We start from the raw sequence: 68,633 nt of genomic DNA, 5'->3' as shown, positions 1-68,633 counted from the left end.
ACACACAAACACACACACACACACCACCTTGGTCCCTGTCTGTTTGACATTAGAGCCCAGTCCCTCTGCAGCAGACGGCCGTTGTTTATGTTCATATAAACTATTGTTCTAATTACCACCATATGCAGTCCTCCAGAAAACAATGACGCCCTCTGATGAATATTTAACGACTGATCTCATACACACACAAATATGCACGATAATGATTACGTGTGCACATCAAACGCCGCCTGATGAGGATTTATCACAAACACTATTAAAGTGGCTCGGCCCCTTTTCTCATCTGGGGGTTGATGGATCTCCTCAAACTTTGTTTCTCCTCCAACTTCTAAACTTATTCAGCATCAACATCGAATCCTTTAAAAGAATTGGAGAGAAAAACAATATGACGAGTGGAGGATTCTGTATTCAACACATTTCAAATCTAAACTTCGAGTGTTTCTGAAAACTAGAATCACTGCAACTCAAAACTTAAACATATCATGAATTATTTTGATTCCTCAGAGTAGAACAGATAAAGTAAGATCATCTGTATCTGTGTCCGGGGGCCATTTAAAAACAGATTAAGCTTCATCGCATGTCGATGTTATTGTATCAGATATTTGAATCATATTTTTAGTCTGGCGTCAAACGTCTTCACTTGTGGTTTCACACGATTATATTCACATCTCACCGACACATGAGAAGCACAGCCGGCAGAACTGAGCACGACTCGGTGAACCAGGCTGAAACCAGAGGCCTGGGGGGGGGGGGCTGGTGTCTCCGAGGGGTGGAGACGAGCTGTTAGCATCGAAGAGGGAGATGACAGCTTCCTGTGAGGGAGATGACAGCTTCCTGTGAAGAGGCAGCGGAGGAGAGGAGGTCGATTTCAGACGAGGTGAGAAGGGATAAAGACGTGTTTTATTTATAGGTACAGGTTTATATATTCATACATCACATGGATCTTTAAGAGGTCAAGACTTACTGTATCTACAAGCTGTGCAGAAAACACCAGTCGATAGAAAAGTGTTCATCAAACTAAATAAAGAAATGAACAGAAACTCATGAATATAAGAATAAACAAGTACATAAACATCAGTGGTTTCATGCCTGGGTGTTAAAGGTAAAAGATTACAAAGGAAAACTAAAGAATGAAGGCCAAGTGGAGAAGACTGGCATCGAACTGCAGACTTTGTGGTTAGAGGACGACCGCTCTTCCCCCTCAGCCACAGTCAAAAGTTCCTGAGTGATTTAAAACATATTGAACATGAGCTTTTCTGAAGTTTTACAAAACTGTGACGGGAAAATTCTCACGCATTCTGGCACTTTTCAAGGAGAATACCCACAAACCATTTTCATAAACATCCACATGTTAAGCTGAATGTTTGTAACGTGCACTTTACCTCAGGGACACGTGACCCCTCGGGGTTTGAGGTCAAAGCTGCACGACCTCAATCTCTCGTCATCTCAGATAAACGAGTCTAATCGGAGCGAAGGGAAAATAAACTTTCTCTCTGAAACGATGAGAGAACGAGACGACTCCAGATCAGTTTCAAACTTTCTATTGAGATGAATCACTTTGAGTCTGTGGGAAAAATAAACAAAGATGCTCAGAGCTCATTCAAACCTGCGTGGACACACAAACAGGTTCAATCACATGCAACCACATATATGTTGTGTTGTGTTGAATATAAACACAGTTATTTTTAGGGTTAGATTAAACACACAACACAACGTTACACAAAAAACAAACTCCATCAAACTTGGTGGATGAGGAACCTGAATGTGGAATTGAATATTCTCACAAAGCCCAATGAAGGACAATTACACAGAATTCACTAATATTCTAAAATGATAGTGAGACAGTGAAACCCACAGAGGGAGGGGGGGGGGGGGGGGGGGGGGCACTAACTGCTCTCTGACCTTGTGACCCAGTTTCCAACCACACTGCACATCGACCTCCCCAGTGACCTTTTACAGAAACAGCTCCTCACCAGGATCCTAAAGGATCAAACTGCAACACACAGACACACACAGCCTGCTTGGGCTGTTACACACACACACACACACACACACACACACACACACACACACACACACAACCTGCTCGCATGTAGATGCAACTGCTTTGGTGCAAATCTGCACAAACATTCAGAACGTTAAAACAGAGACGTACATAAATGTATAATTACATTTCTATAGACACAACATTTGAGAACATAATTGCAGCTGCACAGGGACATATTCAACCTTAGGTGAAGGGCCCATACACAAAGACACACACAGAGACACACACACATACACACTATCCTGGCTTTAGAACATGTTTTAACCTTAAATTGCATTTATTCATTTTCAGGGGACTTGCTTTTTTGTCCCCATAAGAAAGATACGTCCTCATAATGTGAGGTCCCCACAAAATGAGTAATACCTGGACACACACTCACACACCTGCACACACCAGGTTTTTAATCCGTCCTCCAGAGCCGTCCTCAGGGACAGATGAGGGGAGGGACAGAGAAGAGGAGGAGAAGAGGAGGAGAAGAGGAGGAGAAGAGGAGGAGAAGAGGAGGAGAAGAGGAGGAGAAGAGGAGGAGAACTTTGCCCCGAGCCAAAATGAGGTTGGTTTTCACGAGAGGAGACATCCAAGCTGCCGGTCCCTGTCCTTTCTTTGGAGAAGTTAATCCCCGTCCCTCGTCCAGCTGATACGATCCCTCGTCTGCTCAGGAGCATGAATAGAAGCAGGTGGAAGTGTCGGGGGGGGGGGGGGGGGGGGGGGGGTTCAAGGAGCGATTGGATTCCACCGTGCAGGGATGAGCCTTTTCTTTCTGGGTCCAGAGATCAGACACTCGTCTCTGGTTGGACATCTGTGTGGACGCTGGCTCGGTCCAGGTTTACAGATCACAACCCTATTCAAGCTCAAGTCTCTCTGAGTCTCAGGTGAAGACCTCAGGACGGAGCAGGACGCTGCGTTTACAAGTATTTATAACTCTGACGTGCTTCTCCAGACAAACGTCCACAGTCTGACGCTAACAAGACGCTGGAGCTGAGCGGCCTCAGTGAGCCTGAGTGTTAAGGGCTCAGCTGCAGGCCTGAGACAAAGACAGCATTCTTTAATATCATTATAATGGAGACTTGCTCATTGCTTACTACAAGCCAAAAAATACTTTATGTTGCCTTTACTTAACATTATAATTTGTGGGGAATTTGCAATTTCTAGAGCCTCTACACAGCCGACATGTGAAATGAATAAGAGTGAAAGCTTTATTAATTCCACAGGCACAGACTGAACATGGAATAAAACCCTCATAAAATGATAATTCATTACACCTGTGCTTCTCCTGCAGGTTGCACGTCACCTCCTCAACCTTCTACTGTTCGACTCTATTCACATTATATTCAAGTCAAACACTATTATATGAGTTATAACAATTATCCCACAGGAGAAGAACACGTGTGTCGCTGTGCATGTTTGCTGCAATCCATCACAGTCTCTGTATGAGGCTGATACATGTAGAAGATTAGTTATTACATGTGTGTTTAAAAACATACAGTCCTGTGTGTGTGCAGGTGTATGTGTGTGTGTGTGTGTGTTCCCGGTGTGATCATGGTAAGCAGCTGTCACGGGGGGGGGGGGGGGGGGGGGGGGGGGCAGTCTCTGGGTGGTCTCACACCTTCGTCTATAAATTATTAGCCCACTCTCCGGCTGCCGCGGCCTTGAAGTGAGCCGGAGTTCGGTGAACACACTTCACACGAGGCCTCCACCTTCTGTACGGGTCCCACCCGGCTGCCATGAAGATGGAAATATGAACCACATGTTGAGGCTGGACCAGGTCTAGACCCGGGTTTAGATTCTGAACATTTTAAATACCTGGTTAACAAATTTCAAAAATATCCTGAATAATATTCTGTAAACTTCCTATAGACACACGTGCAGTAGATTTACAGGAATTTCATTCATTATCCACAACAAATTCCAAATGACTTCTGACCACAAAGTTTTGGTTTTCAGACCAAACTTTTACTTTTATTGGCGGAGGATTTCCTGCAGGTCTGTGATTCCTGATCGAGTTTCAGCCGCTGCTCCTGATATCATCTGATTTGTTGCTGGTTTGATTCCACACGGCTTTATTTATTTTTAAGAGGTGTCGTCGGTTTTATGACCAACTCATCCGGTTTCTGTATTCACCCACAAAAGGGAAAATACTGCTTTATACCATTTAGAATAAAATACCATTTCACACACACATATAGATTTATTTATTTCTGTAATGTCTTATCTTAAAATAAGCAGTTTGTCTCTGTCTGGATTTATGTTGATTGTATTTTATTGGAAATGTGTTTGCTTGTTTAACGCAAAGTGTTAAAGAATTAAATCAACTCGAACAACTTCACAACTATTGCTCTATAAAGTTTTATCTCTAGTGGGAGTGTCGTTCTGCTGAGTCATGGTTTTATTCGTCCATAAAGTTACGAGTAACTGACAGATTTTGTGTCTTTGACGGACACTTGAAACGATAGAGAAAAATACACTCTTGAATAAAACACACAAACAAAACGCCACATGCTACTCAAAACACAACTCACTGCATATGTTGCCAGTGTTTAATCATTCCGTAAGTATAAAAATTGCTGTTATTACCTTTGGCTATTATATCTAATTGCTGCGATAGCTCGTATAAACAGAGTTATGTGCAGCCGGAGCATGTGCATGGTTAAAAGTGTTTGTGTTGTGCATGCATGTGTGCATTTATGAAGGTGTGTGAGATTGTCCAAGTACTAGTGTGTGTGTGTCTGTTTGTGTGTGTGTGTGTGGTGTGGTGTGTGTGTGTGTGTGTGTGTGTGTGTGTGTGTGTGTGCGTGTAGTGTTTCTGCAACGTGCACAAGACTTAAACAAACAGTGCATGTTTGGCAGGAATGTGATGCGTCCTGGGATTGTGTGTCTCTGAGAACACGACACACTGGTGCACTTAACACAGCTGTTCGTCAGCAGCCACATGATAGGCAGCTGTCCTTTACAACACACGCTCTCACACACACACACACACACACACACACACACACACACACACACACACACACTGAGCTAGTACCCTTATGACACTCATTTTAATAATTTAATCATTCATGTTTTGGGGCCTTGTTTTTTGGTCCCCATAAGAAAGTCAATGTCAATGTGTAATTAGATGTAGGTCCCCAAAATATAGGTAATACTTTGACCACACACACACACACACACACATACACACACATGAGTACATTTCCATTACAACAATGGATGAAAACAACCAGTCTCTGAGTCTATCACCAGATTTTCTCATGAGCTCACATCAGTTGTTTTGTCTCCGCCAGAAATCCAATGGAACCCTGCACTTGGCGTCGGGCTGAGTTTAACGCTGCAGCTTCACAACCAATTCAAAACACGGCTCTCCGGCTGGGGGGGCGGGGGGGGGGGGGGGGATCATCCAATTCCCCGCGACACTTTTCCTCAACGCTTAACATGCAGAGTGAGATTGGAAGTGCTGCACTGAGCTGTGTGGGACAGAGATCATGTGGAGATTTGAAACGCACAGGAAGCCGTCTGATTGGTTAACGTAATCACTCATGAAAGACGAGGACACAGAAACATTCAGGTCCGATTCTAAAACACTGAGGTTTCTTTTTCACCGGCTGCTTCTCCGTCCAAGTTGTGAGTCTCATCGATGGAGCCAAGCTTCTTCACGAGCTCTGGCCCTTCACCAGGATGATCACATCCCTTCACAGCAGAACCACTGTTGTTCTGCTGATGACCTCTGGTTGATTCAGACACACAGAGAAGCCACAGAATACTTGGGACTCGTCTTTCATTGTTTTCGAGGCGACTGAATCAAAAAGAATCAAAAAGAAGAATCCAATAACAATTGTGTTTCGTCAGCCTCGGTTGACTCTGAGTAACAGAGAGAGAGAGAGAGAGAGAGAGAGAGGAAGCAGATGTTGTTCATTGTGGAGGAGGAGAAGCGAGTCCTGCTGCTTTCAGCCCAAATAGCTCACGCACAATTACTCTGCCGGGGATCTGTGTGCGTTGGCACGTCGCTGTGGTTCCCACTTTGTTGTCTTAATAATTAGCCTGTGTTTTCACATGGGGGTTTGTATGTGTGTGGGGGAAACCAGGCTTTTCAAGGCTACTTAGTCTACTCCCTGTAGTCTGCCTCTCGTCCCCTCGCTCGCCCCTCTCCTCCCATCCCACCCTCTTCTCTGTGTCTCTCTCCTGAAACCAGTGAATGTGAGTTCAGGTGCTTTCAGCTGGTGTTTGATCTGGGGGGGGGGGGGGGGGGGGGGGGACGATGAAATGTGGCTCAGTCGTTGCATCAGAGCGGTTTGTGAATTCTCAGGAGGATGAGAACATGGTCATGAGGATGGTTCGGTCACTTTATATTTACAGATCACATTATTCATCGTTATCATCAACAGTCTGACTCGTGTTCTCACAAACATATCATCTTTTATTTAGGGAATTAAATCATTTTCTGATTTTATTCACTGACAAATCATAAAGACACACATTGTGTTGCTCAGGTTTTTAATGTCTCTTCATTTGAGTCGGTTTCATTTTTAAACCTGGACTTTCTGTCTCTTTGGGTCTAAATGAATAGGAACAAGATATACAATATAATTCCACGGTAATTGTTCAGATTTAGAACAATGTCAAGGATCAGATAACAGAAACCGACGTGTGTATAACATGTAGTATTAAGTACTAAGTAGTACTAAGTCTCGTTCTATAATCTCATGGGAGTTTGGCTGCTGCAGGAAAACCAGAGTTTAAACGTGAGAACGAGTTTGTACTAGTAAAATGTTACTTAACGATGGTTTGTGTTATTTCCAAGATGTGGTGATAAAATAATAAACAATAGTTTGGGAAAGTTTCCTCAGACGAGCTTTGCAGACAAGATAGAAAATGAAGTTGAGCACAAATGAATGAAAAACACTTGACTGATTGAAGACCCTCGAGTTCCTGCAGGTTTTTAATAATATTTAACTGTTTCTCGTGGTTCATTGTTTTTTCTTTTAATGTCTGTTTAATATTCAGAACTCTGTTATTCACTGAATCAGGAAATACAGGAACTGTCCTCTGGTGTTTGTTTAACACGTGAACTTCACTGGAACACGTCTATCAATAGAGTCTGTGTTTGACTCGTGGTCGATATGTGTCATCGAGGTTCCACCTGCTCAGCGGCTCCATCACCTTGACCCCCCCGCCCCCCCCCCCCCCCCCTTAATTAAACCGAACCGAGGACATGTATTTGATAAAGAACAAATACACAAGATAAAGACACAGTCCCCTACACACACACTTGTGTGCGCAGCTGTAGTCCACTGACTTACACCCACACAGACACCAACACACACCCACAGACACACACAGACACACACACATTTTAGAAGTTACAGGAGAAGCTCTGTCACTGGAGGTCACCAGTTCAATCCTGGAACCATCTGGGAACATTGGGGCAGGAACGGTGAATGAGTAACAGAAGTTCACACACGTCCCAGAGACATGTTATTGAGATTTAACATTTAAATAAAGTTATTTCAAAGATGTCATTTGAATTTTAAAAAAAATATGAAATAAAATTTCAACTACACAAAGTGACAGTTAGTTTGTTGGTTAAGTCTCTTCACTGATCAGATTTATTCTGAACCTCTTCTGTGAGTTCCTGCAGCTGCTCAGGATTCTTCAGATCTGCTCTCAGATCTGCTCTCGGCCCCGTGGTGTCACCAGATGACCCTGAAGGTGTCTCTGTCTCACGTCCTCTGATAATCTGCTGTTCTCTCTTCACTGGCTTTTTAAAAACCTCCGAGAGCTTCAGTCAACACTGGACCAGTCCCTGAAGAACAGGGCGGCCATTAAACCTGTAGATCTGTGAACGCTAGAAAATACAGATGAAAATATGCTGATGTGCAAAATGTTGTCTGTGTACAACTGAGTCGACAATTACAGATTCCACTTGAGCCGTTTGATCCAGTTTAACATTTTGTCCACCGCCATCTTGGTTTTTAGAAAACAGAAGTAGCCATATTTGCAGGAGTTGGGGGAGGAGCCTGATGACACTGCCCGCCCACTTGCATCTGCGACCTCCACCCATTGGAATTGGTGTTTATACCCTGGGCTGTCAATCCAAGGGTATAAATAGCCCAATGCATGCTGTGCTTTATCGTCTATTTGACTCTAAATGAACCATAATTTACTAAATGAACACGTGTGTTGAAGAAGACTTGAAACTCGAGACCGGGACCAGGAAACTTCTGAGGGAAACGTTGACTGACGTTATAAACAAAGTGAGAAGTGGAGACTTCTAAAGAAACAGACTCTTTGTCCAGTCTGTGATCAAATGTCCACCGAGCAGAGGACAAAGGAAACTGAAGGAGAATGAGATCACTTCACTTTCTCTTCCCTGACTTGTTTAAATCTGCTTAGATATTGTCTGGTGAACAATGAAGTATCTGTAGCTCCTGCATTAGTTGTTACAGAAGTTATTTATAACAGAAATACATCATCTGAATTCCAGAGCTCAGGCCTGACCCACAAAAGAACAAGGTTTTGTGTATAGTAGCTGTTATAGATGAACACACAGACACACACAGACACACACACAGACAGAGTTTCCCCCTGGGCTGCAGATGAAGCTGTGGGAATGGGGTCACACCTGCAGCGGCTGGCAGCGGTGATAAACGATGTTGCTTTAAACTTTGGAGACCGTCATTTTTTGGGAGCCTCTGTTTACGCTGCATTGAAGTATAATGGAGGCTTTGAAGGCCGGAGCGCCCGGGACAGAGGCTGCCCTCTTCCTGATGTTTTGAAAGCAGGCGAGACCAGCCCTCGATTAGCTAATGACACATTCTGCTTCGATTTGCCGTAATAGGACAGAGCAGGCCTCTGACATTAGGACTGGCATTTCCTCCTCCGGCTCCTCTGGACACTTTCTCACAGTTTTCATAAATCAGTTTCCACCACAGGTTTTTCTTTACGACGCAGCAGACAGGACAGAGTCATACACGTGTTTACAAGTTGTTTTTAAAACGTAAAAAAAAAAGTACACGACGCACATTACTCACCCACGTCAAGCCGGACAGCTCGTGCTCCTCAGTCATCACCTGTCCAGGAACTCCTTCTGACGGAGCGTGGTGCATCCGACACCCGAGCCGCCTCTTCACGCTCGTTTGGAGAAGTCCTCAGTGGATCCTCTTACTCACCTCTCTTATCAGATGAGGCTGCATATCTGGGTGCTCCTCTCTGTTTGTCTTCTAGTGCCCGGAGCGATAAAGAAACGCAAGAGTGACAGTCTAGACTGCAGCTGTCTCGGGGTGAAGCATTCCAAACCTGCTCCACTGAAAAGCACTGGGATCTGTGCACACACACACACACACACACACACACACACAGCTACAGTACACGAGCAAACACACTCCCTTGCAGATTCCCTTACACACACACTATGATACTGGTATGCACTCAGCCACATGCACAGAAGAAGCATGGAGCTCGAGTCCATCCAGGCGTGTAGAGGCTGTGGATGAGATCACGGTGAGCGGGGGGGGGGCTCTTCCCTCTTTTCTCTTGTTAGGGGATTTATGTGGTTAATAACACCGGACTTTTATTGAACGTCTTATATCAACTATCATTCACGTTTTGAGTTTCTACTCGATACATCCTGATTATGCTTCTCATGCAGATTTAGAGCCGTGAATAGACAATTTGGTACAAACCCCAATAAGCCCGATGTCATGTGACACGCTCTCCGCTCTGTTTCTGGATCAGCGGGACGAGAGAAAGTCCAACGTGAAAAAACACAAGCTACTTTATTTTCCATCAAAAGGCCCAATGAAAACTTCTCCTCACAAAGAAGCACGTTTCCCTCGGCCTCCTCTCGGGATCCGGTTTCTTCCCTCAGCTCGTAAACAAAGCCAGAGGAGAAAGTTGCAACCAGAACAAATGGGTTTAAACAGCAGCCACGCAGCAGCAATCATCTCACCACGCGGTGCATGGCGGTCTTCATTCATCACGCCACCGGCCTCACGCAGGACTTCCACAACTATTACTACTTCTGTCGTTGTTGTTGTTTTCTCCTGCGATAACGGTGATTACCGACCAAGCGAGCTAATCTCACCAGATCTGCTCTGCGGTGAAAAGGAGGGAAAGTCCAAACCTCAGCCTGGTGCTCCTCAGGCCTGAAACCAGGAACCAGGAGGAGGAACGCGGTGTTGGACTGCCCCCTTGTGGCTGCACGCACCTCTGAGCCGCCTCGTGCGTCTGGAAACTGGGAGGACTGGGAGATTCTGCAACAGCTGGATTTACCTGTTACACCCTCAGTGCATCGATGGTGAGGATTCTACCTTCATGACGTATTAAAACTCTTCATGTTGAAACACCTTCTCAGATCTGCTGTTCTTCACTGGAGGTGAAGCTGGAATCATGTGAAACTGAAACAGCTTCAGGTGGATTCAGATTCTCATGGAATCGTGCTGTGCTGTGGTCGTCTTGTTTTTGGAAACACTGGAACTTATGTGTTTATTAAGTGTGATAATTGTGTTTCTATAAAATTGTATTTTCACTTTCTCATTTTATCCATTTTATTTTCATTCTGATTTGGACCAATGAGTCTGAAATATAGTTAAATAAAATAATCATTATTCACACAACACTGACATTCGTGATTTTTATATGCCGGATATTGTTGTTTATTTTCTGCACAAATTAGACTTTATTAATATTCAACTTTACTTTACTGCCAAGATAATGACTTTATTATCTATAAACTAGAATGAATCGGTACAGTGTAAACTCTGCACCAAGCTGCACACACACCTGATTTCTTTCATCAAGATACATAATTCTTATCCACATCAAAAGTTCATGGTATCGTTCTGGATCCATCATTTTCATCTTTCCATGAAGTTATGTTGTGAAACGTCCTGTAGTTTTTGTGTAATTCTGCCAAATAACAAACAAACAAACAAACAAAACAAAAACGTAACATATCGTCAACAAATCTAGTTTAAACATGATATTTTGTCTCCAGTTTAAAATCCAAACAATTTCAAACAACACACTGAAAATACATGAAGGTGATTATTAAGTTATCTCCTGTTTACTGAAGCAATAACTGTTAAATTAATCTGATGAAATTCCTCTGAAGCTGCCGATTGGTTTGAGGTTGTAAAGTTAAATTATTCCAACTGTTTGTCTGAACTTGCTTATCACCGGCTCCTCTTAATGTCCCTGACTCCGGGGCTCAGTAGTCAATGGTTCCTTCAGTGCATCATTGGGGATAATGTGCAAAAAGCCTTAAAGGTGATGTAAATATTTAGTGGTGGGGCGTATAACCCCCCCCCCCCCCCCCTGCAGTATATGGACATGCAGCAGCTCTCTCAAGCTCTTTTACTCTCTCAGGCTTCATCATTCACATCATCGTAAAAGCTGAGGCCCTTCATCACTTTACAGGACCCGGCGCTACCGTTAGCCCCGGGCTCTCACAGGCAGGCCTGCAGCCCCCCCCCCCCCCCCCTCTCCGGCCGTAAACCTGAGCTTACTGATGAGCCATAAACCTGTTATTCTACCGAGGGAGCGAGGAGGAGGAGCGAGGAGGAGGTGCCTGCTGAGGAGAGGAGGCTCCTCTCGTCCTCCAGGTGTGTCTCTGAGGACGGAAGCTGAGGACAGACGGGAGCTCGTTGTTTTGTTTGTGAAAAGGAAACAAGCGAAGGATTCAATTTGCAATTTGGAAAAGCTCGTGAATATTTTGCTCAGAGAATTTATTAATTTGAGATTATTTTTTTTGTTATTTATCTTTATCATATCACAGTGCACCTACACTGGTTTATATGAGGATGACTCCATGAACCATGAGGCTGTAAACCATATTATATTTAAACGTTATATTTAATGTGAAACACTTCAAATGGATATAATATGATGACAGTTAAATTGCTTTACACTGAAGATACCTGGTTATTAAACCACCTGACATCAGAGGCATCAAGTGTCTCTTGTTTATAACCAGTGACTCTCAGCATCAGAACATAGATCCAGAAACTATAGAACAAACCGACTCCAGAACTAAACGCTTCAGAAACTGTCCATCATCGTTTAATGGAGACGTCTGATCCAGGAAGAAATACGATTTTCCAGTTGGCAAAACAACATGGCTGCTGTGAGCTGCCTGGAACCTAATCTGACAGAAATATGCTCATAAACCTGAATAACATGAGTCCAGCAGCAGCTACTGTACAGAGAGGACACAGAGAGAGGAGGACATTCCTGTCCAGCTGCTCTCGTCCTCCTCCCCAGCTGCTGATTCCACCTACAACCGTCTGCACGCCATTTTGTCCTTCTGCAGAGCAACACACTGCAGAGGTGAATGCACACAGACACACACACATTAAAGAATATAAACCTCCTCCTGTGACCTTGTGCCTCCATGAGAAACCCTTAACACACACAACAACACACGATCAGACACACAACAGTCCTGCTGGGGAGGAATCTCCAGTCAGGCTCTGGACTTCAGGCATTCCTCTGGAAATTTATGTCCAAGCAGCTGTGGTCTCATCCGCTCTGCAGCGTCCACGAAGACAACGCTGTCCCAGGAGTTATGAGGGACATCCAATCCATTACACACCTCCAGTCCAGTGGGAGTGTGCGTACGTGCACGCGTTCGGCCATTTTCTGTGCGTCTTCGTACGTCCCACAGTGTGTAATGGTGAGTGTTGCTTGCAGCTGCTCAACCCTCGCTGTTTATGTGTGTGTGTGTTTGTGTGTGTGTGTGTTTGTGTGTGTGCACGTGTGCTTGTGTGTGAGAGATTCACAGATTGGTTTTGCCTGCAGCTCTTTGATGGCTGAGCAGTTATCCTGCAGCTTTGTGCATCGGAAGCTCACGGTTTAAAGGGGAAAAGTCCTGATTTCACGTTGAGGACATGTGGACGTTTGTGTTTCCCTCTGAAGAACAAGTCCAGGTCCGAGGTGAACACCGATGAGCTGTCCACGCCACAGGGACGTCCTCACGTCCTCACCAGGCTGCTCTGCACACGGGAGAAGGAAGATTTGGATGTTTGGGTTTTAAAAACTTGTATTTGTTTCACGTCTGCACACGTTGGAGCGCTGGGACGGATCTGAGCACCGGAGCCAGAGGTGTAGCTTCAACAGGAAGGACAGCGTTTACTCAAAGAGACAACCAGTCCCGGTGGATTCTACCTATAACCTCCACGCCCCCACGCCCGCTTCCACGAGACCATTCTGTGTTTTCATTCCTAATCGTAGATCTAAGCCTGATAGATGGAGCTGCTCTGTGTTTTCCTTTTCTTCCGTAGATTAAACACCCTGGCAGGAACAAGGCAACGTAAAGGATGGAAACTCAATGAAGTGTGGTGATGATGTGATGTGTTTAGCGAGGGGAGTTCAAGGCCTCGTGGCTCCCTGCATGTTTCCAGCATGGCGTCACCTCGTGAACAGCTCAGTGAGGGAGAGAGAGAGAGAGCAGCAGGGATAGAGCGTCTCTCTGATGAAGCTGTCCAGGTTCCGCTGATCACATTCTACACTTCTTTGTCGATGAGTTTGAAAAAGGCCAGAGGACGGAATGGAAGCTGACCTGAGAAGCAACAAAGTGCCGAAGCTCAACATCGCTCATTTAGCAAAAGACGAAAAAGGGGGAAACCCAATTTCACTAATGTGACAATCTGCATGTTTTCATTTTGCTCCTGCACATTATCCCCGAGACCGATTAGAGTTAGAGTCACAGAACCTGACGTGGAAGTGATTCTGACTCAGAGACGAGGATTCAAACTGCTGCAGAGGTGAGAAGGTGAGGCTGACGGGGAAAGAGTCCATAACAAATATACTTTAAGGTTTTCTTATATTTCACAGTGTGGAATAAATGCAAAGTAACTATTTTAAATTTGTGTATTTAATCTCATTAGTAGAAAAATAACCTCACTTCTCATTTCAGTCTAAAGCCACAAATCAAACTGCCTGACGAAGACGAAGATGAAGACGACTCTGGGCCTGAGACCCCGGTGGTCCGAGCCTCAGTCTCACCTGCTGACTCCTGCAGGGAGTAATTTGTCCCGGTGCTGGGAGGTGGGAGGGGGGGGGGGGGGGGGCAAATAAAAGGAAAACATTGTTATCATGATTAATCAGCGGCTCTGTCAGTTCGGCCGAGGTGAATAGAAAGTGGCACAAATGACCTCATGGAATTTGTGGAGTGTCGGACGGAATAAAGCAGCGACGTCCCTTCACTCACTCCCAGTTCACCCACTCACTCACTCCCAGTTCACCCACTCACTCACAGCTGAGCTTCGTCATAACTCATCGTGCACAAACTGGGTCCCATTGTTAACCCGGCCCAGCGTCTCACAGCTGTTATTTATTTAGTTTTTATATGTTGCTGTGTATCAAACACGGGTTAAGTTTTAAGTTGTAATAACATAATAAACTAGAAAGGAGCTCAGTCGAGCTTAAACCTCCACCAAGGCCCAGTTGTTCCCTAAATTCAGTCCAGATGCACAGGATTGTCCACACACACACACAAACACACACACACACACACACACACACACACACACACACACACGTGCATCAGTTGCCTGAACTTTCATCAAGATCCATGAATTATTCTCTGTTGAGTTGGTGAAGTTTAAAAAAAGGTCCCGTCTCACAAAGAGAAACTTATTCCTGTATCCATCTTAGTCCAGAACCAAAACATAATTCAACGAGTTCTTTCCTGAGCCACGTTTCATCCTCATAGAATTTTGGAAATAATGAGCTAGACATTAAATATCATGATCTATTCAATAATGACGTTTCCAAACACACACTTTAAAAGAGAATTCACTATTTAAAGAAATCTCTATTTAAACCAAAAAAGTCCGGATAATGTTCTAGAAAAGAAGTAAATTTGAAAATATATTAAATGGATCCTGCTGTAAGATTATTCCACCAGTAGATTTCTGTACTTCGAATCTCACAGATGTTGATGTCTTTTCTATAAATTTCCATTTTCCCTGAATTCTCAGATGATTCATGGATATTGAAGAAAAGGGGACTGATATTTATGATCCAAATAAGAATATTGATCTAGTGAATCTAAAGATGGAATATGTGCTCTTGTGCCAATCTAGTTCATCCTTGATTTATTCCCATCATAAGCCGACTAACCAGTAACTCCCCTCACATGACGTGATGTGTCCAGATGTGCTGATGTCGTTTATTACCTCGAGCAGGTCAATAGAATCTGTTGGAGCACGTTTCCTCCTTTGAGGAGATAGAAAAGTCTGGAAAGCTGCTTCCACCCTCTTCTCTCCTCGGGGGTCATTTGGTCTGATGCCTTTCTCTCTGTATAAAATAAACCTCCTCACCACAAGCTGCACACGACCCACCGCGGGAAGAGGAGCCGGGCTGTGGAGCTGGTGAGGGCTGCAGCATTTCAACATGAGAGTTTGTTTGTTCTGCTCGCACAGTGACCTAACTCCCTCTCCACCGAGCACATGTGTGCACGAGGGCACAGGGAGGCGAACGTGCAGAGCGGAGAGGAAAGAGAAAAAATGTGGAAATGTGGAAAAATCCATATTTTTCCAATATGCAGACGGGGGCCGTTCATCAGGCCGAGCTTGACACACGTCTTTGAACAGAGCTAGAAACAACAACCCGGTGGAAAAAGTAAAAGCGGTTTGGCTAAACAAATGTCGTTTTTGGACGGTGCTGCAGGGAGGATGAGAAACGGAGAGATGATGAAAAGAATGAAAGATACATTCCTGAGTGTGTGACTCACTGCTGCGCTGCTTCCTGGCCTTGATTAGAGGGAGCAGAGACTTGTGGGTACATTAAGATTAAGATCTGGGCCGACCAGAGGGAATTAAGAAAAGGAAGCAATATGGATGTCTTCATCTAATGTGACAGCTCTACATATAAGTGAGTCTTTATGATTTCACTGTGCAGACACAGAGCTGCAGTGGTTTCTGATGGTTACAGAGTAATGTAGTGTAAAGGTCACAGATCTGACCCTCACAGGGACCAGTACAAAGTACTACTATGAACTAAAGTGGTAGAACTTTATTCATACAATGTGTGATTACTTTTACCAGAAAGTGTTAGGCCAGCTTATCCATATACCATAATATAGACCATATATACAAATACTATACATCACCACTATTATACTCAATTCTATAGTTAATTATTATATCATTATACTATTACAAATCAACTAAATAATTCTAGTATTATCTAATTATACTACTATACTATATTATACTATTATAAATACTCTATATACTTTGTATTGAGTTAGTAATAGAGAATTGTACTATCTTTATTTTATATAAGATTACAATTTTCATAGATTAATCATGTGTGTAACTACATCAATGACCTTCTGCTCCATTTGTTGTTCTTAATGTGTTCAGTGTATTTTATGTTATTCTTCATTTTCTACTGTTTATGTACAGAAGGTAACTTCTATCCTTCTTGTAAATCTTCTCCATGTAGTTTCATCAGGACACAAACACTCAGATGTTCTGCTATTGACATGATAATTGTCAAATAAAACACACAATTCTAGGTAAACAAGCCAACTGTTTACTGAGAAATCATTGGTAACCAGTTTGGAGCCATGGGAATATTAATAATGTGTGATCAATGAGGCCCAGTGGTTCATAAGTGGATAATTCACTAAACAAATTTAGTGCTGTCATTAGAAAGAATTTGTTCTACACACTTCTGAGTGAAAGCAGTTTACTCAGTAGCTTCTATAGCACAAGTTGACATCTTTAATCTACCCGTCTGATCCCAGCACCCCCCACGTCCACACACTGAAGACAGAAGACTACAACTTGTCTATAGTCCTAAAGTAGTGCTACCTAGTTATTCATCATTCACAGCACCCTGATCCTTCAACCATCATCAATTGTATTAACACATCAGCTTTTAATAGTGTTATCTTAAAATCTAGTGTGAAAAGGACCAATTGAGGAACTTACACTGACTTGTTTAATTCTATTAACAACTTGTTTGCTGCACAAAAACACACAACAATGTCCAAACAGCATAAAAAAACTCAAACGTCAGTTTTTTATTTGTATTTTTCAGCAAAAGTCAATTTTAGTAAAATTACATCACTGACTTTAGATTCAGAATTTAGTTTGAAAAAAAGACGAGTGTAAAAACAGGTGAAATCTGACTCGTGATTCATAGAATCACTTTAAAAATACACAGGTTTGATGATCAATTCTCCTTCGTATAAAAGAAACATAATCTAAGATGATATTTCAATACCTGCATGGACCTAATTAATGATTTATTGTCTTTTCAAATAAAACTTTTAAGAGAACTCCACATACACAACTCAGTGATGACGTAACACTACAAAAATATTACACCATCATATCCATCGAGTTCTAGAGCAGCTGCGTGGATCATTGTCCTGGAATTTGTTCAGATAACCCGGATGATGTGTTGGCAACATTCACTGAGCGCTGCAGGAAACCAACGACCAATGATCTGACTCCATCGTAGGATCCTTTCTGGTGAGCAATCCAACATATCAAGTGTTCGATGCCCAGACAGTGGTACAAACCGTAATGGAACCAGACCGTACCACTCCTCCACTCTTCACCTCTGCTTCGGACGCCTTGACCTCGGGCTGTCAGATGCTGCTCCGGCCATTTTCTTGTAGACGGCTTTCTTTCTAGAATCTTTCTCATCTGCATCATAAAGAGCGTTCCTGAGAAACCGATTGGCCGCTCCCTTATCCAGACGGGCGGCTTTCTTCCTGTCACCGATCTCCTTCACTCGGTTCATGTATGTCCTTATTCGCTCCTGAAGATCAGAGAGTGATGACAGACAAGTGAGACAAAGCACTTAAAAACAGTGAGAAGAGAACATGTCAGAGAAATATGATACATACCAACTCCTGCTTGATTCCATGTTCCCTGGGATTTACCCCTTTTGTGACCAAGTACACTGTAAAAGAAACCAAAAGTAAGATAAACATACAGTTTGTAGCATTAGCTCTGTTACTGGTTATGTCAGCTCTGGTTATCTCAGAGACAATATTCCATATTTCAGAAGAACTTTATGCAGATGTGTGATCTCAGTGAATCCAGAGAATAAAACTTACTCCAGAATAATGAATTCAGGGTGTAGGTGGACATCAGGTCCAGTTTGGCTTGATCCAAAGGATCCAGCTGCAAATAAACATAAGTTAGTTATAACTAGCACCAGCTTTTACATTACAACAGTGAATAATAACAGTAGAGACTGTGTTCATGTCCTCTAGGCTCTGTCCTTGTGAGGCAGTATCTCATAGCTCTGCCAAACAATACTCAGTAAAACAGCTAAATGTTCCATCCTACATAAACCTATTAAAATCACAAACCACTGGCTACAGACTCACATTAAGTTCAATACATATATTTGATATGTTATTCTCACTATGGTATTGTCCAAAGCACCTGGTAAATAAAAGTCTCAGAACAGGTGTTTACATGAATACTGGTGCTTTGACAGACTGGTGACCAGTAGTGAGCTCTGCCTCTTACCCAGTAAGAGGTGAGGGAGGCTCCAGCATCCACACACTCAGCAGGTGTTCAGAACTGTATAAATATGGTGCTTTAACAATTTCAACTTGAACCAGCAACCTTCTGGTTATTGGACAACCCTCTACCTGAGGGTCAGGGTTATTGGCAGCTGAGGCATTTAGTGTCTGAATTAACTACAACTTCCCTAAGAAGACATCTGGTGGAACAGGAGCATCGCATTTAACTAATAAGAATACCTGAAGCAGGTTTCACACTTTAACACAACTGAACACTCTTGTGTGATGTGTTGAATCTGCAGTCAGGGATGTAAACACTCTTCTCATATGTGGGAGTGAAACTAAAACAGGTCTAACTGTTGATTTCCTGCTGTGGACCCGTCTAAGACCTGGATCCGGGACCCAGGCGCCTGCAGCCTCTGCCTGTGGCCGCTCACAGTGCGTGTTCCCCCGGTCCTACCTTCTGCTCGAGGTCGCCCTTGTTCATGGACATCAGCTGCTCCAACATGGTTTTGACCGACGTGGCGGAGGCGTCGAAGCCCGTGAGCTGCTCGTCGATCTCCTGCGGGTAGTCCTCCGTCTCTGCGGCCATTGTCCTGCGGGACAAGTCAAACCCTCAAGGTCCTGCAGCTCTGTTGTTACACGATTCAATCAAATGGAGAAAACATGTGTGATGCTAACTAGCTAGCCGGCTAGTAGCGTGTGCTGCTAACAGGCTAAACAAACCAGCCTTCATGTGAGAGTTAACACAACAACAACACAACAACACGTGTAAACTACACCTGACGCGACACTTGTTATTAATGTGACGTCAACTGGAGGTATTAAAAGATTAATGTTTAGTTTTACCCTTTTAACACGCTGCAAGCTGAGGAGAGGAAGTGACGTAACACCAAGAAGATAGTTTCCCCTATCGTCACTTCCGCTTTGTCTCTCAAGGGGGAAATTAAGGGAGCTTAAAATTAAATTACTAAACTACAGATTCTTCTTTATTTTAAACAACTTATTGTTGTTACAGGTTATAAAAGGATGAGCGTTGTTTCCTCTGATTCTCATATTATACACAATATTTTATTATGTTTGTGAAAACACACAGACATGAATATGTTATATAATAATAATCAATGTTATGTTCCTGCAATAACGTCCAAATCCAAACCACCAAATGTAGACCAGTCAAATCTAGACCAAATTACCACCTAGAGTTTAAAGAGCGTTTAAAACACAGGGTCAGAAATATGGAACCTGGATTCTACGACCCACAAAAACATACTTTCTCTCCCAATAGGTTTCATACTTTTTTAAGTCTTATATTAAAGTATTCTATAGTTGAAAAAACACAATAACACCTCAGAGCTTGGTCCTCAGAATGACATCACACCCGAATAACCCAAGTTACTGCTTTTACTTAGAAAAGTACCTCTCCTGCAGGGATTGATAGATCCTTTATTTTATATGTATATGGTCTTTTAACTCCATGTGACTATAATTGTGCTCTTCTCCTGTTTATCTTTTATCTGGTTTATTTTTGCTTGAATAGTATTATTATTTTGTAATGTCTGCATCTTCCTATCTTGCAATTAATTAGTAACAGTTTGTTTTGGAAACTGAAAGCATCTGTGCACACGATGGAGGATTCAGTGAAGCTTTCAACAACATGTATTATGGCATTTATGTCAAATATCAAATGAAAAAAATATGTCACTTCATTATTTACAATCAATTTGCTGTGTACATCGGTATTACCTCTTAATATCCAGTTACTCATTGAGTAGTGGTTAACTATATTACTCCAGTAACAATACTTTGACCTGAGTACTGTTTCTGTCTGTTGGTTGCTGTTTAGCTAGCTTGTTGTTTTTAGCCTGTTAGCTTTGTTTAGCTAGCTTGTTGTTTTTAGCCTGTTAGCTTTGTTTAGCTAGTAGCTGAGGAGGGGCGGTGCAGGTGTTCTTGTTACTTTGGTAACCAGAGCGTCAGGGAGGTAAATGGAGCCGAGCTGAGCCGAGTCAAGCCGAGCCGAGCTAAGGTCGGACAAACAGCTGCACCGCACACACACCGTGGAGCAGAGCTAACTTCAGGCATCATGGACAACTGTGACCTAGAGAAACTGTGCGTCTCTGCGGGGAGCCTCCATCCGGACTTCACACCGGAAGTGACGGACTACACGGTGACGGTGGAGAGCGGCGTGGACACAGTGACCGTGGATGTGGTCACGAGTGACTGTGCAGCGTCACACTACATGGTGAGTCCTGCAGCTGGAATCCTCTTTGTACACAGTGTCTTTAAAATGCTTCCATCATAACACAACTGCTGCTGTTTACTACATCCTGTGGATTACAACACTTCCCGTGGAGGACTGTAGCACCCTCAATCAATCAATCAATCAATCAATCAATCAATCAATCAATCAATCAATCGATCACATTTTATGTCTACAGCCCAAATCCACAAATCACAAAATGTCTCATAGATCTTAATGACGTGTTATGTCCTTTGTCCCTCAACAAGAGTCAGGAAAAACCATTAAAAACCCTATGGGGGGGGGGGGGGGGGGGTATGCTTTATGACTGCATACTTTGTTGTACTGTGCACTATGTTCTGAGTATCTAATATGTTGCGTACTTACAGTATGTTTACACTTGGGATCTGAGAGAAACTACATTTACAGTCCTGCACATGTGGCAGAATTGACAATAAAGTTGACTTTGACTTTGTTTGCACCTAATTGTGTGTGTGTGTGTGTGTGTGTGTGTGTGTGTGTGTGTGTGTATCTCAGCTCTCTGGAGACGGGTCCAGCCTCATTAACCTGAGTGATGGGCTGAACAGGGTGGAGGTGGAGGTGGTGGCTGAGGACGGAACCTTGAAGACATACCGTGTGGACGTCACCAGGCTTTCTGCAAAGGTCTCACAGCTCAGCGCTCTGACTGTGGACGGAGACGTTCTACTGCATCCGGCCTTTTCCTCCAACGTCTACGAATACAAGAGTGAGTGGAGATAACCAAGTTATATCACAGTTTAACCACAACAACAATAACAACAAAACTTATTTGTGTAGCACCTTTCATTCAAGAAATTCAAAGCAAATTAAAACATGTCAAAATGTTTCATAGATGTTTATTGGACTTTTGTTAAATAGATATTCATGAAAATTATATTTAGATGATTATTGACATTGTTTTATTGAACTACGAATATTAAACATGATCCATTTGCAACAGTAGTGTGTCAGAACATGTTTAAAATGTGTGACGTTGCCATTTGATGATGAAAAAAGAACCAGGTTGCATTTAAACATCAGGTAACATCTGCTTTTATAAATGTTTCACCCCCCCCAGGCATCGTTCCCTTCCACTGTGAGGCGGTGACGCTGCGTCCCGAGGTGCAGGACCGACGCATCACGGTCACGGTGAACGGAACCGACGCCTCCCGACGAGTCCCTGTGAACTTTGGAGACACCGCGCTGCAGATCTCCGTCCGGTCAGCAGATGGCAGTAATTCACAGGTGGAATCAGACTCGAGCTGCACCAGGACCGTGTGTAATCAACACACAGAGTCCTGATCCGGTTGCACTGCTGTCACTCAAAGGCTTAATGTCTTTAATTTGTCATTTCAACACACACTCACACCTTCAGAGGTTTGACGTTCACTTCATAGCTGCCACATATCTGCCTGGTGACATACACTCATCTCACATGATCCACATTGTCATATTTATAAATAACAATATGGAAGTCAGAACAAATTGAATTCATATTGTACATTGTAAAGGGCTGAGTTGTGCTGCACTAGTGATTGATTGTTTTACCCCCCCCCCCCCCCTTACTGTTAGGTGTACACGGTGCTGGTGACTCGAGAGCTCGTGCCGCTGCCGGTGACCTTCACTGATGGGAAGCAGCAGCTGGACTATGAATGTCCGGTGTCCCTGAGTGCTTTTTATAGGCCGGTGTCTATCAGCCACAGGTGAGAGCGCGAGTGGGAGGATTTATGAGAGAATATCAGCAGTAGTTGCAGAACCTGTCACCTCCTGTTTATTATATAACAGCTTTATTTCTGTGGCAGATAAAAAAAAAGTAAAGTTAAATCAACAAGCATTATCGTGTGCAGTCTCACGTTAACACTCCAAATGGCCACTGATTCCCAAATACAGCTATTTGTGATATTAGGTAAATTAAAACCTTTAAATCCTGTCGTATCCATGTGGTAAAGATTCTTCATATCGTCTGTAACGGCTCAACCAACACTGTGAAGACGGACCTGCTCCTTGTGTTGATCTGCAGTGACCCGAGGCAGACCCTCTCCAGGCCTTATAGTGAGATGCTGGCACGGAGACCGAGAGTCCACCCACTTAGCGCCTGTCCTCTGGGGGACGGCTGGAAGGTCGCGGAGCGGGACCTTGACGTGGAGATGTCTGCTGCTTCGGTCAAGTGCTTCTTTGTTTACCGAGGTAAAGCCCTGGAAGGTTTGTCTGGAGCACAGCTGCTGAGGAGGAAAGGCTCCTCGTGGTTTGTGTTAAAGGTCAGAGGGTGGAGTGACTGTCTGAAGCTGGAGAGAGAGGAGGAAGGTAACTGTCACCAGGACACGTCTCAGTGACTGAGGAATACAAAGTTTTAATGATGTGGTTTTCTTCAGAGTTCCTCTCTTACTGTTTATGATAATAGAAAGTTAACCTACACTGAGATTTATCTAGAGTTACTCAATTTTTAACGAATATCCGCTGTAACAAAGGGGATATTGTGTTTAACTGAGACCTTGTGTATCCAGCTGTCTAGGCTAAAGGTTGGATTAAATATCAGGAGGTTATATCCAGGAGTTTTCCTCTGCTCAGTCAGTTGTGTATTTGTGGTCAACGGGAAGTTTTTCAGATTGTTTTACTTTAATATAACACAAACACAAATGGCACTACTGCTTCTATTGCAGATGTAATCCTGTTGTGTTGTGTTGCTAGAGACGTTGTTGTTGTTGTTGTCTTTTAACACAGGATGTGACCGAGTGATGAGACTGTCTGAGCTGGGGTCACACGTTGCTCTCTGCCCACACAGGCCCACAGGAGCCCTGGATTCAAAGGTCAGTGTGAAAGATGAAACAATATTCATCTTCATCGACACAATCACTATCGACTGCTCATCCTTTATTCACACGTCACTCCTTCACGGTGACTAACGGCCGGTTTAACTTCCAGAGTCAGAGTATCGTGTCTCTGTGTGTGGGGGGGTAACTCCGCTAAGACTGTGATGGATGAAACAGGTTTTTGTGGAGCTGGTGCAGAGTTGTGTAACTGTTTTTGCATCATACTTGTTTATCTTGACTAAGAATGAGGAACATCAACAAACCGTAGAACATGTAAATGCTCTTGACTTCTTGTTGGTTTCCAGGAGGTCACAGAGACGAGTTGGTATAAGAAGCTCTTTGCATCGGCCGCTTGTTTGGAAATAGAGACGAAACACATTCTGGAGGTAACAAATCAATCATGTGATCTTACTCTGCATTGTCCATGTACAATACTGAAGTTATTATTTAGCTTTACCTTGTGTGATTGTTATCTATTTAATGATATACCTATATCAAGGCTCTAAAGGTGAATACATCTCAGCAGGGTTTGCTTAAGTAGGACTTTACTGTAAATCAAAATATAGATGATATCATGTCTCCTCATGTCTGTTGAAGCTTCACTGTTTGGCGTGCAGGTGGATTCCCGTGTTCTTTGTCTTCTTCAGGTGCGTAACTGGGAGAAGAGACTTCAAACCACAGCAGGAGAAGACAATGTGAATGAGCTGTGGGCCTTGGCAGAGCATCATCTGAAACTCTACCGACAACACCTGCCACAACCAGGCATGTAACCAGCATGTAACTCTATCCAGAGCAACAGAGCAGGATCAGTAACTACAGGGAAGTCCCAAGTCAAAGGGAATATAAACAGCTTCATAACAATATATATAAAGTTGTGATTGGGTTAAATACAGCAAGCAGGCTACAAATCGTTTTATCTATATTAGCATTTTATCATTTTAACAGAGAGCTTCCTTTGTGCTCTGCAGCAAAACAACACAACTGTCTGTTGTGTGTTTAAAATAACGCTCCGCAGCTCAGCCATTAAAAAATACATGAAAACGTGCTGGTGAGCGTCGGCCCCGGGAGCTCGAGTCCCCGACGTGCCACCCGCTCGAGTTACTGCTCGTCTCTCCTCAGCTACTTGTGCCCCGCTAATTGTTTGACGACTCTGAGAAGTGACATTCAAGACTGATCCCAGAGCACTGAATGAAAGAGTCACCGGAGAGAGAGAGGGAGGGAGGGGGGGTGAGAGAGAGAGAGAGAGAGAGAGCGTTAATCTTCACCTCTTCAAATATAAACAAGCTTTTTCTGCTGCAACACACAAATATCATGTTATCATCAAGGATGGGGAAATCAATTCATCACAGGAATGACATACTGCCTGTATTTACATTAGAAACATGTGACTTTATCTGTAAGCTGTGGCATTAGTTCAGTCTGACAGATAAAGGGCGGCTGCTGCCAGGGGAAGTTATACTCTCTGAATATTTAATACAGAGGATGAATGCAATCATTCGTAAAGTGAGAGAGAGACGGTGGATGAGTAGGAGATTGTGTTATTCCTCATCACGCACTGTGAGTCACTGAGAGAGCAGAAGTGTCTGTGCTCGAATCCCAATGGAAGAGGATCAGATCCTCTCCTGTTGTTTCTCCATATTTACATGTATTTTAAAGTTCCCAAACAAGCTCTGTTTTAGCTCCTTAACAGTTTTAGAAAAGGCTTATTGGAGCCATTCCATAAACTAAACAGGAAATTCACTATTTATAATTTATTGTGAAATTTTTTTTTGCAACTTCCACACTTGTAGGGTTAACTCCTCCTTAGGGAATTCATCCGATGGATTTCAGATTTGGTGATTTTGTGAAGCTTTTAAAATGAATAAACAAAGTATATTAGAAATGAACTGTAAAAACCAGAGTTTTGTACAGTTGAAAGCATCATACACTTTTAGTTTCCAGATGCTGAGAGTTGAGACTCTCCAGGCTGCACAGTGTTTATTCTTCACCTCTCCACAGGGGACATGTTGCAGCACGAGGACGACCCGTCTCCTCTGCAGAACCTGGAGACGGCTGCTGTCCACTGTGCGTCGGCCATCAGACTGAGCCCCAGAGAGTCCAGGCTCCACTTTCTGTTGGGACTGGTTCTGGAGGAGCAGCACTACGCCACAGAGATCTACGGCCTCCAGAGGAAGGTGGCACAGGTTCTTATACATTAATGTGTTGACAAAACAACACAGCTTTAAAGAAATATAAAAATAATATGGCTTTATTATTTCTCAGTCTGAGCTCCACTCAACACATCGATAACCTGGTTTTCCTTATCATGAAATCCACCTGATCTAGACAGAGCCCAACAGAATGCATCACCCCGTGTGGCTGCAGAGGGCGCTGCTGCTCAGTTAATTACACAGTGTTGCATTAAGTGATGCACATTGAAGTATGTTTGCCCCTGTATTATTATTCATCATTATATGTCAGAACCCCCTCTCCCCTTGTTGCAGGGAGGTGGATCAGCTCCACGGGAGGAGGAGAACCACAGCTCCATCCACCGAGCTCTGATGAAGTACCTGGACGCCTGGTCCCTGAGTCCAGACAGCTGGGAGTACAACCTCCACGTGGGGCGGCTCCTGCTGCTGCAGGGTCGAGGCAGAGGAGCCCTGCAGCATCTCCAGAGCGGCCTGGCTCTCCGGCCCCTGCATCCTGCTCTCAGGTCAGATCACAGAGCTACAGTTTGCAATAGTAACTGGGTCACTGTCACATCAGAGCATCTTTGATAAACCTCTCAACCACACGTTCTCTCCCCTGGAACTCTTAGAATGTGTGAAGTCACCATGTGAGACGAGGCCCGACAGTTCACCAGGGTCAATGTGATCTGGATGAACATGAGTTACTCATCTCCTCCGTGTTTATCTTCTCAGGTTCTTCACTGGGCTGGCTCTGCTGCAGCAGGAGCCGAGGGCCTCCGAGGACACAGAGAAGGAGGCGGCTCTGTTCCTACAACAAGGACTGGAGCACTTTGTCAGCCAGCGCTGCAGCAAGAGGTGTGTGAGTGTGTGAGAGAGAGTGTGTGTGTGTGTGTGTGTGTGTGTGTGTGTGTGTGTGTGTGTGTGTGTGTGTGTGTGTGTGTGTGTGTGTGTGTGTGTGTGTGTGTGTGTGTGTGTGTGTGTGTGTGTGTGTGTGTGTGTATGTTTGTGTGTGGTGGAGGTGGATGCATTCAGCAAAGAGGGAGAGAGTGAGAGGGCTTGTCTGTATCAGTGCTGCACCAGGATGTTCTGTTTTAATCCTGCAGGAGTGAGAGCTCTCGGAGAAACATCATCAAAGTCTGCAGGAGCACAATGAGAAACCATCTGCTGAGCCACTGTTTTAAATAAAGTACAGTGACCTGTGCACATTTCACAAACCACCATCTTTGTCGTCCTTCCTCTTTGTGTTTCTCTCTCCAGCTGGAAGGAGCAGGATCCACCGGAGACTCTGTCCAGCCTCAACACAGAGTTCCTGCGAGGCCTCCTCACCCTGGGCGAGCTGCAGCAGAGAAACACACGGTCAGGAATGAGTGCTGAGCAGGTCTATCACACGTATGTTACAAACCAGTACATTCACATCAGTGTAAACCAGTTAAATACGTGTTTAATCACATGAAAACCACGTCTCTGCTCCTGTGCTGGAATGATGCACATGATGCTCTCAGTGCCGCCGTGCTGGCTGCCCAGAGTGTGAGTCTGTGTGTGTGTGGTGGACGGGTGGGGGGGCAGCTGGAGTGGGTTCTGCTGGATGCTCACTTCGCTCTGCTGCAGAGGCTGGACCAGCAGGGGGGGGGCCAGGCCACGGTGGTCAAAAGATGCCGGGCCCTCACAGATCTGATTGGCCTCAGCTCCATCCCCCCGTGTCAGGAGCTGCTGGACCTGCAGGAGAAGGTGAGAGTGGAAACACAGTGTAGCTCATAGATCTGTAAACCTTTACTTTCATTCTACTTCCCCTGTTGCTTTCTGCAGACCTGCCGGCTGGCAGCAGTGACCTCACCGCGGGACGGCCACGCCCTGTGTCTCCTGGGTCTGGCTCAGCTGGCTCAATATGACAACAGCCCAGACTCAGAGAAGTCCCAGGAGGTCTTAGCTGAGGCCTGTCTCAGCTTCCAGGCCAGCATTGAGCTGGAGGACCAGACGCAGGGCGGACCGCCACCTGAGCAGCTGACACGTGAGTGTGTGTAACTGACTCAGCAGAATTATCACAGACATTTGGAAGTGAACTACAGACACATCTATCCTCCCATCTACGCTCAGAACAAACATGGTGGCAGGACCGGCAGAACTCTGAAAAAGAGAAATCTGCCAAAGCATCTACAGCCCGACCGAAAGGAGTGAAGGGGCCCTTGCACCCCGGGGGGGCCAAGAGAGGAGCCAGGCGGGGGAGGGGGGGGGCCCGGTCCTGTCCGAGTGACGGCAGCTGTAACCAAAGCTCCAGCCCCCATCAGGGGGGGGAAGGCCGGGCGACCCGCAGCCAGGTGAGCTGGACAAACCTGTTCTGAGCTCGTCTGTTTGTTCACGTGAATCTGGATGAATCTGGTTTCACTGCTGCTTCACTTCTCAAGTACAAACACTGACTCTTACTGTTCATCCATCTTAGAAGCTTCACTGGACCAAGTTCTGGTTCTTGTTTTTGTAGATATATTAAAGGTAATTATTTGTCTTTTGGAAACATTTACACATATTAAAAAAGTTTGAGGACTACACTAAATAGTTTGAACCATAAGAGTACAACACTGACACACATGTGATTTGCTGTATTCTCTGCATTACCACAATTTAAATCTATTTCAGAGCCTTTGTGTTTTGTGTGTTCTCTCCTGTAGGGGGCGAGCTGGAGCAGCAGCCAAACCCGGTGGATCAGCTCATGCCTCTAAAGCAAAGCTCAACAAGTCCAAACAGGCCTGTTGTCCCGGAACTGTGGAGACAGCAGAGGGTGAGACAGACTTTACAATCCAAGTGAGAGTGGCTTTCAAGGTCAGAGGGACACAGGTGGAAAGAAACATGGAGGAGAAATGTGGTGAATGTTCTTCATGTGCTGAAGAGGGATTTCAACCACCAGCCTGTTTTAAGGGGCCTCTGAAAATATATGTATGCATCATACATCGTTTGATCTGCTTGTCAGAGAAGGTCACTCCTCTTCACGTCTGTAGTTCCAGAGGCTCCAGTGGGAGACGGAGACGCTGCGTCCTGTCCAGTGAACTGCAGGTCCCACGTCCCCCGGCTGGGTCTGGCCCGGGCCCTGTCCCGCTCGGCAGACACCCAGGAGGAGGCCCAGCAGCTCTACCAGGAGGTCATCTCCATGGCTCCAGGGGTCAGTGGTTATCTGGGACATTTAGAGCTCAGACATTTCCTCAATAAGAACCTCATTAACCTCCCTGTTGTGAGGACCACCTGACTGCAGGTCATTATTCATACACTCAGCTGCAGGAGTCTGGTGTTGATTTCCAGTGTAGTTGATGAGTTACCTGCTCACCAGCTCCACGAGGCCTACATGGAGCTGGTGCAGCTGCTGGAGCCGTCGGACCCTCGGGCTGCAGTGGAGCTTTACTGCAGGTTCCCTCTCAGGCCCGTGGCCGAGCAGAGCCTCCACGACGCCTTCATCACCGGAGAGATCGTCCGCCTGCTGCTGACCCTGGATCAGTACCAGCACCCGCAGCTGGGCCCCAGCCTCGTGGCACACGCAAAGGTCATGGGCCTGAGTGAGTTCTAGTTCTGGTATTATTAGCACTGTAGAACATGTTGAATGATCAATTGACTTCTCATATTCTTCACTATTACACACTTTACACCATATTATGTGAGAAACTCCACCCATCGAGTGACACACAACAATCATACTTAACAAATAGTGTTGCAGCCAGGCCCATGTGAAATACCATAACCTGCTATTTATATAGATGTATCACATTCAGCTGGTGCGATGGTCAGATAGAGCGTGACATGTAACACACAGACACACACACAGACACACACATGCACACACATGCAGCATGATGTCAGATAAATAACTGACTGAAGTTAGAAACATGTTCAATATATTTTAATGGAATTGTGGAAATCGTCCTGTTGACAAACTGAAGACCCCCTTGGCAGATTCACAACATGACAACCACCTTTCCTGTGTAAAAGCTTTTCTACTGGTTTTTGTGTGTGTGTCTTTGATTATGTTTGTGTCTGTGTGTGTGTCTGTGTTGTGTTTGTGTTTGTAGGCAGCATCGAGAAGTACATGGAGGTCTTGGATGCAAAGTGCAGGACCGAGCTGCTGAGGAGCGTCTACTCGAGGATCCACGACCGACAGGAGGACGACCAGGAGCTGCAGGAGTTCTTCAGGTTCAGATGCTGGATATGACGATGCTTCTCACCTCTGAGCAAATAACTCACGACTCCACTTACTGCTGATATATATCATAATAATTATGTTCTTCATTAAGAAGACACTGGGGAAATCTTCTTTCCTTCAAAAGCAGATTTAATTTGAAACAGAGTCATACACAAAGTGAGCAGCCATAGTGCAACGAGGAAGAGCCTTTCAGTGAGCAGGCCTGGAACTAGTGGAAGAAGTTAGATCTTTATCCCCAAAGTATAAATCTGAACTGGAAGCTGTGAGACTCATTCATCCGTCTGAACAGAGGCCCAGGAAACAGGGAGGTTTCTCAGCACTAGAGGATAACATCACCTCTGAGTTCAAACCAAACACACAGAGAGAGAGAAATCCAAAACAAACATCTCACTGTTCAGTTGAACTTAATTCTTTTCTGGCACGTTCAGTCTAAAGATGAGAATCAGACCCGCAGCAGGAAAACGTTGATCCAAAGACGACCAGAGGAACAAATCAGCCTCAGAAAAAGGGATTTAACCCCGTGAGGTTCTGGCTGCACGCAGCATCAGTGTCAGTTGTGGTCGACCGTCTCACACCTGGTTGAGTTTGGTGACGATGAGCACGCGGACCGTCTGGTCGAACCCGGAGCACACACACAGGCCCTGCTTGTCCGGGCTCCAGTCCAGGCTGGCGATTGGCTGCGTGGACAGAGTGACGTTCTGCAGGAGGTTGACGCTGCCGGCCACGCCCACGTCCACGCCCTCAGAGTCCGGCTTGCTTCTCTGAGCAGGATACTCACTGTCATCATCAGAACAAAAGGGTTTCACAGTTAATGATGAATCCTAAAGACCTTGATTCAAATGAAATGGAATAACAAATCGTTGTGGTGAAAGATAAACACTTACTATTTCCACAGATGTAGGTTTCCTGCTCCCCCTGCCGTCATGAAGACGTCTCTGTTCTGAGGTAGATGTCTCACCTGCCAGATGGTCGACTTGTGAGCCTGAAACAAAGAACAGGGATCGTTTCCCAAACTATTAAATCAGTAATTAATTCTGAGCCCCTCTCTGAACGCTGTGAGAAAAACCTCTCAACCACTTTAATGGGATGAGGGTCAATAATGTGGCCTTAGAACATTACGATTGTTTCCTAAGCAGTTGTAACTCTTTCTATGATTCTGATTTAAACTGGGAACTCTTTAATAAATGTCTCTCATATATAGTTTTTATCCCCTGTGTGATCTCATCTATCTTTCCCCTGCCCTCACGTTCACCAGGCTCCACCTTCTCTGTGTAAACTGCTCAACCTACATGATGTAAATCCCTTGTTTTACATTTTCATTCTCTGAACAGCTTCAGGTAAATAGAACGTCCACAACTTTCTCACACGAGACGGACGCAAAACTGAAAATAAATAAAATAATATGTTAAGAAATCCAATAAGTCTTGGGCCACTATTACAACTTGTGTGTAGAGACACATTTATATCGTGATTTAGACCAGAACTATCAGCTGGAAGCTTATGATTGACGGCTGGAGACGCTGATGTTCCACCTGTTGGTCGCTCAGAAGAACTGGACAAATACTGAGAAAGCTGAGGCGTCTGTTCTCTCACTACCTGGCAAACACCGGGCTGCACTGAGCACCGACACCAATTTAAGTGTGTTATTCTTGCATTTATCCACAGAAAGCTTCTCTCCTCTCTCCTCTCTGGCTCTCTGTCGTTCTTGGCCCGGTGTCACGAAGCCACAGAGACTGTTACACAAACACGACTCAGAACTCTTCCAGCTGTGAAAACGACGTGTGCACCTAATTCCCTCTGTACCGTACAAATGTAAAAACAATAACAGCGACACTAATCTTTTGACGTTTTTCTACATATCGGAGCCAAACATCCGTCTGGCTCACTTCCCCCTCGGGGTCAATTACCTTTTCGGACACGGAGTCGAAGCCCTTGGTGGGGTGCTGGGTCCTCATGTCGAACACGTGGAACTTCCCCTCCAGCGACGTGGCCACCAGCTTGTTCATGTTGATGTCCTTCCTGTCGAACTCCACACAGCAGACCTGCTCGTGATGTTCAAGAACAACAGTTAGTCCCCGGGCATTTATCTTCACTACGTGTTTTTCTATAAACTGACATTATGACGTTACATCCTTAAAATAATATAATAACATAAATTATCAAATCTGGCCAGTGCCGTGCTTTGATGTGACATGTGGTGGGACCAGGCATTGACCTCAGTTCAGTCTAAATGATGCTGGGAAGTCACTTCTATCCACTGTGTTGTTCAAGTGCTGGTTCCAGTGCAGAAGAAATAATGTGTATTTGGACAGTTTATCCGAATAAAAACATAAACTAGCTTCACAGAGATCACAGCAGCTGTCAAAGATATAATTCAGGATTCATCATGTCAGCCCAGGAGTTCACCTCACCCCATTTTTGATGTTGGTCTCCCAGCGCAGGGACATGTTCCGCAGGTCGAAGAGTTTGATGTCCCCGTTGTCGTAGCCGGCGCACACACAGCGGTCGTGATCGTTGAAGGCGTGGCCTGTAGTGAGAGAGTCAAAGAAAAATCAACACTCACTAATTCAGGAGGAAGACAGGGGACATCTGTCCAGAGATGGTTTGACATTTTAAAGTGATTTAAAAGACTTTTTTATTAAACCTCTGCTGAGCCTTTGAGGATTCATGTGCACTGGGAAAGCAGGTTTCTGAAGCTGGACTGGACGGCTGTGGTCTTTAGAACCTGTGGATGTTGGTTCTTTTGTTTTTCTCACCGAATGCAACAGTCCAGCAGTCCCTCTTGGTTTCTCCTTCCAAAGGCTCCATGTTGGCGACGGGTGAATCTTTCTGTCTGGGATCCCAAACCTTCACTGTCCCTGGAACACCCAAATAAAACAATGATGTCTTAGTTCAACATGAAATCATTTGATTTTTAAACATTCAACCTGGGATTAAATATCTGTAGTCATCAAGGTTTAAATAATAAATAAACTTCTAACCATCTCTGCTTCCAGTGACGATCTCCGGTGCCCCGTCACCGATCCCCAGGCCACCGACACCATGGATGCTGTTCACTATTTCTTTATGAGCCTTGACGCTGTACACAGGGACATCAGGTACCTCCAGGTTCCTGTGGACATCAGAGGCTCTGACTTGAAACAGGCTCATCGTGAACTCACTTTTAAACTCAGCCAGACATCAAAATCAATTGTGTTGGGTCAATAAATGTGTATAAAATACCATATATTGAGATTTCCATCAAAGTCTCCAGTGGCTATGTGTCTCTGTTGAAGAGAGGACGCTCCAAATGTCGCACACTTTATGGGCTTCGGTTTCTCCACCTGAAATACAAGAGAAGCAGAGTTTGTTAGTAACACAGCAGGAGTGTAAGTGTGTGAGTGACAAATCAAAATTCATCTAAAAACAATAAGTAAGTATGAGAGAAAGTGGGAGTGTTTGTCACAGTTTATTTTATCCAACTATCCAGCTACACTACTCATCAGTCCAGTAAGTAGATGATACACATGATATTTATGAATATATAATATACGATTTAAACAAAGAATGAGCCAATAAACAAGAGACGAAGAAGAGACAAGTGTGTTTCAGCCGTTGTTTGCATTTAAAGACAAAGTGATGACTCAGGCAGGAAGATGACATAAACATTTAATATGAATATAAGATGTGCACATTCAGTTATTACAGGAGAGACAGAAACTCTGCAGCTCAGGGCTGGGAGAGTTGAACAGTGCTATTGTGTTGTTTTGTAAATGAATCATCTGCAGTTTAAAACAACAACAATAATAAAATAAAGACGTTTTAAAGACACGTTGGACTAAAATCTCTTTGATCTCATGTCACTGCCGCCTGTATGTTGCCTGTTACCATGGAGACAAGTGTCTCTGGACTAACGTGGTTACCATGGAGACTGTCCTAGAAACCTTAGTTAACACGGACACATTCTGGAGTGTGTCTGGGGACATTTAGAGACATGAGGACACATTTAGACACATGAGGAGACATCATGAGACATCAGGAGACATTTAGAGACATTTATAGACGTGAAGAGACATGCAGACACATCAGGAGACACGAGGACACATTTAGCGACATTTAGAGACATGAGGAGACATGAGGAGACATTTAGAGACATTTAGACACATGAGGAGACATTAGGTTACATCATGAGACATCAGGAGACTTTTAGAGACATGAGGAGACATTAGGACAAATGAAGACAAATGAGGACACCTGAGGAGTGAACCCACCTCCCTGATGAGCAGAGCCTCTCCCTGCTGGACCTCGTAGATCTGCAGGACTCCGGTTCCTCGGGGGAAGTTCCCCACGCACACGAACTTGGCGCTGCTCGGGATCCATTTGGTGTCGAACACGGTGAAGTTCAGACTCTTCTGAATGTGCGCGATGATCTGAGGCTTCGACAGAGGAGACGACATGTGAGCTGGGTTCGAATCTCCAGAGAACCTGATGGAAAGTAACGCGACTCAGGTCCAAGCGTGAACTCCAAGACAGGGCTAGCTCAAATGTAGAGGCACTTCCGGTGTAGCAGGAACTGCCACTGCTGCGTAGAGGCAGCTGCCTGTTATGTCACACTGTTGTGTAGAGGCAGGTGACTGTGATGTCATACTATTGTGTAGAGGCAGGTGACTGTGATGTTACACTGTTGTGTAGAGGCAGGTGACTGTGATGTCATACTATTGTGTAGAGGCAGGTGACTGTGATGTTACACTGTTGTGTAGAGGCAGGTGACTGTGATGTCATACTATTGTGTAGAGGCAGGTGACTGTGATGTTACACTGTTGTGTAGAGGCAGGTGACTGTGATTTCACACTGTTGTGTAGAGGCAGCTAGCTTAGATGTCACACTCTTTGAAGGCAGGTACCTGTGATGTCACACTGTTGTGTAGAGTCAGCTGACTGTGGTGTCACCCTGTTTGAAGGCAGCTGCCTGTGATGTCACCCTGTTGTGTAGAGGCAGCTGACTGTGATGTCACACTGTTGTGTAGAAGCAGGTGACTATGATGTCACACTCTTGGAAGGTAGCTAACTGTGATGTCACACTGTTGTGTAGAGGCAGGTGACTGTGATGTCACACTGTTGTGTAGAGGCAGGTGACTGTGATGTCACCCTGTTTGAAGGCAGCTGCCTGTGATGTCACCCTGTTGTGTAGAGGCAGCTGACTGTGATGTCACCCTGTTTGAAGGCTGCTGCCTGTGATGTCAAACTGTTGTGTAGAGGCAGCTGACTTTGATGTCACACTCTTTGAAGGCAGGTACCTGTGATGTCACACTGTTGTGTAGAGGCAGGTGACTGTGATGTCACCCTGTTTGAAGGCAGCTGCCTGTGATGTCACCCTGTTGTGTAGAGGCAGCTGACTGTGATGTCACACTGTTTTGTAGAGGCAGCTGACTGTGATGTCACCCTGTTTGAAGGCAGCTGCCTGTGATGTCACACTGTTGTGTAGAGGCAGGTGACTGTGATGTCACACTGTTGTGTAGAGGCAGCTGACTGTGATGTCACACTCTTTGAAGGCAGGTACCTGTGATGTCACACTGTTGTGTAGAGGCAGGTGACTGTGATGTCACCCTGTTTGAAGGCAGCTGCCTGTGATGTCACCCTGTTGTGTAGAGGCAGCTGACTGTGATGTCACACTGTTTTGTAGAGGCAGCTGACTGTGATGTCACCCTGTTTGAAGGCAGCTGCCTGTGATGTCACACTGTTGTGTAGAGGCAGGTGACTGTGATGTCACACTGTTGTGTAGAGGCAGCTGACTGTGATGTCACCCTGTTTGAAGGCAGCTGCCTGTGATGTCACCCTGTTGTGTAGAGGCAGCTGACTGTGATGTCACACTGTTTTGTAGAGGCAGCTGACTGTGATGTCACCCTGTTTGAAGGCAGCTGCCTGTGATGTCACACTGTTGTGTAGAGGCAGGTGACTGTGATGTCACACTGTTGTGTAGAGGCAGCTGACTGTGATGTCACCCTGTTTGAAGGCAGCTGCCTCTGATGTCACCCTGTTGTGTAGAGGCAGCTGACTGTGATGTCACACTGTTTTGAGGCAGCTGACTGTGATGTCACCCTGTTTGAAGGCAGCTGCCTTTGATGTCACACTGTTGGGTAGAGGCAGCTGCCTGTGATGTCACACTGTTGGAAAGCAGCTGACTGTGATGTCACACTGTTGTGTAGAGGAAGCTGACTGTGATGTCATACTGTTGGAAGGCAGCTGACTGTGATGTCACACGGTTGGAAGGCAGCTGACTGTGATGTCACACGGTTGGAAGGCAGCTTTCAACAGTTGCCACAAGTGTCTTTAGTTCAGATCATGAAAATCAAAAAGAGCACAAAACCTACACAGCAGCAGATAATATGCCTGTATATTAAATATGTAAAAGGACGAGTGGATTCACACTTTACAGAGATGAGCCGTAATAAAAACAAACCAGGTTCCACTTTTACAATGTGACCAAACATCCCATAACACTTCGCTCTGTAAATCCAACCAGAATGAAGTTGACCTGTTGGACATGTTGACGCTCTGAGTTCATTGATCATTTCATCAGTGAAGTCTGTTCTGTTCAGTGACTCTTGTTCAGTGAGTTCATGGACTCAGAGCATCATCAGTTTGTTTCAATCCATCTCACATGTGGAGAAGAAAAGATCAAAGAATCAGCTCATTGATGAGGATCAGGATCAACACAGATTCTAAAACATCAAACAACCTGAGTTCTACTTTGATTCAGAAAACCACAGCAACATTAGTTCTTTCAAACACATTCATGGCAGTGTCATTATAGATTTCTAAATTTCTATAGAACTAAATATCTATGATAATGGAAGGTCAGTGTGTGATTGACAGCTGAACAATCAATCAATCAATACAATTGTATTTGTATAGCCCATATTCACATATCACAGTTTGTCTAATAGACATTAACAAGGTGTGACAGATGCCTCAGAGCCTCAAGTGAAGGAAAGACATTTTCTTCAAATTTTGCAGATAAATTGAAACCAACAATACGTTCAAAAACCATCTGAACGCATATCTGCAGATAAACACACTACACGCTGATAAACATCCATAAACTCTGTATGAATCTCAGGGCAGTTGCCCATTAACCGGGTGGAAGCAAAGGAATCTGCCCCAAACAGCTGTGGCAGCAGCCTTTACAGATCAGTGGCACTTCCTGTTGCCACCGGAAGTTCTTCCACGCGCGGCCGCTGTCTCTCTGAATTTCGCTGCCACAACAAACCTGGGTCCTGCTGCTCCTGTCGGGGATGCCCAGAGAAATGCCTGGCGGAAAACTAACTCCTTAAATAAATGTTGACGCAGATAAACATCATTTTCAAAAATGTGCACAGGGTCTTAATCAATCACGGCAGCAGATCGAGATATTTATATTTTTAGTTAAGACGTCATTATTTGTGTTGTTCTGTACAGGCACTGGCGCGGTGGGACTTTGGGTCCTCTTTGATGCACGCGGATCTCCCTCATGTCGCCGTGGCCTCTCGCTCCTCCACTTCTCACTCTTTCCTCCGGTTTAACTTCTCTTCTGCTTTAAATTCGCAATGGACGTTGATAAGAACACGGAGTCTGTCCCAGTCGCCGTCGCGGACACCCCCGTGGACCCGGAGGCTTTCATCCAGGTGAAGAGAAGGACCCAGAAGAGAAAGCTCGAACAAGATGGAGCGGACATGGACACGGAGCAATCGCTGGCCAGCAAGCGGCCGCAGTTCCCCCCGATCTCCGGCGACAGACTCAAGGTAACACGCGTCCGACGACCAGAGGGACGAGTTCATGTTATATACATATTATTATTATCACTTTCATAATGTGACTGCAGGAAGTAAAGTCCCAGCATCACTGAAACCACAAGATGACATGAAGTCAAACAATATCAGTTCAATACTAAAGTTAATAAACTGTGTAAACACTGAATTATTCACCCTCTACTAAACTGTTACTGATTTATTTCTGCTTGTCATGATCCTCTGGTATTATTTGTTGTGTTTGCCTGGTTAATGTTGTTGTGTCAAGAAAACTTTAAAGGTCCAGTGTGTAGAATGTAGTGACACCTAGTGGTGAAGTGTCATGTTGCAGTTGAACACCTAACCCTAACCCTAACCCTGGGCTACTGTAAAAAAAGCATGGCTGCCTCCGTAGAGAGGAGCCGCTCCCGATGTAAATATAACGTTATTAAACGTAAAAGGCCCGTTCTAGATAAGTGAGAACAACAACTCGTACAATTTTAGATGAAACTATGAAAACCCTTTCGCCTGAATCGTACATCTGAACCATTAAAAACAGAAACACAAAGATCGTCCTTCTAAGCGGATGGATCTTCAGCTCTCTCATCACAACAGTTTATGTTTTAATAAATTTGTTGACACAGCTGGTTGTTAACACTGGTTCTGATTTGTTTACGTGTGTTTCAGGGACCGACTGAGATGCGTAAGATCGCGATCCCCGCTCACAGATACACGCCTCTGAAGGAGAACTGGCTGAAGATCTACACCCCCATCGTAGAGAACCTGCACCTCCAAGTCCGATTCAACCTCAAATCGAGGAACGTGGAAATCAAAGTGAGTCACTGACCACGTTCCCCTGGTTGTGTTTCCTCTGGTCGTCCATCGTGTGTGTGATGAGCTTCTTTTTCTTTCAGACGTGTAAAGACACACAGGACATCGGCTCCCTCACGAAAGCAACGGATTTCGTTAAAGCGTTTGTTCTCGGATTCCAGGTTGAAGTAAGTTATCTAATATAATTTACTTCTTTGAATCAGGTTTTTAGTATCCGTGTTTTCAAGGTGCTGGTATCTGTGAAGACATCGTTAAGTTTGATTAGTCTCTTCTGCTGCCAGTAAATGAAGGTTCCTCCCTGGGACATGTAAACTAAACTTCTCTTTGATTTAACTTCTTTCTCTCTTTCCAGGATTCTCTCGCTCTCATCAGATTAGATGAGCTTTTCCTAGAAAGCTTTGATGTCACAGACGGTAAGATCACAGACACCCGTCATCTCGGAAACTGTCCACATTTTATCACCACTTCTCTTTCCTTTCTGTGAAAGTCACTAAACCTGAGTCTGTGGTTATTGTGTGTTGGCAGTGAAACCTCTGAAGGGAGATCATTTATCCAGAGCCATCGGCAGAATCGCAGGAAAAGGAGGAAAAACCAAATTCACCATCGAGAACGTCACAAAGACTCGGATCGTGCTGGCAGACACGTGAGAACTCACTTCTGCACATAACAATAAATAATCACGACCATTTGTTGTTGCTATTTTACCAGTGATTATCGACACTGAGGTTATTCTTCATAATGTCTTCATTAGCTGTTGAATATTTGTCGGTTTCACTGCAAACTACCTGGAAATTGATAGTTTTGCTGTCGCTCTATTCACACAGAAAACAGATACTTAATATATTAAAGTTTGTGAATTACTGTTTTGATCAAATTTGTTCCTTATGACCAAACCTGGGGGAAGAAAATTTATTTTTAATCAGTAGAAACTGTCGTCACACTGAAAAAGAACAAAGATCCACTTCTGTCGTTTCTCTTTTGAAACTACGCAGCGCAGTTGGTGTTCATGTGATTTTATTTTGAAACCCCAAAATATATAAATCTTTTTGTCCCTTCACAGGAAAATTCACTTATTAGGATCTTTCCAGAATATCAAGATGGCCCGGACGGCCATTTGTAACTTAATCCTAGGTAAGTGTGTGTTTGTGTTAAAATCTCCTGGAAACATGTGACGCAGGGTGTTGACCTTCAAACCTCTTTGTGCTCACAGGAAGTCCACCTTCAAAGGTCTACGGTAACATCAGAGTGGTGGCGAGCAGGAGTGCCGAGAGATTCTGATTGGTTGCCGTTTGTCATCTCTTCCCCCCCATTGGCTGGTGGAATTCCCACTTGGATCCATGTTGTTAAGACTGTTGCCGACTCCTCAGGCTCCACTGACTGCCTCATAAACAGCTGGTTATTGGATCAGATTCCTAATGAGGAAAAAGTTATGCAACAACAGAATGTTCATGTATCTGATAGTTTGTGTAAATAAAAAAAGTGAAACCTCTGAAGACGGAGTTCAGTTCTGTCACTGATGAGTCAATAATCATGTGAGGTAGAATCTACCTGGTAGATGACTGAACAGCTGTTTAAGACAACTCCAGAAAATGTCTGGACAGTTGGAGCTTTTCTGGATTTTCCTTCATACATAAAGAAAACACATCAGGTGACATGACGCCTGCACAGAACATGGAGGCCAGGCGAGTATATTACCACTGGAAATAAATTTTTCATTTACATCACATCAATCTTTCGAGTCTGGTCTTTCCGGATCGACCTCTTCTATTAATCCCGAGGTATTTGAATTGTTTTCAGTTTTTCATCTATCTTGTGTTAAAACAACACGACGATCCCTCTCACAATAAATCAGACATTTCAATAGAGAGATGACAGGAAAACCAGAATTCCAAGACAATATCTGGAGTTCAGTGAAAGTCTGACTCCTGAAAACTCCAGGTTATTGTTTTAAAGCTGAGATCTGGTCCCAAACATCCTGAACAGAAGTGACAGGAAATTCATTACTTTCAACATTTCAAAGTTTATTTAAATTTTATTTAATTTTCATACAGTATCAAGTTTCCAACAGTCCCACAGCATAAGATGCAGCATGCAGAAAAAGGGAAAAAGAAAAGGTTCTCAAACTTAAATCTTTTCAGATATCCCCACACAAACTAAAAAGAACCCAAAGTCCGTCAGAGAAGAAGTAGCACTTACAAACTAAAGCGCGGTCTGAACTATACAGAGAACAGAGAGCCAGAACTGCATTTAACAAATACTTATATACAAAAGAAAGAAAACAAAAAAACATAAAAGTTTCCCCTTTAAGCTGAGTACAGTGCGTGGCAGTTTGAGACAGGATCAGATGTGCAACCTTCACTGGAATAGAAGCATCTCACTGACCCGGGTAAAAATACAAAAAGTTACATGTAGTTCAGTTCATTTGGATTACCTCTCATAATATGTGTACATTTACCAAAGTTTGGCAACATCCATATTGTATACCATTAAATTCTTAAATATATTAACATCACCATCCATGTGTAAACAAGAGGATTATTTCAAAAAATTGATCTACATGCACAACAAAAAATATATTTCCATGTCATGCAAGCACAGGGAGGCCCAAGCCGTGCAGAGCTTTGGGAGGAGGGACCACAGAGCACTCCGGATTCACATCTCTGACCGAACACCCCCGATCGAACCGGCGGGCGGCCTCCGAAGCCAAACGCAAAAAAAAGCCATCCCAACGCCATTCATAGTAGGAAGCATTTTTCCCTTAGAAATTAACATTTTGGTTAAAATTTTGTTTTTCTCCCTGTTTTGTAGAAGTGGGTGGAAGGGGGAGAAATGAGGTGATTGTGACAGAAACTAAAAAAGGTGGGAGAAGAAGCCAACTTCTGAAATGTACACGTTCAAAAAAGAAAAAGAACCTAACTACAATATACAGTCTATCCCATTGCACACTGATCATGCCAACAAGTTAAGATTTTAAGTGTTTTGCGTTTGAGAAACCGAGCCGACCTGCGCGAGGCTGAGAAAGGTCAGAGTCCAGAGGGGCTCACGTGAAGCTGAGGCAGAGCTGCCTTCTCCTGTCGCTGTGAAAGATGACGAGCACATTGATCACCTAATATACACATACTGGTTAAAAAACGCTGCCTGCAGATAAGTCTCTTAAAATCCTATATACTTGCACAAACAATGTAAAATCTCACTCTTGAACTATTCCTCTCAGTGTCCAGCCGCTGTCCCAAAAACAGGTCTTGAAATTTTTAACGATTTCCACGAAGTGTCGGGAGAAACGCACAATACTTCATCGAGAGTAAACCAGGTGTCGCTCTGCAGCCACAGATTGTGTTGAAAAGACATCGTCTTGGCATTTTATTTGAATCTATTATCATGACAAGAGACAAGGAGAGTCTCCAACAACACAAACACAATCGCACGTATAAATAAAACTAGCTAATCTTATTACAAAAGAACAAAAAAGAAAAATAACCAATTGCTTTTTGCGACGAGCGACTGGAAGCTGAACTGGTCTAATCGTTAACGGCTCGTGTGTGAAGCTGAAATAGAGGAGAGCAAAGAAAAGAAAGAAGACGCAGCTGACATGTTGTTCTGCATCTGAAACCGACTCGTGCAGCTGGAAGTGTCGCGGCGAGAGGACTGGTGATGATGGGTAATAACTGGGTTACTGGATATGTTCTGGTTGGCACTTCATACCCTACGGTCTAGTTGTACTGTGTAAGTCAAGTGTTCACGTACTACACACTTCCCCCCCCCCCCCTCGCCAGACCACCGGAGATATACTTGTATTTTTTTTCTTCTTTATAAAAGACAAGAACAAAAAATAAATATCAAAAATAACCTTAAAAAAAAAAAAAAAAAACGAAGGATGAAATATGAACAAGCCAACCAGCCTCCTCACTGAGCCCCCCCCCCCCCCCTCCCCTCCCCTTTCTCCCCCCCTCATCCAAATGTGGGATCGGTGTCCTTCAATCTCTTGAAGAGGACTTCCAGCTCAACAACACTTCAGAGGTGGCTTTGTGAGGCCGGTGGTTTGTGAAAGAAAAAAGTGGCTTCACAGAGAGAGAGAGAGAGAAGAGAGAGAGAGAGAGAGAGAGAGAAGAGAGAGAGAGAGAAGGAGAGAGAGAGAAGGAGAGAGAGAGAGAGAGAGAGAGAGAGAGAGAGAGAGAGAGAGAGAGAATACTTCCATTGAGTTACATAGTGAGCGTTTTGCCGGACGTCTTGAGCAGATCTTCAGAGATGGTGGAGAAAGCGAGTGTCGAGGAGGAAGGGGGGGCGGGGCGGGATCCAGCGAGCGGGGGGGGGGGCGCTCACACGTCCACCACCATCTTTTTGTGTATATCGAGGCCGCCGACCACCTGGTACAGGAGAGAGAGGGAGAGAGAGGGAGAGAGAGAGAGAGGGAGGAGAAGATATGTCCGTTAATCCACTGATGTTAGAGGCAGCCTCAGAGGACGAGATGGTGAATCTGTATCTGAGATCTTCTCGTCTCATCAACAACTACAAGTCACATTCACCTTTGAATTACAACTGTGTGTAAAATCAGTGAAGTACGTGTTAACCCCACAGACACGTGTCTGTAGTTTCCCTCTGAGATGCTCTACATGTGTAGATGTTCTCTCCTCTTACTCCTTCCAACCCTTTTCCACAATCATCTATTTTTACATCACTTATTTTTACACCCAGTTTCTCCTGGAATGAATCGTGTCACGCCGACTCCTTCCGGAGCCTCGTGTGGTTCAGAAGTGTCGCTTTGATAAAACCAGGATGTGATATTCTCCTGAAAATACACAACCCTCACAAGGACGAGAGCCTTTTTTCTTTTTAGTTCAAGGCTCCAGAGAGTCGGGCCTCGTGTCTGTGGACGAGTTGGAACCGGTGTCTTTCATTTCACTAAATGTCTTCGAGCGAAGTCAGGAGACGTTTCCCTGTCGTGATAAATGTTCTGAAAGAGACGTCACCTCCACATTTGATCCTAAATTAGATCTGAGGTCGTGGACTTTCTATTTTAATTGTCAGTTGTCAAGAGCTTTGATTTACGGATCCGACAGCAGGTTTGTTTCAGCGCCTCCTTCGGTGGTTGGAGCGGTTTCTAAATAATGTTTTTAATAATGTTTCTGTGTAATGAGGTTCTGGTTATTGAGCCCGATTCAATAAAGAGGCGGTAGAATTCCCTTCTTTCTGCTTCTGAGTGTAGATGGGTTATAACTCCCCCCCCCCCCCCGTTTGCTGCTGCAGCTGAAAACTCATCAACACTTCACTGCTCTGCACTCGGCTGCTTCTCCTGCTTTCACAGGAGAAAACCTCTTCTCTGTCTCACTTCTCTCACAGGATCATCCCAGGATTAGAGGAATCCTGTCAAATAATAAAGTCAGCTGTTCATTTTATCTTTTTAATTGTTGCATGGCTCAATTCTCCTGCAGCATCATAGAGCCAAAGTGTGACCTCAGTATTTTTAGTGCCCCGTCATATGAAGCAGGAACTCAGTCGCCTATATTTACATCCCTACAGATTGAAACTGGAGCTCAGGCAAAAAGCTGTTTCCAGAATTTTTCTGCCCCTTTGACATTTGCCTTCACTACAACAGGCTGCATCAGCGGATATGTCACCATCTCTCCCCCCCCCTCCCCCCCAGAAGAAACTACTTCCACTCACTGCACAGAACTCTTCGAAGGATATCCTGCCGTCTCCGTCCTTGTCTGCGTTGATGATGGTCTTGTCCACGATCTGCTGGAGCTGCGTGTCCTTCAGGTTGTTGCCTACCATCATCTTCAGCACCTGGAACAGCTCGCCGTTGGAGATGTATCCGTCCTTGTCCATGTCGTAGATCCTAAAGGCGACTGTGGTGCCGGGTGTGGGATGAGGGGGGGGGGGGGACAGAAGCAGGGGCAGGAGAGAGAAAGTAGCACAATCAGTCACCGAGCATCACACATTCAGAGAACTCGTCTTTTGTCTTGTGACCAACACTTGACAGAATGTGTCTTTCACCTTGTTGTGTAACTGTGTCCCTGTTGCCCCCCCCCCCCCGTGCACTCCAGGACAGTAATCCTTCAGACAGGCTCCTGTGTGGCCTCTAGAGGACTGAACACCGCTCAGGTCTCATTTTTATATTAACTACTATGGCTGGAAGGAGAATCTGATTGTGATGGATTTGTTTTGCATTTTTCTAGCTATTAGCAGCTTGTAATTTAATGATGTTTTCACCGGGGGAGGGGGGGGGGGTTGCAATGAAGACGGGGTGGGAGTTAAACCTGGAGGGTTTGTGTGGAGCCAGCAAATCACACTGATACGTTTGGGGTTCAGTGACCTAACAGCTCTGGAATCTTGTCTTTCCAAGTTGACATCTTCATCTTCTACACGTATGACTCCTGAGATATTAATATTCCTCCACGTTCCCGTCCATCACATGATAGAAGCTTCACCAACACACCCACTCGCTCACTGAGCTCTCCAGACATTTGCTTTATTCTCACGTACAAACCCTCGGGGCAGTTTCAGGAAGAGGCTGTGAGGTCAGAGCAGGTTAGAAAGCAGCAGAAGAGAAGAAGAGCTACTTACACCGAAGCTTCTGCTCCTTGTCGCCCTTCACGCTGAACTGTGAGACTCCCTCGATGAACTCTGGAGGAGGAGGAGAACAACAGTCAGAGAGCACACGTCTTCATATGCAGCCTCCGCTTCAGTATCACACCTCAACCTCTGGATTTTTACCTCCTCCATGGAGGTTATGTTTTCATTGCATTCTGTTTTTCTGCAAGATTACTCACAAACTACTGCACCGAGTTCCATGAAATCTGACCCAAGGAAGAACCCATAACCTTCTCTAGCACATCTGAATAAATAGATGGAACCAAATGTTCTTTGAGATTTCTATTCTTTTCATCACTTCTATAATGCCGATCTGTTTTTACTATCAAAATATGGTTTTATATATTGATTTTTCTGATTTCTATTTTGAGCACTTCTCCTCTAATGAAAGGCTGAGAGAGGATAACGGCTGCTGTGAGCAAAGGCCCTCCATATTGATCATTTTCCCATGGTGCACTGCAGCTGAACCTCTCACACACAGAGTCGTGCACCTCTAAACTCTGATCTAAAAAGGTGTTGGGTCATTAATTCCCTGTCACCACTCAGACGCTGTGTGTTTGTGCACCGACATGAATTCTGCCATTAATCAGCTTTATTACAGAAATCACATTGAATACTAATGAACCCTGGATCAGCTGCCGCCTAAACATGAGCCCCTGCAGTGAATATGAAAACAACACAGACAGATTAATGCAGTGTTAACATTAACCCTTATGCTGCCATCAGTATGTGCAGTGATCTAACTGGTTCTTGTACAGTCGTTTGGGAGCTTTCATGGCTGATTTACATACATATTGATAAGAAATGATATATCTAGACTTTATGTTCTGTCGAGTAAAAGGAAATATTTAAACACATTAGCTTCTCCCACAGAAACACTGCACTTATGGTCATATACCAATAATATTATTCCATATGTAGTATACTCATGCGATCATCCTGTGCCACTGTAAATTTCTCAAGTACGTTTCCCTACATGATAATATTCTGTGGTGTACATTATGTACGTGTGTCCCATGTTCTATCCTCAGCTGTAACAAGTCTATCTTATATTATTTTGGGCTCATATCTATGCTGGGCTCTGTATGTGAGGCAGCTGTTCTTTTTCGGGGATGTACTGTCCTAAGCTGGGTGTACGCTTGCAAGGAGTTACATAGAGCCTTGATGCCAAATACCAACACCACCCAGACCTCAAATAGTAAACCTCTCCACGCTAGTTAGCTGGCTGGTCTGAGAGTAAGGGTGAGAAAGGAAGTCATTCTGAGATATGAAGATATGATGATTGATACAGATAGATGATGCTGTGTCTTTCACAGAATAAGACAGACCAGTGTAAATGGTGTTCAGTCAGGTAGCAGTGGTTCCCCCCCAGCAGCAGAGTTTATCACATACCTTTAAAGTCCACCTCTCCGTTCCCGTCCGTGTCAAATATGTCGATAACCCTCTGCACCAGCGGGTTCTGCTGCAGCTCCGGCAGCGACATGAACTCCTCCACGCTGAGCGAGCCAGAGTTATCTAGGTCGAGTTTCTTAAACCTCTTCCCTAGCCTCTTAATCTCATCAGCATCGACTGGACAAAGAGAAGAAGAAAGAAAGAAAAATGGAAGATGAGACATTGACATTTTTCCTCACAGATATTCAGCTGCTGTCTGATCCAATACCTAGAAACCAAGAAAACCAGTGGTGAAGAGATGGATCAGGAAGCCCGAGGGCCGCCACATGGGGAAGTGATATTAGGACACAGAGGAAAAGGTAGAGCTAAAAGTGACAGAGAGAAATGAGCCACGGTGCAGAATCACATCCACTATGCAAGCAAATATTTATGCAAAACATAAATATCCCTCCTCACACCTGCATGAACTGTAGTCATAAACTTTAGTGGCCACCGCTCACAACTGGGTCAAGGACGCCCCTTCCAGCTCCGAGGTGCAGACCCACAGTAACCACAGCACATTCTGTTCTGCTCTCTCACAAAGAGACGCATGAAATAGAAACTATTGACTGAGCGGATTGCATGTAGCCACCGCTGCTACTGCTCTGACAACACTGTGGTGAACCTAGAATAGAAGAAACAGGGAGAGGCTGTGAAATGAGCAGAGGAGCGCTGGTGGAGGAATTAGACGAGGACACAGGGAGGAGGATTATTTCAGACTTACAGCCCCGGTGGTTTACTCGTGCTTTTCTATCAGACGGAACCTGGATCTTTCGTTCCCCTGCCATCAGCCTCAGCTCCGTCACCAGCAGACTGAGCAATGGCCGTAAATCCAGAAGCCATAACAAAGCCCGTTGTTAATTACGATATAAGCTCATTTACAATCACTCACGTGATCCCGACGGCCAACCACAAAACTACTAGCCACTTTAATCTGGGAGCCTAAATGACGCCTGCTAACTATTAATCTAACGTCGCTCACAAAGGGAAGTACACACAACCGGGGGGGGGATGAATTTATGATGCCGACAATTCAGTTTATTACAGGTGATATCAGCTTTATTGACCTCCACAGGGACGGCCCTGCTCCGATATGGTTCAAGGACAATATTACATCAGAATTACTTTTCATTGAAGCTGATGAGCTGAAGGAATCCGAGAGTTAGTCACAGAGTTCCCTTCTCTTCATGAGTTATCGTCTTAATTAACGCTGTTTACAACATTATGATGTGAAGTTCACCTTTGACCATTAACATAAAAATCCCTTCATATCTATTAGTCATACGGTGAAATTGTGTTGAATTCTGGACAAAAATGTGTGTTGTGCAGTCCCAGTGTCCTTGAGGCTTTGACCTCCAGGTTCTAATCAGCCCGTTGAGTCCTGTGGAGGTTTGTGCCAGATGTCAGGAAATTCTCTCCGGGGCAACTGAGATATCACCTTCACGAGAATGAGACAGAAATCAGGTCACAGTGGCTTTGAGTGTCAGACTCAGAGATCTATTCACTTCTTCGAGTCCAAGTTAACGTTGAGGCCAAATTCACTCGAGGCTCTCGTGGCATGCTGGGAGAAAAGTCCGACAGACGAACCAGAAACAAAACGCCTGTGGCCATGACAGCGGCTCAGATACATAACAGTAAGTTCAGCCTCCTGGAAGTTAAACAGGTTTATTAGAAATTAATTTACAGTGATAAACTAGAACTACCACATCCTCTCACTTATTATGTGATGCAGAGAGCTGGAGGGAGGGAGAGACCGGTGTGGGCTGTGTTTTGGGTTTTCAACGTTGGGACAAGCTGAGCTACATCAGCTCCATGACTAACCACAGTGAAGTGGAGGAGTAGGGGGGGGGGGAGAGAGATACAGAGGAAGAGAAAGTTGGAACAATCACAACCACAGCAGCAGTGACTCCTGTGTTGATTACAACTGAGGAGCACAACCTGAACAATATACTGAAGTCCACTGTCCGGTTGAGTCGGGTTCAGACACAAGAAGCAGAAGTTCATGTCGGGGGCTCGGTTAGTTTCTCTCGGGCTCAAGACAGAAACGTGAAATACTCAAGAAGACAAAATGCAGTCCCACAAAAACAGGCAACAGTTGATATATGGTGCAATAAAGTAAAACACTGATAATAAACTGAGTCATAGATTTTTTTCAAATCAAAATAGAATACTTGAATACACTGAAAGTGACAAAGACGCCACCTTCAGGAAGTTTCTCCCTGTTTTCTCACATGTTACAACTAAATGATGAATTAATAAATAATTAAAAATGATGTTAATTGCAGCCTCAGTATAGTTACACAACACAAGCACATCAGAAGAACTAAAAATGAAAATCAAGATCGTTTTTGTTTAACTGCAGCAAACTTCTACAACTCAAACTAATTTCTTGTTGGTTAATACTCATATTTGTCTTCATCATAACTTTCAGCCTCTGGTGTGTGTCTGTGTGTGTCCTGTGCAAACACCTGCTGAACAGAGTCAGTCATGCAAACGCTGCTGTGGCTTTAGTTAAATCAACCTGTGAGAAAGAAACACAACCCAAAGGAATACAATACATGTGTTGTACTGCATCTCATTTCCATGATTTTTGCACATATACATATATTTATTTTTGCCGGGGAAGGGGGGAAGTCAGTGCTTTGTTTTTATTTTCCCAATTCAAAAATACTACACACACAAACACACAATCTGATATGTCACAGGGTTTCAGTGTCCACTAGGTGCGAGTTATCAGAGCCAACACACGTCTGTCCTGTGACACACAACACTTCCTTATCAGCAGCCTCCTGTTTCCTGCTCACAGCAGATGACACAAGCTTGGCTCACTACATCTTTCACGGCCTGTGCGGGGGGGCATCGGTGCAAGAGATAATCAGCACGCTGGGTTTAGTGCCCGAAATCAAAGCCATCTTCTTTTGACTCAAGGTAATCGGCCACATGCAGCCGGTGTGTGAGTGGAGGAATGAATATGATGTGGATTTAGGGCTCGGTTTGTTCCTGACTCACTTCCTGCAGATATCACACACACCCCACATCCTGCACGTGGGTGCAAAAATCAATGGCACAGAGCAGCAAGGAGAGCCGCCCTCCCTTTGTGTTTGCCAATAACTTAATTAGGAAGCCTGTGCAAGAAAATACAAGTTTCCATTTTAATTGTGCCTCGTGAGAAGAGGAGAAAACCAATGTTCTTAAGTTCGGAGGGTTCAACTTGCACAACTCTAAAGTGGAGCGCTCCACCAAACAGAAGATGTGAACATGAATCTTTCAGGCCGGCTCCCTGTCACAGTTTAAGTTCCTCTTGTCGGGTCATCGGGACATTTACAACACGGAACCATCTCTGGTGCAGTCGCTGAGCACTGAAGCTGTGGAGAGAGGAGCTGCATGCATCATTCATGCAAACAAGGGCAACAGCTTCCTCACAGACCGAGACGTGAACCAACAGTCTCACATCTGCCGGCGTCAGACGGACGTGGAGCCCAGCGGAGCAAAATGAAACGCATGGTGGTAACACAGGAGTTTTACTAAAGCAGCTGACTCAACTGACTTGTCCAAGATTTGTCTCGTTCTGATAAGGTTTATGGCCGAGAGGTAGAGACCAGAACCCCCCCGCCATTAACTAATATGTTTCATTGATTTTAACACCATCCATCTATCCATTATATACACTGCTTATCCTCTTGAGGGCTGCGGGAGGGACTGGAGCCAATAACCCTACTGCCCAGCTACAGCCTGAGTGTTAGAGCCTTCGCCAGCAGTGACAGGTGCCACGATGCAAACTGATGCTCTAATGCACACGTCCTATATCAATGGTTAGAATATGAATCCTATAATCACATTTTGTAAGGCCGATTTACTTTAGTCTTTAAACTCGAATACTCAATGATTCAAAAGACAGTTTTATATATTATTGATGTATTTTATATAGTGAAATATAATATAACACTGTTTTTCCTTACATGGACAAGGTATGAAACAATAATATAGGACAGGGCAGTAATATTAATATAGCATTTTACATCGGTCTGCGTTAGAGGGGGAATTATTCGTACATTTGAAAGAAACGGTTTGTGGAGAGGCTCCTCACACTGATATGCTAATGAGCAGCTCTGAGGGAGACCCACTGTAACTGTGAGATGATTATGATAATCTCATATACTCCATTGCAGATCACAATACACACACACACACTTCCATAAACGCTGTATGCACCCTCAACTGTGTTACTAGGCAACTGGAAGCCGTTAGCCCCCAAAGTAGCCCACACACACACGCACACACAGACAAACACACACACTCACAGACACACACTCACAGACACACACACGCACACACACTCACACACAAGGGAACAAAAGGAGGAGGTACATTTAAACAGTTGTTAAGGAGGTGAAAACACATGCATATGGAGATCCGCCTTTGGATGAATCCAAGTGTCTGTTACACACAAACACACTAACACACATCAATTAAAATAAAAAATACTGCAACCGTTTGCCAAACGACCTCCTGCTGGTCTATGCTCCATAGATCTGTCTTACATGGACTCCTGTTATAGTTCTGCTGTTTACATTATGAACCTAAATTGTGATGTTTTCATAAAATCTATTGCAATCCAACTGGAAAAGCACGTTCAATAAGTCGCAGGAGATGAAACAATGAACATATTCAGGTTCTACTTGAACCAACTGGCTGAATATCAATTTTAATTTCAACAAAAACTAACCAGTCAACGATTTGTCAATAACTTCCTTTTAGGGGAGAATCTCTGACTTCACTGTCTCAGGCAAGCACTCTAAAAAACATCTGGAAAATTGGATCCAGTCGCTTTCCAGAGTCTTTTCTCTCACAAATGGAGAATGCAACAGGAGCTTGTTCGGCTCAGACGACATTTTACTGCTTTATTCTCACATATTATAAAAGGAGGCTGGCAAAGAAATGTCCACAGCAACTGACTGGTACATTTCTCTGTTCTGCAGCTCTCTCACATTCGACCCCTCTGATGTTCTGCTGAACACGGCGCCACAGTTAAAAAGTCCTGAAGCTCCAACTCACCAGAAAACAGCCGCACAGCTGTGTGAGCTGGAGATCTGGTGAGTGCTGCAGGATTTTTATATTACTCCCCATTTCCATTAATTATAAAAACACAATGTTCCCGAAAAGTCATTAATGAATTTGTCCTCTTAAGTATGCTCAGCCACCAAACGCTCCACACTGCACATTAGCGGCGGCATGTGACTCGATTTACAAAGCTAACCTGAGCTGAGACAAGCCCGGGGCGGGGGGGCGGGGCGGGGGTGATGTACGGTATAAAAATCTGCTGCATGTTCCTGATAATAACAGCCCCGGCTCGGCTGTATATAGCTCCCCAAACACACAAGATAAGGAGTGAGGGGGGGTAAACATGAGAAGGTTACATGCACAGCTCGGTATTTACACGAGTTTGACACATGACACTGCACCAATTAGCATAATGGGTTTTACTGAGGGAAAAGGGTGTAGTGTTCTCAAGGGAACACATCAGAGGACAACAGTGTGCTGCAGGGAAATTAAAATAATAAAGCCACCGATTTATATTACAGACGATGAAACAGAAATACATTTACTGGGCTTGAGAAGCAGAAGGAAACGGTTTTAGAGCATTTGTCTGAGCACTAGAGAAAACGACCTGCCCCCCCCCCCTCCCAAAAAAAGGGCTGCTCGAGTGGGGATCTAATCTCTAACTGCTGTTTTCCAGCCCTAGTATAAATCTTAAAAATAGATATAATCTAGGAATTGGTTTATCTAATGTGCCTTTTCAGGTACGAACCAAACAGACGCTCTGCAACTCGTGGATCTGGAAATCAGGTAATTTCTGTGAGTTAAAAAAAAGGGGGCACACACACACACAGACACACACACAATCACTCCTCCGTCTCATCTCTTTCAGGCCTCTGGTGAGAGGAGTGTGTGCTACAGAGGAGAAGTCCAGCACTTGGTGCATTAGGCTGATTGCTCTGATAATGTACGGCTCTCGCCTGCATGGACCCAACAGAAGGCGAAGCAGGGCAGTGCGCTGGTGGTATGTATTTATAGCAGTGCTGTCATCAGAAAACCCCCAAACTCACCCCCCCACCGCCCCCCCCACCACCACCAGGGGCCCTGGCGCCCACCTCAGGGAAAGCCCTAGCAACAAGGAACTCCAGCGAGCCGCCCTCTGTTTTATTTTAGGAGGCTGCAGACAGGCCGGCCATGGTTTCAGGCGAGAGTGTGATGTGGTCAGGAGTGTGTGTGTGTGTATGTGGTCAGGAGTGTGTGTGTGTGTGGAGAGAGGCAGAGTGGGTGCACGCAGTAAACCATTACACTTTCTTTCTCATCTAACCCTGCTCAAGCCAGCAGCACTGGCAAAAGGATTCAGGCCTTTTAAAAGTTCATCCTCCTAAACAGAGAAACAAGCTCATTTCAAAGTCTGACATGTTGACGTGATTCTTAAGAGACAAGCTCTTCAGGTAGATTTCATGGAAACTGAAACACTGAGTATTGAGCGGCTGCTCTAGGCGGGAGAGTGTTCGTCTTTGTTCACTCTCTCTCTCTCTCTCCCTCCCCCCCCCCTTCGGGGCGCTCAGGTTGAGGCTGAATCTACCACCAGCAGCCCAGGGGCTAACTTCCTTCACAGCCAATGCCTGCCTGTCCGAGCAGTTGATGAGCTGAACAGCTGCTCTGTCATTGGAGGGTGTGAGAGACAGAGGGAGAAGCCAAAGAGCGAGAAGGAGAGATAGTTGACAGAAACAAGTAGAGCAAACGTTTCTAGACAGTTTATTTAGTGATTTGGTGCCTTGACATTGTGAAAAATTGTTATTTTTACCCAATAAAATGTTGTTATTTGGCTTTTGTGTATATGTATTGTGTCTGCCTAAACTGTATTGAACGTTTAAAAGATAAAAATAAAGTCGGACAGAGAACAGTGAAAGAGAGAACACGAAGTGGTGAACAGGGAGAAGAAGAGACAAAGCTGTAAATCTCGGTTTGAATGCAGAGGTCCCTCATGGGTTCAGTGGAGGGTCATGGATCCCCTCACCAGTGTCACCAGCATGGGGGACAAATGCCTCACAGGCCAAGTTCCTGCCACCGCCCCTCCTTCACGATGTTAACAGTAACACAATCTAAAGCTGCTCTCAGACCTGCACTGAACTCCACACTTTCTCTGCAGGGGCTTCAGGTGTGATAGAAAATGAGACATTTTTAACTGTGCACCGAAAAATCTCAACCGCCAACTTTGTGTTAAATGAGTCACGTGTGGATCTGGTTCTGAGAAGGATGAGGTCGCCCTGAACACTGACATGGTCCCTGAAGTACAGCCACACTACAGTGGGACCTGCCACAGCCCCAGTGCTCATTAAACACACAGCAGCAGAACCAGTTTAACCTGGTTCCGTAACAACGTCCCACTGAAACCGTGCCATTTGCACCAGAATGAGAAATGTGCCATTCAGAGACAATCTGATGCTGTATTATAAAAAGGTGAGGAAGATGAAGGAGGTGGACAGAAGAAGAAATGTGAGTCATATCCTCAGCTCCTCCTTCTCCTCTTACTCCTCCTCCTCCTGAGAGCTCAGGGGCTCAAACATTTCTACTGGGCAGACATCTTGTAAACATGAGATTCATCTTACTTCAAACACTTCTACATACAAAATGCACCTAATGCATAATTGGGGGTTTATATTACTAACAATTGTGTGTTTCATTTTATTTCGTTACAGCCATAAACATACAAACCGGCCGATATGCCAGTATCAGCATTTTGTATTTGACGGAATAAAAATATGCTGAAAATATCCGAATTTATCTTTAAATTTGACATAAAAATGGATAATAATTGGGTTTTCTTTTTATTAACAGTTATCTATATAACATGTAGGGTTAAGTTGTAAAATATAAAGGCTCAATTGCATTTCTTTCTCCATATCGGCCAGGCTCTAGTTAAATAATAGATTATCAAGAAGTTAATTTGATAAAATGTTAATGTTGATAAAAAAGTGGCAACACTTCACACCACAAATGTCACATTTATCATGAGCGTGTCAGAAACCTTTCAACTGATAAATATGTACCAGATAAAAAACATTGACGCCTGTGATCACTGGAACATGATCGAGTCCTGCACATCTACAACATCAAACGTATGAAATACTTACAATGCGAGCACATCTCCAGAGGGTAACTGGCTTCATTTCCCTGAGGAGAGAGAGAAACAGAGGAGTCAGTCGACATCAGCTTCAACAGAGACTGTTAGGAACTTAGGATGCTGGTGACTGAAATGGAAACCATCATTTACAGCTGCGTTTTACTGGAAACCTCTCTGTGCGTTCTGAGAATTCCTCTGCTGGTCTTCATGCGAGTGTTTGAGTACTGCAGCACAAAGCAACATTCACTCCACAGGATGAGTTTACAATTTATACAGTTTTTACTATTCTGCACAGTTGTGGAATTACTATCATTACTGTACTACAAAGCAACGTTCTGGATTTTTCCAAAACAGATTTAGATCCATCGTTCTATATGATTCTAACTAGTGTTCATCCTTTATACATTTCAGCTGCTGCAGTATTTACTGGAGGCTGAGGTGAAATCCGTGTGGATGAAGAAGCAGCTGCAGATTGCAAACACGGAGGAATACAAGCCACTTAAAACCATTAATGTGAACATGTCAATGTAAAAAACCTCCTTGAGCCAGATTCAGATTTACATGTGCAGCCTCTTTCAAGTCATGCATGTTGCACGGCATCAAGTCTTCCAGCGTAACGCAAATGCTCTTTAGATGAATCATAGATACTGCATGGTGTGTGTGTGTGTGTGTGTGTGTGTGGGGGGGGGGTGATTGGCTCAGCCCATCCAACACTGCAGTGTCCATTGGCAGCTAGCAAGGTGAGGCTGAGCGCTCCCATGGCAGCCAGTAAGGAGTCCCTGTGGCAGAGAGGTGGGGTGATGGAATGAGGATCCTACAGCTCAGAGAGCGAGAGGAGATGGACGGCAGGGAGCTCTCGACCTGAATTCTCCTGCAGCTCCACGGAGGAGAAGTGCCAAACTGAGCCCCCCCCTGGCAGCCTCGTTTGGAGACATTCAGGGTCCAGGATACCCAACACTGACTGCAGCTGCTCAGCAGGGAAACGTGGATTTAAAAACCCTTTTGTACTGAATTTAAACGTGGGAAAATTGCATCTTTCTTTATGGATGCTACTGCTGGAGTTAAAAAATGATGCACTTGGGGCTTTAAAGACAACACAAGAGGAATTTGACTGTGGGGTTGTTGGTCCACTAACAGATAAATGTCAATTGAAAAGAATGGGTTTCAGAGCAGTGCTACAGTGATTCACTGTCTGAAGTCCTGCTGCAGTTTAAACTTATTTTCCTCTCACAATCCTTTGTAAAGTGCATGAAAACCAAAGAAGGTGAACTGAGCTAAGTGACGATTGTTTGTTTGGGAGCATGAAGGCAACAAACACAACGTTTCCCCACTCTAAAGGAAATAGAGCAGTAATCACAGCCGTTGCTCTGCCACAGTGCTCTGCCACAGGAGAGTAGTAAGTGCTGCTCTTCTTCTCTTGCTCACAGTGACACACAGATAAATCCATACACACTGAACTGACTAGAAAGAGCCCGTGCCCGTTATGTCACGTCCTGGCTTACCGCTGCTGGACGACAGCAGACTTACCCCGGTGAAGTTGTGGTATTTTAAGAGCACCGAGGAGAAAGAGGTGACTCAGGATTAGCCAGGAAAAGCGACTTAGCATTTGACGACCTATCGGGGGAGCAGGGAGTCGGCCACTATGTGCTGTGATCTGAGGCTGACATGTACGTGGTGTTCCTCTGTGGGGCGACTGGACAGAGGCTGGGAGAGTGAATTCCTGTGTAGCCGAATGCGTAGCACATGACTCCACCATTACTGGAGCTGGGTGTCCCATTGCCTATGTGGCCCAGTGGGTAATAGTGACAATGTGAAACTTAATTGATCCCAATAGGTTCAACAAATCATTTCTGTGAGAGCAGCAGGTTCAGTCATGGATTCAAGGCCCATGAACCAGTGTCCTCACGTTCAAGGACAGGTTCTGAAATCAGCCTTGCTTCTGCTATAAAAAGATTGTTGTGTTTTACTTCAGGTCCTTGTAGGCTCCAGGAAGACTTATAACACAAGTATATCATTCATTACACAGCTTCAAGGACCTGCTTGTGGCCTTACACAGGAAGTGAACCTCCGAGCACCACACTGAGGTTTAAGACTCTGATTTATCTTCTGTTGGTCAGAGACAGGAGCTGCAGAAACATGTCCTGACACATTTCCAGGCAGAATCTTGGCTCAGCCGTCATAAAGTATGTCAGACGTCTAGAATTGGACAAAAGGAAACTAGGAGTTCTTTGCATGAAAGCAGCAGTTTCTTCTGCAGGAAACAGTAGTGTTACAACATCTACAGCCAAAGATAAATACTGAATAAAAGAAAGATTCATTCAATGCACAACCATGAGTGGAAGAACAATATAACACAGTCAGAGTTCAACCAACTTTGGCAAAGCATTTTTTAACACGTTTGTTAATAGTGCCGACTTTCTGGAACTGTGCAATATGATAAATTAATCTTAGCCTTCAGAAGGTAAATTTATAATTAGTTAAACAAAATGGTGGGTACATGAGTGAGGGGTGGGCCTGCTCTCTACTCCATCACTGACATCTGTCCCTCGAGTGCGAGCTGGAGGGTCCCTGGAGATAAAGAGCCTTACAGCAAAGCAGACTTTGAGTTGAGGATTACAGGTTTACTCACTAAGGCCTTAGGTCACTGCTGCTGTTAACGTGGGTTCAGGAGCAACTCCTGTTTTATCTTGATAATAAACCACTTTACGCAACTCTGCTTGAGCTGCGCCTTTACAGAGATCCTAGTGGAGCGTACCGGGTGGGGTGACTATAAAAACACAGGAAAATAAATTCATGAAGTGAAAAAGCATATCGGAGAGGAACAGAGGCAGAAAGAGAAAGAGCAGGAGAGAAAGACGTGTGTTGCCTCATCAATAATGCAGGTTTCATTCAGATTCAATTGGGCCTCAGCACACAAAACACATTTTGCATAATGAAGAGTGTGGCATTGTCGCTGGTTCAGCAGGAACACTATGGCCGACCCAAAAACCCAACTAATTATAGACGTGCAGCAGCCAGCCACAACACGAAGGAAGGAAGAGCCCAGTATATATGTGGCTGCAGACTGGTTATCATGGTGCAGCAGAGTGGCAGCCTCAGTGCAGCACTCACTAGGACTTTATAGATTTTAGTTTGTTCTCTGTTTGTTCTGCAACTCAAACCAGATTACTGTGGCCATGTCCTGCAGGGGATCTCTGGAGAGTTGGGTCGGGACTTTAAAGAGGGGGGGGGGGGGGGGGGGGGGGGGTCTCTGATCAGACGCATTCACAACAGACACATGTTCTCTGCAGGATGCAGGTGAAGGATGGTGCAGCTTTAACTGTGGGGATATCAAACTGTGCTGCCATCAATCCACCGCTGATGACTGCTTCTCCTGAACTGGGCAGATGAGGACAGCACGTTCTGCACCCCCCCCCCCCCCAACGTTTCACTGAACGCTCCCTCCCAGCAGGTTCCATCTTCCCTGTCAACTAGTGGCTCGTGCAGCGGGGCCACCAACAAAACTTAACATGATCTGTATCAACAAATGTCGGTGTGCAGATGTCACAGTGCTAAGTAAATACTGCAGACATTGTTCACATGCTGCAAAGACATTTCATTCTCTGTGGGAGTGTGGCTCCTTTATACTGGTCACTGTTTACATCCCACTTTAGGCCAGTTAGAATGACGCTCTGCAAACTATTGCAAACCAGATAACCAGCTGGGAATGAAACCAGGAGAGAAATCACTTCTTATCCCTCTACACCAACAACTTCATCCCAACAACCCAGCAGTCCAACTCCCCAAGTTTGTAGACGACACTAGAATAACGAGCCTGCACATCGGCTGAGCTTGAACATCTGGTGGAACCCGTTATAGAGTCGGTAAAGCCTGAAACTTCTCATCATCTTAAATATGTATTAATCTATCGATTTGCAGGTTTACTGACCACGAGTCCTTTTTCTGAAACGTCCTTCTCTTCTCACAGACTCACACTCACACCTGCCTTCAGTTGAAAATTAGCCAAGTTGTCTAAACTGGCTAATTTACCGAAATGTTTATTAATGTGCATTGTCCCTGTAATTTTAAACTGAATAAATAAACAAGTTGAGTCTGCCCAATTTGAGGGTTTAGTGCTTTAGTCAAGTGAAGAGCAGTGACATCAGCAAACTACTCATCGACTGCTCTGTCCAAAATTTATCAAGTAAAACTTTGTATGAGAAAGTCTTACTGTGACACTTACTGTGAAGTGGACAGGAAAAGGACAACTTGACATTTCTTACTGTAGATACAGTGAGAGACAAACTGAATGACTGAACATATTGCAAATAATATAGACATGTAAACACTGTGGTGCCCTCTGAGTGCAGTCACTGCAAACTACAACACGGTGGAATTGACTGAAGTCTTGCATAAATGCTAAAATTACTAGAGATTAATTATTATCATTAGCAAATAATTATTTTACTGAATAATTGTAAGGTCAGAGGAAAAGAATGCACCACTCCCATCTGTTAACATCACAACAAACGGCTCCACATTCCAAACCTTGATGGTCTCACCCTGAATGGTATTTAAGAATCTGTTCTTCTTGTGTGAGGCATATTCATGTGCACTATAATAATTAATTTACCCTCGACCAATAGCAGCAGGTCAAAATCTGCTGACTGAGGATGTCAGGAGGCGATGACGTTGCCTCTCGCATATATTGACACATTCAGTAGAGAGCGAGATTGGAAAACCGACTGGATGATGGACCGTGTTTCATTTGGCCATTCCACAGCAAACCACAGCGGGAGGACTGTGTGATCACAAGTCAATAAACCATAACCTACTATAAAACTACAGGAAGTCTCCGGCAGCACGTTCAGAACTGCTGAGACGACCACTTCAGGGCCAGCACCAGAATTTAGTGAAAACTGTTATAATCAGAGGTTAAAAGGGGAAAATAATGAATATTTTCATGATTTCTTTTTTTTATGTTGTTATAAATTGTGTATTTTTAGTACCGGAGAGAGAGTTGGACATAAACATGCAAAGGGATGTCATTTTAACGGCCTCTTAAAACTTCTGAGGAGCCAAAATAACTGTACACCATAAACTACAAGGTTGTGTTAAAAGCAAAGACCTCTGGTTTGTGTATCTGCACAAAGCAAATCAATTAGAACTACTAGCATTTTACACACAATCCACATTTGTGTATTCAACAGTGGGTTACTGACATTATTGTCGAGGTGGAATCGGTTAGAGTGGTGTTTTCTCTCTGGTTTCTCTGCGGTTCAGGGATCAGACTCCCCTCCTCCACACGAGCGCCGGGCCTCACCATACAGCCGAGCGTTATGCTAAACACGCTCATCTCTCCAGAGTCGCCGCAGAGTACTGATCCGAGCGGCGAGCTTTCAGACGGATCTTTAAATAGAGCTCACCGCTTCATTTTTCAGCAGGCAGAACCCGGGCCGATGACCAACTGACTGTGCAATATCACTAACAAGTTTTTCTACTTGATTACACAGAGGAGAAGCCGTGGAGGATGTGAGTGAGAATTAAAAAGAGCCGCTGCAAGGTTCCAGTCATCGTCTCTGTCGTAATTCAGTTACTCTCTCTCTTTTCCACAGAGTCTCATCTTTCTTTGGTTCCTGTTTTTTTTAATTTAGCCTGATGAGGTGTTCAAGCCTCGATTTCTGTGCCTGTGTGTGTATTTCTGTGTGTGTATGTAAAGGATTTGTACTAGATTTAGGAGTGAAGTGCAAATATGAAAATAATTACTAAAGTCTTTGCTGCCTGAAGGAAATCTGGCAGGGCTAATCCTTTCAGCCTTTTCTATCCCAGTCTTACCTACAGAGGGTTTTAAAAGGCCTCATAATGCCATGGGTTCTAACAATGCTCACATCTTCTCATGCATTAACCCAGTGGTGATACAGCCTCACTGTGTTTTGCCAACTGCTGAGGACACTCCATTCTCATCTTTAGGAAACAGCTCAATTCTGGATTGTTCCCCAGTTTGAGATTCATGCTGGTGACACACTGACTAACGCTGGGACAAGAGGAGATCCCAGCAGAGACAGAACAACCATGACGGTGGCAAGCGAAGGTCACGTTTTAAGGCTGCAAATGACACATTTCTGAATTATTGTAAAGTTCCTGAATTAAATGAGTCAACAATCACTGAAAGCACTCAGTAGACGGTATTCAAAGTGCTCATGAGGTCAAAGAATGGTTCAAACCTTCAGATCTGGAATTTACTCTCATTCACTTTGCAAAACACAAGACGAGCATAAATCGACTTTTACTACTCAACAACATTTCTACACACAAACACACACCAGCAGCAGCAGTGCTGCTACCAGGATTCACAGAGGAGGCCAAACTTTCAGTGGAAGTGTTGCCACAGCATCACACCTGTCAACAACAAGATGAGGACGTGTTTGCTGCTGTTGTTAATCATTACTTTAACTTTCTGGAAATGTGTGACTATCTATCTGTTACTTCGTGAAAGATGAAGTGAAAGTGACAGTCTCTCATTTGAACAGCATCAGCCAAATGATGCTCATATTCATATAAAATGGATCCCTGCAGGTGAAGTGTTTCAAGGGTTAACACAGAATGAAACACTAAATCGTAAATTCCATTACTGCCACTGAATGTGAGCAAAATGTGCTTCAATATTAGGGCAGTTCCTGATACCAATATATCAGCTGATAATATACATGTTTTTTATCAAACCCTCTCGACAAAGAAATATTTATATTTTAGAGTTAAACCATAACTATAACTAAAAGATCTTGCTCAAGGGCAGTTCGACTTGTGGGCTGGAGGAGCCAGGGATCCTGCTCCCCCTCCAGAAGCCCAATTCATTGAATGCTGATGAGGCCGAAATAGAAAGACGCTTAATTTGATAATTTAACTATAAATCTAATATAATTCTTCTTCTCATCAACAGGTGGGGGGGTGCAATACGTCTTGATGTATACAGAAACAACTCAAACCCTCTTAATGAACCTCTTCACGTCCTGCATCGATATCAAGGCCAAGAAATCCTTTCACCTGTCACGACTGCATGTACTCGTCCTGTTTGACACTCTTACATGAATCATACCTCCAGTTCCAACCACTAATTACTTTGAGCTTTGCCAATCACGAGACACAGAGGCTGACATACCAGACAAATAGATGATTACTGACAAAACCAGTGCATGTGCCCCGGCCTGCTGGCTCCAGTACGAGCTGAGGACTGCAGCAGAGAAAGTGAGGAGCATAAATCCAGATTGAGTGGGCTGGTTGGAAGTGCAGCGTGGATCACACAGTGTTGATCATCACTTCTGCTGGTGGTTGGTTCACTGGGGCTTTTATCTCTTTTACATTAGCCACGGCTCGATCCTCATGTGGGTGGTGCTTGATTGCTAGGCAGCATATGGTCTCCTTAGCATCAGATCATTCCACTACTGCATGCTTAAGCAACGGAGGATCCCTGCCCCCAACCCCCGCCTGCAGCAGAGAGCCGTGCAGTTAGTCAGGCCACGAGTTGGCACCGGCTGGAGGACGAGCCCCGAGGTTCTACCCTCTGGCACCGAGCCGACACCGCCCCAGGGCCAATGTTCTGAGCCTTGCCCATCTCTAGTTGTTATGGTCATCATCAATAAGTCAAAAGGCCACTGTTTCACTGTCTTTCTTTATGTGTTTACAGAAATATGCCGAGTAGATCCAGGAACAACGACCTAGAAATCACAATACATGAGCTTCTGATAGTTATGTAGCAGTCACCCAACCCGGGGCCTTATCCAAGTGGTTCCAGATTTGAGGATTTACTCGTGTGTCTTCGAATTGGCCCCCGGTGATGTTACAGGCTCGTGCTGTTAGCAGAAGCCTGTAAAGTACACATTCCTTCAGCCACTGATATCACATCAAGGCCCAGTTAATGACATCTGTTGAGATTATGCTTGTCAATTCCAATATTGGTCTTAAAATTATGAGAGAGGTGTATTTACAAAGAGTGTCACTAGTTCCTGGTGGACAAGAGATCTAACCGGGACACGGTTCCTAAATGTCCTGAACTACATCGTGGGACATTCCTTGTTGCCTATAGGCCGCCACAAATGCCCAAAAATATGCAATTAACTAATATCCACCTGCCCGGCTGAATTGTTATAAATTTTTATATGAGAAAGGAAAACCTATAAAACCCCAATCACATAAAGTGTCCTCGAGACGTTAAAGCCAATGTTGAATAAACTGGCACAAGGAATAAAACGTGACTTTTGGCTCTTATAACAAAACTGTAGCACGCTAGCGCTAATGAGAAAATGTCTGCCGCTGCCAATTCTGATCATATGAGGACATCAATAATTGATTGGAAAATTGGTGTGCAGAAGAGTGTGCGATTTATTGTGCATTGGAAATAAATTGTAAATTCGGAGAGGTTGTAGCGAGCGAGGGGGCCGAGCGGGGGCTCACATCCTGCGTACGGAACCTACAATCCCCAACTACGCCCATGCAAATGGTGATTGACAGCTCTGACCTGCAGGTGAATATGAATATGGATGCAGTCCAGGATGTCTACGGTTACTAGGCAACACATCATCAGTAGTGATACAACGGTGAATCGATATGAAGCGTGAACATCGTGGAAGGTGATGATGTATAACACGTTAACGCTCCACGTCAGATTTACACGATGTTTATCTGTTTGACAGGAGAAGAGTCTGAAAACCAAACCTTCACCAGAGGGGGAGAAATTCATCTTTCAATCAAAAGAAGCGATAATGTGACGTGTATCGTGATATTTATCGATATCGACCGATGTTTTTTCGGTTCGGTACGCTGCGTGGCCGCTCCCTGTTTGCGTGGTGGAGGCAGCACATCGAGTCCTGTGGCCGCAGCTTCCCGCACGAGCACTGGGAACAGCCACGAACCAGTCGTTCACGCGTCTGAGCTGAAACGAGACGATGGTGAAACGATCTGCACGAGACCGAGGAATCGTGCGTTCGATTCCGCGTTGATTTCCGGAGCGTGAACGTTACGTGTGTTTTTGTGTGTTCTGCTTTGCTCGCGCTGCTGTGTGAAGCGTGCGGGCCTCGTTAAAGCGTGTGGTTCTCCCTCGGTCGCTAATTTGCACGGGCCCTCGTCGCTAATGAAGATGCTAGCGACGAACTGGGGGGGTGGGGGGGCACGGGCTGCGGGGCGGCCGGGAAACTCCGGGGGGAGGCACGCAGGGCGGGCGACACGGAGCCGGGAGCGGCCGCGCGGGGAAGAGCCGCCTTCCCCCCGCGGAGCTCCGCGCTGTCGAGTGTTAGCTCGAAGCTAACCGCGGTAAAAAGCAGCTGTCAACAAGGCCCCAGTGTCGGGACGTGTGTCGGCCGGTGGCCCGGGTCGGCCCGTGACGGCCCGGGCCTGTGTTTACCAGGCGGGGGGGGAGCCGCTTACCATCTTGCAGGTCGGATGATGAAATCCAGGCGCGGCGGAGAGAGGAGGTCGGAGGAGCAGGGGGAGTCGCTAGGGCCGCCGAGCGGAGGCGAGGAGGACCGGAGGAGGGCTGTCGGTGCTGTCGGTGCTGCGGGGCTGTGCGGGGTCTCGGCTTGGCTTCACCACCCAGCGTCAGGGCTCTATCTCCGTCTGTGGCGCTTCACGGAGGCTTCCTCTGCAGGGGCGGGGACACAGGGGCGGCGGAGGAGGCTCGCTTTGACGAGCGGGCGGCGGCGGAGGGGAGGAGACAGGCAGCGAGGAGGGGGGAGGTGCAGCAGTACTGTACATCCGGGTATCTCCCGCTACTCGTCATTTATTTATAGAGCTGCACGTTCGACCGTGCTGTGCGGGTGCGCCCCCTCCCGGCGTTAGGACAGTACTGCATCCAGAGTGTGTGTTTGTGCATTTCTATCTATATTTATGAGGCCAATTTTGGATCATACCGTCACTATGAGGACATTTTGACTGGTCCTCACAAATTCAATGGGCTGTTTGAGGGGAAGACTTGGTTTTAGAGTTAGAATTAGGTTTAGGCATTTAGACTATACAACTCATCTACCTCTGTCAGAGCCACCATCACATAACTGCACTAAACATACCTGTCTCAATTCATCATTTCATACAATAATATTGTCTTTTGCACACTCTGTCTACATATTCTTACACTCACAGTATATTATATTATCTATTGTATCGCCAAATACTTATATTGATACCCGTACTATATATCATATATTATATCATACTCTTTGTATATTCTTTGTATATATAAGTCTTTATACACATATTTTATTTATACATGTGTACATGTTATTATTATTATATTTTACTATTATTATTATTATATATACTGTTGCTGCTATTATTACTATATACTGCTATTATATTGGTATAATTACTATCATATATAAATATATATTATATACTATATATACTGTACTATCTTTTATATACTGTCTAACAATAACATTACCATCATATCATCAGTACTATTACCATCATCTGCCACTGCACCTTATCTACCTATTTTATCTTGTGTTTCTGTTTTTATTCTTTCTACCGCAATATTTTATATTTTATATTTTATTATATTGTATTGTATTTTATTGTATTCAAATGTACCGGCTGCTATGACGACTTAATTTCCCCTCGGGGATGAATAAAGTAATCTATCTATCTATCTAGTTGTGATGGTTAAGGTAAGGGTAAGGGAATATTATGGTGGTGGTCGAGTGGCAGAAACTTGGACTATGGGCAGAGAAGGTCTCTGGTTCGACTCCACGGAGAGACAACAAAAGACGAACCTGGATTGATCTGTCCAAAAATCCAAGAGTCTCCCTACCCTGTCTAGTGCTCCTGAGCAAGGCACCTCACTCCCCCAACATCTGCTCCCCGAGCGCCGTACATGGTCGCTCACTGCTCTGTGTGTCCTGCACCAGATGGGTAAAAAGCAGAGATTAAATTTCCCTACCTGCATGAGTGTGCCTTTGCATGTCTGTGCATGTGTTTGGGACGAATAAATGGATCTTAATCTTAATCTAATGTGTCTACAGAGAGACGTGTGTGTGTGAAACTTTAACTCTAAACTCTGCAAATATAAATTTAGTCTGTGCCACACAATGCGTTATAATCCATTCACTATTCTCCCACTTTGTCTGTATTTTACACTGTTTATACTTGTTTTTATTCCCATCATAAGTTTCTATATTTAGATTTGAAGATGAATAAAGAACAACTTTCCGTTTCGAATATGATAACTACATCTTGCTGGGAGTCCTGCAGGTCACAACTGTCTCTACCGTATAAAGATGTGAAAGATCAGTGATTCTAGTTCGAGTAGTATAAGTTCACATCTGCCACACAAAAACATTTTCCATTTTATTATTATTTATAAACAAAACACACTTTCACAAAAGGTCAGAATGTAGATTTTATAAACAACTATATTGCACAATTTCATCGTTTTTTTTTGCTCTGGTTTCTTGCATAGGTCAAATTCAACATCTCACAAAAATATGTAATACTAAAATAACACAAGAATATTATCTATGAAAACATTTGTAATGGTTCACTGCACAAAAGTACTATTTTCATTTTTAAATATTAATAGTTACCACGAGAAATGGATTGTTCTTGCAGATATGTCAATATTTCATTTTAACAAACACAAGTATTCATTGGCTAAGTTCTTTGGGAGAGGTAGAGAAACCTACATCCTGTACGTAGGAGCACAACTTCATCTGAGTACACAAATACTTCCAATACTGCATTATACTGCACACAAAATAACACACAAACACACGCACACACACACAGCCACACAGAGAGAGTCGTTCCAAAACACCATGAGAAAATGAAAACTGAGAATTTGGTTAGTCCAAGGCACAATTGGGCAAAGTTATTTTGTTTTGTTATGAATTGTGCGACTGTGTTATCTTGTCACTCCTTTAGACTCTTTAAATAATGACTGGGTGGCAGCATGGTCCACCGCAACATCTAGAATCATTTAATATGGACTGAAAATGTTTTTAAAGTTGGCAGCAACTACACAAAACAACACAATTGTTTATTTAAGTTTAAGTGGTGCCTCCACCACGGAAACAATGTCATGATTTTTATGAAAGTTATGTAATAAAGGGAAACGTTTTATATTTTAATGTGATGCTTCCATAGTGGGCCGCTACTGAGCTTCAATCCTTGTACAAGTTATTGCTCTTGTTAAAGTAGCTCAAGTCATTTGAACTATTTGTTAACATCAGGAGCTGCAGATGGAGTTTCCTTTCGAGGACACATGGGAAGAGTTGTAGTTTGGGGCCATTCAGTCAAACTGCCACTAACTCAAGGACACTAGACTTGGATGTTATATAAGAACGAACCTGGCATGAATTTCTGGAAATGTCTCATAGTCATTCTGGAAATAAACTCTCTCTCACACAATATTTTCAAAGTACAAAAATACAAAGAAACACGTCTGTACAAGCACCGGTTGTAAAACACACACACTGTCAAAATCACACCCTCACACACATACAACACTTTACATTAACACAAGTGTTACACGTACACTGGAGGACGACCTGATACCACAACTGATCTGTACATGAAAAACATATTTATCTCAAAATATAATTTAACTAATTAGTCTTTGGATATATAAAATTACTTTAAAGAACGTTTTTGACAAGTGCTACAGGTTTCATTTTTACCTCAAATGTAAATGATCTCGACTCAATTGTATATTCACCATCATCAACTCATCTCACATGATCTGAGCCTCAGGGGCTGACTCAGCAGGAAATATTATGGGCTGGAAGAAAAGATGCTTTTATTTATCCAAAGTGATTTTAAAGTTTTAGTGTCTGTTTTCAGAAAGGTAGAAGTGACAGGTGAAACAAAACAAGAGAAGCAGAATGATCGTAGAAACAGAAAAAAGGATAAATGCACAAAAATCCCTTTGAGCGACAGAAACTTTCACAATGAGACACAACACATCTTGTTTAGTTTTTTTGTGTTGAACACACACTGAACGTGTCGGTCAGATAAACGTCTCCTTGTTCACCCACATGAGCGTGCGCGTGTCGTTGGGTTTGCACTCGTACTCGATGCTGTTGAAGCTGTTCCCCCACTGGCAGTGGTCCCTCTTGTTGTAGTTGTAGTACTTCACCTGCCACACGGTCTCGAACTCCCCCGCCTCCGTGAACTGAAGGAGAAACACACACACTGAGACCGGGACGTGTGCAGAGGACGCACACAATCAGACACAACAGTTCACAGCAGCTTGTAGACGGCCTGGTTTGATGAACTGATGATGAAACATGCAGAGCGAGCAGATGGGATCACTCTCTCACACACACACAGACACACACGCACACACACATATACACACACACACACACACAAGACTCATGGAGACATAAAGACTTTATCTGCCTTTATGTGCTCATGTGTAAAATCATATAGAGGTGAAATTAAGGGGAAATGTACTGACTGGACAGATGGATCCACACACACACACACACACACACACACACACACACACACAAACGAGACTCATGAGCACATAAAGACTTTATCTGCCTTTATGTGAGGCACACACAACCACACACAGGCACACACACACACACACACACGCACGCACGCACGCACACACACAGGCACACACACACACACACACACACACACACACACACACACACACACACACACACACACACACACACACACACACACACACACACACACACACACACACACACACACAGTATTACCCCAGAGGCCACAGAGTGTTAACTGGACAGATGGGTCACATACACACGAACCAAATGAAGATGGAATGTCTCTCACATAACTCCACAAACATCAAACACTCAGATATCAAAATCTCAAAAACATACAAATCTCACAGTGTTGAACAAAGTGATGACACATTCCTGTCTCTGCTCCTTTGCCCCCCCCCCCCCCCAACCCCATCCCATCC

At 44.4% G+C, this 68,633-nt stretch overlaps 4 protein-coding genes and 2 long non-coding RNA genes across 7 annotated transcripts; 3 read left to right on the top strand and 3 right to left on the bottom strand.

Moving 5' to 3' along the window:
- Window positions 1–17,049: 17,049 nt before the first annotated feature.
- On the bottom strand, window positions 17,050–19,448 carry c1d (C1D nuclear receptor corepressor). The gene is made up of 5 exons (XM_053436193.1): window positions 19,392–19,448; window positions 19,003–19,138; window positions 18,126–18,192; window positions 17,913–17,968; window positions 17,050–17,824 (listed from the first exon to the last, which is right to left on the bottom strand). The coding sequence occupies exons 2-5, from the start codon at window positions 19,132–19,134 to the stop codon at window positions 17,618–17,620; spliced, it is 462 nt and encodes a 153-aa protein (XP_053292168.1). The 5' UTR covers window positions 19,135–19,138; window positions 19,392–19,448; the 3' UTR covers window positions 17,050–17,617.
- Window positions 19,449–27,603: 8,155 nt separating this feature from the next.
- Window positions 27,604–29,015, top strand: LOC128453351 (uncharacterized). 2 transcript variants are annotated; one of them, XR_008341497.1, is made up of 4 exons: window positions 27,604–27,785; window positions 27,872–28,092; window positions 28,441–28,550; window positions 28,768–29,015. It is a non-coding gene; the product is annotated as an uncharacterized LOC128453351 (long non-coding RNA). The 2 variants fall into 2 exon arrangements; XR_008341496.1 differs by having other exon boundaries at window positions 27,608–27,785; window positions 28,441–29,015.
- A 178-nt stretch (window positions 29,016–29,193) lies between these two features.
- On the top strand, window positions 29,194–31,370 carry LOC128453861 (uncharacterized). The gene is made up of 2 exons (XR_008341550.1): window positions 29,194–29,316; window positions 29,827–31,370. It is a non-coding gene; the product is annotated as an uncharacterized LOC128453861 (long non-coding RNA).
- On the bottom strand, window positions 30,066–34,506 carry dnaaf10 (dynein axonemal assembly factor 10). Its single transcript, XM_053436956.1, has 8 exons — window positions 34,208–34,506; window positions 33,180–33,280; window positions 32,939–33,069; window positions 32,714–32,815; window positions 32,369–32,484; window positions 31,865–31,999; window positions 30,842–30,939; window positions 30,066–30,734 (listed from the first exon to the last, which is right to left on the bottom strand). The coding sequence occupies exons 1-8, from the start codon at window positions 34,391–34,393 to the stop codon at window positions 30,527–30,529; spliced, it is 1,077 nt and encodes a 358-aa protein (XP_053292931.1). The 5' UTR covers window positions 34,394–34,506; the 3' UTR covers window positions 30,066–30,526.
- A 2,897-nt stretch (window positions 34,507–37,403) lies between these two features.
- Window positions 37,404–40,025, top strand: pno1 (partner of NOB1 homolog). Its single transcript, XM_053436289.1, has 7 exons — window positions 37,404–37,716; window positions 38,389–38,535; window positions 38,616–38,699; window positions 38,885–38,945; window positions 39,058–39,175; window positions 39,593–39,663; window positions 39,743–40,025. Exons 1-7 carry the CDS (start codon window positions 37,522–37,524, stop codon window positions 39,808–39,810), a joined length of 744 nt encoding a protein of 247 aa, XP_053292264.1. The 5' UTR covers window positions 37,404–37,521; the 3' UTR covers window positions 39,811–40,025.
- Window positions 40,026–40,532: 507 nt separating this feature from the next.
- On the bottom strand, window positions 40,533–64,268 carry LOC128453476 (calcineurin subunit B type 1). Its single transcript, XM_053436398.1, has 6 exons — window positions 64,118–64,268; window positions 54,729–54,768; window positions 46,516–46,692; window positions 45,097–45,156; window positions 44,194–44,378; window positions 40,533–42,896 (listed from the first exon to the last, which is right to left on the bottom strand). The coding sequence occupies exons 1-6, from the start codon at window positions 64,118–64,120 to the stop codon at window positions 42,849–42,851; spliced, it is 513 nt and encodes a 170-aa protein (XP_053292373.1). The 5' UTR covers window positions 64,121–64,268; the 3' UTR covers window positions 40,533–42,848.
- Between the last annotated feature and the right edge of the window lie 4,365 nt (window positions 64,269–68,633).

The sequence above is a fragment of the Pleuronectes platessa genome, chromosome 12 (assembly GCF_947347685.1).
Source record: "Pleuronectes platessa chromosome 12, fPlePla1.1, whole genome shotgun sequence".
NCBI lineage: Eukaryota > Metazoa > Chordata > Actinopteri > Pleuronectiformes > Pleuronectidae > Pleuronectes > Pleuronectes platessa.
This window is presented reverse-complemented; position numbering and strand designations above follow the sequence as displayed.

Coding starts and splice junctions, on each gene's coding strand:
- pno1 (XM_053436289.1), top strand. CDS start 37,522: ATGGACGTTGATAAGAACACGGAGTCTGTCCCAGTCGCCGTCGCGGAC. Junction 38,700..38,884: donor TTCTCGGATTCCAGGTTGAA/GTAAGTTATCTA, acceptor CTCTCTTTCCAG/GATTCTCTCGCTCTCATCAG. Junction 39,176..39,592: donor CGGATCGTGCTGGCAGACAC/GTGAGAACTCAC, acceptor GTCCCTTCACAG/GAAAATTCACTTATTAGGAT.
- LOC128453476 (XM_053436398.1), bottom strand. Junction 44,379..45,096: donor CAAGGAGCAGAAGCTTCGGT/GTAAGTAGCTCT, acceptor CCGGCACCACAG/TCGCCTTTAGGATCTACGAC. Junction 42,897..44,193: donor CCTTCGAAGAGTTCTGTGCA/GTGAGTGGAAGT, acceptor CTCCTGTACCAG/GTGGTCGGCGGCCTCGATAT.
- dnaaf10 (XM_053436956.1), bottom strand. CDS start 34,393: ATGTCGTCTCCTCTGTCGAAGCCTCAGATCATCGCGCACATTCAGAAG. Junction 33,281..34,207: donor AGGCTCTGCTCATCAGGGAG/GTGGGTTCACTC, acceptor CTTGTATTTCAG/GTGGAGAAACCGAAGCCCAT. Junction 30,735..30,841: donor AACCTACATCTGTGGAAATA/GTAAGTGTTTAT, acceptor TGATGATGACAG/TGAGTATCCTGCTCAGAGAA.
- c1d (XM_053436193.1), bottom strand. CDS start 19,134: ATGGCCGCAGAGACGGAGGACTACCCGCAGGAGATCGACGAGCAGCTC. Junction 18,193..19,002: donor AGGGCGACCTCGAGCAGAAG/GTAGGACCGGGG, acceptor GTTTATTTGCAG/CTGGATCCTTTGGATCAAGC. Junction 17,969..18,125: donor CCTGAATTCATTATTCTGGA/GTAAGTTTTATT, acceptor TTTCTTTTACAG/TGTACTTGGTCACAAAAGGG.